The sequence below is a fragment of the Genypterus blacodes genome, unplaced genomic scaffold (genome assembly GCF_046128005.1).
Source record: "Genypterus blacodes isolate CSIRO-AG114 ecotype Tasmania unplaced genomic scaffold, CSIRO-AGI_Gbla_v1 ptg000028l_1, whole genome shotgun sequence".
NCBI classification, from domain to species: Eukaryota; Metazoa; Chordata; class Actinopteri; order Ophidiiformes; family Ophidiidae; genus Genypterus; species Genypterus blacodes.
In genome coordinates this window covers 5,170,611-5,242,699 of record NW_027466841.1, presented here as the reverse complement: position 1 = coordinate 5,242,699, position 72,089 = coordinate 5,170,611, and positions in this window count along the sequence as shown.

Genomic DNA, 72,089 nt, shown 5'->3' with positions numbered 1-72,089 from the left:
TACTATTGTTGTACATGAAGAAGACTTTGTTTGAAGAGGAACCACTTGTTTTTCCCGTTTCTGATCCGTTAAACAAAGTTGCGTGTCAATGTTAGAACTTTAAAAAAAAAGACAATAGAAATGGAAAATATGAAGGCATGTTGTTTCTGGTACGAGTTGGCCACCTGGTGGTTGGACATGGCATTACATGAATGCGGTTTTATTTTTCAAAATCCGTTGGAATGATTGAAGTCCCCTGCTTACAAGCCGACATCGAAAGCTTTTCATCCTAATTTACTCAAGCAGGTACAGGTTGCTTCGGACAGGAGGTGATTTCAGGGAGGTCTTCCAAAAAACGTCATTGAATTTGTTTTGAATTGATTATGGAACATTTTTTCCTTTTCACAATCATTTAGGACTGCCCAGTCCAGACTTCCCAATCTGTGTCTGCTCAAAGAGCTCAGTTCGAGTCCACATGATGATGTGGACAGCAACTGACTGGCATTCCCTCCTGAAAATCCACAAATCATACTATGAGGTGATTTTGAATGAATCTACCATAAAATGTTATTTTAAGATGAACTTTGTTGATAACTTAACAGTTTAAACATGTAGCTGTACATACATTGAGAAACAGCGATTGCAGCAGCTGGAAACGTCAAATACGGCTGTAACATGCTTTTTATTGTTATTTACACAAACAGTGGCGTGGTTGTTTCATGGAAATGGAAATGGAAAAAGGCATGTTGTTTGTATCTAGAGGTTTCTGGTACGAGTTTGCCACCTGGTGGTTGGACATGGCATTACATGAATGCGGTTTTATTTTTCAAAAACGTCACCAAATAAACAAAGTGGGTTTGGCATGGCGTGGTTGTTTCAGTAAGTCATATTATAATGTGATTTCAAGCAGGGCTACCTTGCAATGAAGTTTGAAAATGTTTTGAGTTGATAATCGATCAGTTTTCACTTTTTCATTCATTCAGGGCTGAACAGCAACACAACTCAATCTGTGCCTGTTTAAACTACTGTGCTCCTGGCCAAAAAAACAAAGTGGCTGTATTCACTCCTGTAGGTCCACAAATCCTATTATGAGGTAATTGTGAATGAATCTACCATAAAATGTCGTTTAGGATGTACTTTGTTGATAACTTAACAGTTTAAACATTAAACATACATACATTGAGAAACAGCGATTGCAGCATCTGAAAACGACTGTAACATGCTTTTCATTGTTATTTACACAAACAGTGGCGTGGTTGTTTCAGTTAGTCATATTATAATGTGATTTCAAGCAGGGCTATCTTGCAATGAAGTTTGAAAAAGTTTTGAGTTGATAATCGATCAGTTTTCACTTTTTCATTCATTCAGGGCTGAACAGCAACACTACTCAATCTGTGCCTGCTTGGACTGCTGTGCTGCTGGCCAAATAAACAAAGTGGCTTTATTCACTCCTGTAGGTCCACAAATCCTATTATAAGTTGATTTTGAATGAATCTGCTATAAAATGTCGTTTAGGATGTACTTTATTGATAACATAACAGTAGCTGTACATACATTATGAAAAAGCGATTGTAGCAGCTAGAAACGTCAAAAACGACTGTAAACATGCTTTTCATTGTTATTTACACAAACAGTGGCGTGGCTGTTTAAGTAAGTCATATTATAATGTGATTTCAAGCAGGGCTACCTTGCAATGAAGTTTGAAAATGTTTTGAGTTGATAATCGATCAGTTTTCACTTTTTCATTCATTCAGGGCTGAACAGCAACACTACTCAATCTGTGCCTGCTTGGACTGCTGTGCTGCTGGCCAAATAAACAAAGTGGCTTTATTCACTCCTGTAGGTCCACAAATCCTATTATAAGTTGATTTTGAATGAATCTGCTATAAAATGTCGTTTAGGATGTACTTTATTGATAACATAACAGTAGCTGTACATACATTATGAAAAAGCGATTGTAGCAGCTAGAAACGTCAAAAACGACTGTAAACATGCTTTTCATTGTTATTTACACAAACAGTGGCCTGGCTGTTTAAGTAGTCATATTATAATGTGATTTCAAGCAGGGCTATCTTGAAATGTAGTGTGAAAATGTTTTGAGTTGATAATCGATTACTTTTCACTTTTTCATTCATTCAGAGCCGAACAGCAACATTACTCAATCTGTGCCTGCTTAAACTGCTGTGTTCCTGGCCAAGTAAACGAAGTGGCTTTATTCACTCCTGTAGGTCCACAAATCCTATTATAAGTTGATTTTGAATGAATCTACCATAAAATGTCGTTTAGGATATACTTTGTTGATAACTTAACAGTAGCTGTACATACATTGAGAAAAAGCGATTGTAGCAGCTAGAAACGTCAAAAACGACTGTAAACATTTACACAAACAGTGGCGTGGCTGTTTAAGTAAGTCATATTATAATGTGATTTCAAGCAGGGCTATCTTGCAATGAAGTTTGAAAATGTTTAGAGTTGATAATCGATAAGTATTAACTTTTTCATTCATTCAGGGCTGGAGAACAACACTACTCAATCGTGCCTGCCTAAACTGCTGTACTCCTGGCCAAATAAACAAAGTTGCTTTATTCCCTCCTGTAGGTCAACAAATCCTATTATAAGGTGATTTTGAATAGATCTACCATGAAATGTCATATGAAGATGTGCTTTGTTGATAACTGAACAGTTTTCTTATGTGAGTGAATATACAATAATAAACAGCAATGACAGAAGCTGGAAATGCCGACCACCTGGCGTTAAACGCTTTTTATTGTAATTTACAGAAGCAGTTGATGGTTGCTTTAGTAAATCCTATTATAATGTGATTTCAAGTGGAGATACCTTGTAATGCGACGTGTTTTGAATTGATTATGGAACATGTGTCTCTTTTTCATCCATTTAGGATGGACCCCAATCTGTGTCTGCCATAGCCTCCTGAAAATCCACAAATCCACCTCAAATTATGAGGTGATTTTGAATGAATCTACATTAGATTACATTACATTACATTACAGTCATTTAGCAGACGCTTTCATCCAAAGCAACTTCCAATAAGTGCGTTCAACAAAGATAGATAAAAGAACTTCAGGTCACAAGAAATCGTGAGCGCATTTACTTCCAAAACCAAAAGCTAAGAGCAACATAAGAACAACATAACTAGAGCTAGATTAAAAGTGCATTAAATTAGGTACCATGATGAATGAGAAAAAAGGACAAATTAGAAAGGACAGATTAGAAAACAAAGTGAATCAGAAGAGCTAGGACAGAATAGGTGATGTCCTAGACCCTAACTCTAACAGGGCAGATCCGGGTAGTGTTTCTTGATGGGATGGGTTTTCAGCCTGCGGCGAAAGATGGACAGCGACTCCGCTGTCCTGACATCAGTCGGGAGATCATTCCACCACTGAGGTGCCAGAACAGTGAAAAGCCGTGACCGCGTCGATCGCAAGCAGGGGCCGCTGAGCGCCAGGGCAGCCAGCCGCCTGGAGGCAGCAGAGCGAAGTGGTCGGCCGGGGGTGTAGGGCTTGACCGTAGCCTGGAGGTATGAAGGAGCTGTTCCTTTCGCTGCCCTGTAGGCTAGCACCAGAGTCTTAAACTGGATGCGAGCAGCTACAGGGAGAAAGGGAAAGTGGAAACTGATCGATTATCAACTCAAAACATCTTCAAACTACATTTCAAGATAGCCCTGCTTGAAATCACATTATATTATGACTTACTGAAACAACCACGCCACTGTTTGTGTAAATAACAATGAAAAGCATGTTTACAGTCGTTTTTGACGTTTCTAGCTGCTACAATTGCTGTTTCTCAATGTATGTACAGCTACTGTTAAGTTATAAACAGAGTATATCCTAAACGACATTTTATGGTAGATTAACTCAAAATCACCTTATAATAGGATTTGTGGCTCTACAGGAGGGAATAAAGTCAATTTGTTTTTTTGGCCAGGAGCACAGCAGTTTAAGCAGGCACAGATTGAGAAGTGTTGCTGTTCAGCCCTGAATGAATGAAAAAGTGAAAACTGATCGATTATCAACTCAAAACATCTTCAAACTACATTTCAAGATAGCCCTGCTTGAAATCACATTATATTATCACTAACTTTAACAGCCACGCCACTGTTTGTGTAAATAACAATGAAAAGCATGTTACAGTCGTTTTTGACGTTTTCAGATGCTGCAATCGCTGTTTCTCAATGTATGTATGTTTAATGTTTAAACTGTTAAGTTATCAACAAAGTACATCTTTAAACGACATTTATTGTAGATTAATTCAAAATCACCTTATAATAGGATTTGTGGACCTACAGGAGTGAATAAAGCAACTTTGTTTATTTGGCCAGCAGCACAGCAGTCCAAGCAGGCACAGATTGAGTAGTGTTGCTGTTCAGCCCTGAATGAATGAAAAAGTGAAAACTGATCGATTATCAACTCAAAACTTTTTCAAACTTCATTGCAAGATAGCCCTGCTTGAAATCACATTATATTATGACTTACTTAAACAGCCATGCCACTGTTTGTGTAAATAACAATGAAAAGCATGTTTACAGTCGTTTTTGACGTTTCTAGCTGCTACAATCGCTTTTTCATAATGTATGTACAGCTACTGTTATGTTATCAATAAAGTACATCCTAAACGACATTTTATGGTAGATTAACTCAAAATCACCTTATAATAGGATTTGTGGCTCTACAGGAGGGAATAAAGTCAATTTGTTTTTTTGGCCAGGAGCACAGCAGTTTAAGCAGGCACAGATTGAGAAGTGTTGCTGTTCAGCCCTGAATGAATGAAAAAGTGAAAACTGATCGATTATCAACTCAAAACATCTTCAAACTACATTTCAAGATAGCCCTGCTTGAAATCACATTATATTATCACTAACTTTAACAGCCACGCCACTGTTTGTGTAAATAACAATGAAAAGCATGTTACAGTCGTTTTTGACGTTTTCAGATGCTGCAATCGCTGTTTCTCAATGTATGTATGTTTAATATTTAAACTGTTAAGTTATCAACAAAGTACATCTTTAAACGACATTTATTGTAGATTAATTCAAAATCACCTTATAATAGGATTTGTGGACCTACAGGAGTGAATAAAGCAACTTTGTTTATTTGGCCAGCAGCACAGCAGTCCAAGCAGGCACAGATCAAGTAGTGTTGCTGTTCAGCCCTGAATGAATGAAAAAGTGAAAACTGATCGATTATCAACTCAAAACTTTTTCAAACTTCATTGCAAGATAGCCCTGCTTGAAATCACATTATAATATGACTTACTTAAACAGCCACGCCACTGTTTGTGTAAGTAACAATGAAAAGCATGTTTACAGTCGTTTTTGACGTTTCTAGCTGCTACAATCGCTTTTTCATAATGTATGTACAGCTACTGTTATGTTATCAATAAAGTACATCCTAAACGACATTTTATGGTAGATTCATTTAAAATCACCTTAGATAGGAATTGTGGACCTACAGGAGGGAATAAAGCCACTTTGTTTATTTGGCCAGGAGCACAGCAGTTTAAGCAGGCACAGATTGAGAAGTGTTGCTGTTCAGCCCTGAATGAATGAAAAAGTGAAAACTGATCGATTATCAACTCAAAACATTTTCAAACTACATTTCAAGATAGCCCTGCTTGAAATCACATTATAATATCACTAACTTTAACAGCCACGCCACTGTTTGTGTAAATAACAATGAAAAGCATGTTACAGTCGTTTTTGACGTTTTCAGATGCTGCAATCGCTGTTTCTCAATGTATGTATGTTTAATGTTTAAACTGTTAAGTTATCAACAAAGTACATCTTTAAACGACATTTATTGTAGATTAATTCAAAATCACCTTATAATAGGATTTGTGGACCTACAGGAGTGAATAAAGCAACTTTGTTTATTTGGCCAGCAGCACAGCAGTCCAAGCAGGCACAGATCAAGTAGTGTTGCTGTTCAGCCCTGAATGAATGAAAAAGTGAAAACTGATCGATTATCAACTCAAAACTTTTTCAAACTTCATTGCAAGATAGCCCTGCTTGAAATCACATTATAATATGACTTACTTAAACAGCCACGCCACTGTTTGTGTAAGTAACAATGAAAAGCATGTTTACAGTCGTTTTTGACGTTTCTAGCTGCTACAATCGCTTTTTCATAATGTATGTACAGCTACTGTTATGTTATCAATAAAGTACATCCTAAACGACATTTTATGGTAGATTCATTTAAAATCACCTTAGATAGGAATTGTGGACCTACAGGAGGGAATAAAGCCACTTTGTTTATTTGGCCAGGAGCACAGCAGTTTAAGCAGGCACAGATTGAGAAGTGTTGCTGTTCAGCCCTGAATGAATGAAAAAGTGAAAACTGATCGATTATCAACTCAAAACATTTTCAAACTACATTTCAAGATAGCCCTGCTTGAAATCACATTATAATATCACTAACTTTAACAGCCACGCCACTGTTTGTGTAAATAACAATGAAAAGCATGTTACAGTCGTTTTTGACGTTTTCAGATGCTGCAATCGCTGTTTCTCAATGTATGTATGTTTAATGTTTAAACTGTTAAGTTATCAACAAAGTACATCTTTAAACGACATTTATTGTAGATTAATTCAAAATCACCTTATAATAGGATTTGTGGACCTACAGGAGTGAATAAAGCAACTTTGTTTATTTGGCCAGCAGCACAGCAGTCCAAGCAGGCACAGATCAAGTAGTGTTGCTGTTCAGCCCTGAATGAATGAAAAAGTGAAAACTGATCGATTATCAACTCAAAACTTTTTCAAACTTCATTGCAAGATAGCCCTGCTTGAAATCACATTATAATATGACTTACTTAAACAGCCACGCCACTGTTTGTGTAAATAACAATGAAAAGCATGTTTACAGTCGTTTTTGACGTTTCTAGCTGCTACAATCGCTTTTTCATAATGTATGTACAGCTACTGTTATGTTATCAATAAAGTACATCCTAAACGACATTTTATGGTAGATTCATTCACAATTACCTTATAATAGGATTTGTGGACCTGCAGGAGGGAATCATGCAACTCTGTTTATTTGGCCAGCAGCACAGCAGTCCAAAGCAGGCACAGATCAAGTAGTGTTGCTGTTCAGCCCTGAATGAATGAAAAAGTGAAAACTGATCGATTATCAACTCAAAACATTTTCAAACTACATTTCAAGATAGCCCTGCTTGAAATCACATTATAATATCACTAACTTTAACAGCCACGCCACTGTTTGTGTAAATAACAATGAAAAGCATGTTACAGTCGTTTTTGACGTTTTCAGATGCTGCAATCGCTGTTTCTCAATGTATGTATGTTTAATGTTTAAACTGTTAAGTTATCAACAAAGTACATCTTTAAACGACATTTATTGTAGATTAATTCAAAATCACCTTATAATAGGATTTGTGGACCTACAGGAGTGAATAAAGCAACTTTGTTTATTTGGCCAGCAGCACAGCAGTCCAAGCAGGCACAGATCAAGTAGTGTTGCTGTTCAGCCCTGAATGAATGAAAAAGTGAAAACTGATCGATTATCAACTCAAAACTTTTTCAAACTTCATTGCAAGATAGCCCTGCTTGAAATCACATTATAATATGACTTACTTAAACAGCCACGCCACTGTTTGTGTAAATAACAATGAAAAGCATGTTTACAGTCGTTTTTGACGTTTCTAGCTGCTACAATCGCTTTTTCATAATGTATGTACAGCTACTGTTATGTTATCAATAAAGTACATCCTAAACGACATTTTATGGTAGATTCATTCACAATTACCTTATAATAGGATTTGTGGACCTGCAGGAGGGAATCATGCAACTCTGTTTATTTGGCCAGCAGCACAGCAGTCCAAAGCAGGCACAGATCAAGTAGTGTTGCTGTTCAGCCCTGAATGAATGAAAAAGTGAAAACTGATCGATTATCAACTCAAAACATTTTCAAACTACATTTCAAGATAGCCCTGCTTGAAATCACATTATAATATCACTAACTTTAACAGCCACGCCACTGTTTGTGTAAATAACAATGAAAAGCATGTTTACAGTCGTTTTTGACGTTTCTAGCTGCTACAATCGCTTTTTCATAATGTATGTACAGCTACTGTTATGTTATCAATAAAGTACATCCTAAACGACATTTTATGGTAGATTCATTTAAAATCACCTTAGATAGGAATTGTGGACCTACAGGAGGGAATAAAGCCACTTTGTTTATTTGGCCAGGAGCACAGCAGTTTAAGCAGGCACAGATTGAGAAGTGTTGCTGTTCAGCCCTGAATGAATGAAAAAGTGAAAACTGATCGATTATCAACTCAAAACATTTTCAAACTACATTTCAAGATAGCCCTGCTTGAAATCACATTATAATATCACTAACTTTAACAGCCACGCCACTGTTTGTGTAAATAACAATGAAAAGCATGTTACAGTCGTTTTTGACGTTTTCAGTGCAATCGCTGTTTCTCAATGTATGTATGTTTAATGTTTAAACTGTTAAGTTATCAACAAAGTACATCTTTAAACGACATTTATTGTAGATTAATTCAAAATCACCTTATAATAGGATTTGTGGACCTACAGGAGTGAATAAAGCAACTTTGTTTATTTGGCCAGCAGCACAGCAGTCCAAGCAGGCACAGATCAAGTAGTGTTGCTGTTCAGCCCTGAATGAATGAAAAAGTGAAAACTGATCGATTATCAACTCAAAACTTTTTCAAACTTCATTGCAAGATAGCCCTGCTTGAAATCACATTATAATATGACTTACTTAAACAGCCACGCCACTGTTTGTGTAAATAACAATGAAAAGCATGTTTACAGTCGTTTTTGACGTTTCTAGCTGCTACAATCGCTTTTTCATAATGTATGTACAGCTACTGTTATGTTATCAATAAAGTACATCCTTCACGACATTTTATGGTAGATTCATTTAAAATCACCTTAGATAGGATTTGTGGACCTACAGGAGGGAATAAAGCCACTTTGTTTACTTGGCCAGGAGCACAGCAGTTTAAGCAGGCACAGTTTGAGTAGTGTTGCTGTTCAGCCCTGAATGAATGAAAAAGTGAAGACTGATCGATTATCAACTCAAAACATTTTCAAACTACATTTCAAGATAGCCCTGCTTGAAATCACATTATAATATGACTAACTGAAACAACCACGCCACTGTTTGTGTAAATAACAATGAAAAGCATGTTTACAGTCGTTTTTGACGTCTCTAGCTGCTACAATCGCTTTTCTCAATGTATGTACAGCTACTGTTATGTTACCAATAAAGTACATCCTAAACGACATTTTATGGTAGATTCATTCACAATTACCTTATAATAGGATTTGTGGACCTGCAGGAGGGAATCATGCAACTCTGTTTATTTGGCCAGCAGCACAGCAGTCCAAAGCAGGCACAGATCAAGTAGTGTTGCTGTTCAGCCCTGAATGAATGAAAAAGTGAAAACTGATCGATTATCAACTCAAAACTTTTTCAAACTTCATTGCAAGATAGCCCTGCTTGAAATCACATTATAATATGACTTACTTAAACAGCCACGCCACTGTTTGTGTAAATAACAATGAAAAGCATGTTTACAGTCGTTTTTGACGTTTCTAGCTGCTACAATCGCTTTTTCATAATGTATGTACAGCTACTGTTATGTTATCAATAAAGTACATCCTAAACGACATTTTATGGTAGATTCATTTAAAATCACCTTAGATAGGAATTGTGGACCTACAGGAGGGAATAAAGCCACTTTGTTTATTTGGCCAGGAGCACAGCAGTTTAAGCAGGCACAGATTGAGAAGTGTTGCTGTTCAGCCCTGAATGAATGAAAAAGTGAAAACTGATCGATTATCAACTCAAAACATTTTCAAACTACATTTCAAGATAGCCCTGCTTGAAATCACATTATAATATCACTAACTTTAACAGCCACGCCACTGTTTGTGTAAATAACAATGAAAAGCATGTTACAGTCGTTTTTGACGTTTTCAGATGCTGCAATCGCTGTTTCTCAATGTATGTATGTTTAATGTTTAAACTGTTAAGTTATCAACAAAGTACATCTTTAAACGACATTTATTGTAGATTAATTCAAAATCACCTTATAATAGGATTTGTGGACCTACAGGAGTGAATAAAGCAACTTTGTTTATTTGGCCAGCAGCACAGCAGTCCAAGTAGGCACAGATCAAGTAGTGTTGCTGTTCAGCCCTGAATGAATGAAAAAGTGAAAACTGATCGATTATCAACTCAAAACTTTTCCAAACTTCATTGCAAGATAGCCCTGCTTGAAATCACATTATAATATGACTTACTTAAACAGCCACGCCACTGTTTGTGTAAATAACAATGAAAAGCATGTTTACAGTCGTTTTTGACGTTTCTAGCTGCTACAATCGCTTTTTCATAATGTATGTACAGCTACTGTTATGTTATCAATAAAGTACATCCTAAACGACATTTTATGGTAGATTCATTTAAAATCACCTTAGATAGGATTTGTGGACCTACAGGAGGGAATAAAGCCACTTTGTTTACTTGGCCAGGAGCACAGCAGTTTAAGCAGGCACAGATTGAGTAGTGTTGCTGTTCAGCCCTGAATGAATGAAAAAGTGAAGACTGATCGATTATCAACTCAAAACATTTTCAAACTACATTTCAAGATAGCCCTGCTTGAAATCACATTATAATATGACTTACTGAAACAACCACGCCATGCCAAACCCACTTTGTTTATTTTTGAAAAATAAAACCGCATTCATGTAATGCCATGTCCAACCACCAGGTGGCAAACTCGTACCAGAAACCTCAAGATACAAACAACATGCCTTTTTCCATTTCCATTTCCATGAAACAACCACGCCACTGTTTGTGTAAATAACAATAAAAAGCATGTTACAGCCGTATTTGACGTTTCCAGCTGCTGCAATCGCTGTTTCTCAATGTATGTACAGCTACATGTTTAAACTGTTAAGTTATCAACAAAGTACATTTTAAAATAACATTTTATGGTAGATTCATTCAAAATCACCTCATAGTATGATTTGTGGATTTTCAGGAGGGAATGCCAGTCAGTTGCTGTCCACATCATCATGTGGACTCGAACGGAGCTCTTTGAGCAGACACAGATTGGGAAATCTGGACTGGGCAGTCCTAAATGATTGTGAAAAGGAAAAAATGTTCCATAATCAATTCAAAACAAATTCAATGACTTTTTTGGAAGACCTCCTTGAAATCACCTCCTGTCCAAAGCAACTGTACCTGCTTGAGTAAATTAGGATGAAAAGCTTTCGATGTCGGCTTGTAAAGCAGGGGACTTCAATCACTCCAACGGATTTTGAAAAATAAAACCGCATTCATGTAATGCCTTGTCCAACCACCAGGTGGCCAACTCGTACCAGAAACAACATTCCTTCATATTTTCCATTTCTATTTTCTTTTTTTTAAAAGTTCTAACATTGACACGCAACTTTGGTTAACGGATCAGAAACGGGAAAAACAAGTGGTTCCTCTTCAAACAAAGTCTTCTTCATGTACAACAATAGTAAACATTAGGAATTTCATGAGTCCAGTGAAAAACAAGGTTGTGTGGTAGTGCAGTCCTCACCAGATTTCATCAACATGTTTCCTGCTTTCGATGTCGGCTTGTAAGCAGGGGACTTTAATCATTCCAACGGATTTTTGAAAAATAAAACCGCATTCATGTAATGCCATGTCCAACCACCAGGTGGCAAACTCGTACTAGAAAACCTCTAGATAAAAACAACATGCCTTCATATTTTCCATTTCTATTTTCTATTCAACAATAGTAAACATTAGGAATTTCCTAAGAAGTCCAGTGAAAAACAAGGTTGTGTGGTAGTGCAGTCCTCCCCAGATTTCATCAACATGTTTCCTGCCACACTAGAGTAAACAAGACACTGGACCATGTTTACACCAATTTGGTTGGAGCCTACAAGGCTAAACCCCTCCCCCACATAGGACAAACAGACCACCTTGCTCTTTTTCTCTTCCTCAAGTATTCACCACTCATCCAATGTGTGAAACCCACAGTAAAGACAATAAAAGTGTGGCCTGAGGGGACAGATGTGTTGCAGTTCCGGTTCAGGCACACAGACTGGAATGTGTTTTCCACCCAGGCGACCTGTCACTCCCACACTGATATTGAGAGCTCTGTACTGAACCACATATCCACCACCATATATACCATATGTTTACCACCCAGAAGCAGATCACCATGTGCCCTAACAGCCCTGGATGAACAGGAACGTCTGTCTCCTGCTGAAGGCCCACAGCATCGCCTTCAGATCGGGAGATACACGAGCCTACAGTACAGCCAGGCCTGACCTGAAGCGGGGCGTCAAGGAAGCCAAGCACTGCTGCAAGCTGAAGGTTGAGGAGTACTTCTCAAACTCCAACCCCCATGTGTGGCAAGGCATCCAGGGATCAGCGCCCCCCTCCTCTGATATCTCCTTTCTCAACGAGTTGAACAACTTCTACGCTTGTTTTGAGAGGGACAACCTACAGCCTGCAACCAAAGCAGAGCTGACCGCTGACTACCAACCCCTATCACTCTGCCCCACGGATGTCAGAGCAGTGTTGAGCAAAATCAACGCGCACAAAGCTGCAGGCCCCGATGGCACCCCTGGACTCAAAGCATGTGCTGGGGAGCTGTCGGACTTATTCAACCTGTCCTTGGCCCATGCTGTTGTTCCAACCTGCTTTAAGTCCACCTCCATCGTACCTGCTCCCCAAAAATCCTCCCCTACCTGTCTATTCAGACTACCGCCCGGTAGCACTCACCCCCACCATCACCAAGTGCTTAGAGCAGCTGGTTCTGGCACATCTCCAATCCTGTCTTCCCCCCAACCTGGACCCCCAACAATTTGCTTATTGCAAGAACAGGAGCACAGAAGATGCAGTCTCCATAGCGCTGCACTCTGTTAGGACGGAGTGAACAGGTCCTAACAGAGTGCCATCTGGACAATCAGGACACATATGCAAGAATGCTGTTCATAGACTTCAGTTCATCATTTGACACTGCCATCCCCTCTGAGCTGATCACCAAACTTGCAGATCGGCATCACAGCAACGGCCTATCTTCAGAGATCCTGGTGAACTTCTACCGCTGCACTGTTGAGAGCATCCTGACCAACTGCATTACAGTTTGGTACGGGAACTGCTCAGTCGCTGACCGGAAGGCGCTGCAGAAAGTGGTGAAAACCACCCAACGCATGGCTGGCACCTCACTTCCTTCCTGCTCTTCAGACCACCTTCAGGAAGCGTTGTCTCAGGAGAGCTACCAAAATAAAGAAAGACTCCTGCCATCCGGCAAACAGACTGTTTGCCCTCCTGCCCTCTAGGAGGCACTACAGGAGTCTGTACAAGAACCACCAGGTTCAGGAACAGTTTCTTCCCCACAGCAGTCTCCCTGCTGAACTCTGCCCTCCGTCACCCCACTCTCCTTCACAAACATTCACACATACTCACCAGACCCCATCCCCCACCCCCTCGCACACACACTGGCCAACCCCTCCCGGAATGAACTCACCACTGCACTGATGAATGCACTTTCACTGGTCACTTTGTTTATCTTTGTTTTACTGCACATACTGTGAAATAACCTTGTACTTTATATACTGTAAAAACTTGCATTTCATATATCCTTGCACTACTCATTTTACTTTAAGTTCTGTATCTGTATTTTCATATATTTACTTTGGGTTCCCGTGAATATTTGCTCCAAACTCTTAAATAAGTTTCACCTTGTTTCTTCTTTTTCTTCTTGGCCTTCTTCTCCTGCGCTTTATCCACAGAGGTTTTGAGGTCCTTCTCGATGTCCACCAGCTCTTCAGGGGCCTTCATCACAAACATGCCTGGTTTAGTGAGTTGTTGTTGCTCATTCCAACCAGGACTCTGCTGATTGATCTGGTTCTCATAGCAGTGGTAGGAATTTCAATGTACATTATATACAAGAACACATGGTTCCGGTGTTATGCCAGCTCCATCACTATAAACTCATCAAATGAGCATCACTTTGTGTGAAGTGCTGCTGAAGAGCAGAACATGCTCCACCTTAGAGAGATGAATTAACATTCCAACGGGAAGAGCTGCTTGCAAAGTGCTGCTCTCTGCAGCCGGGCCTTTCTTTGTCTTCTTCTTTAGACTTGCCACCGATTCCAGCATGCTGAGAGGAGTGACACAGATGTACGATGATTAACATTGGTGACTCTGTTCAGCTGTGTGTGTGTGTGTGTGTGTTTACCTACCTTTCCCATCCTAGTCTCTGCTCTAGGCCGAAGGGTTGAGTGCTCTGGACATGCTTCGACTGGCTAAGCAAAGAGTTGAGCATACTGGACCTTGTGGTAGATCCACACTGTACTGTCAGCTGTCACACCCAGCACCAGTCTTTGGCCATTAGGCCTCAGATTCAGCAGAGTCCTGTGTAAGTGGCATGTGGTGCATGGATAGGAGGAGTCTGCAAGAGGCACAAATCAATGAGTCACAGCACAAACTCACATTAATAATAATAATAATAATAATACATTCGATTTGAAGAGCACTTTTCATAGTTAAAAACAATCCCAAAGTTCTACAGAGTACAGCAAAATTAAAACAGGTTTAAAAACAAGAGAACTATGACACAGTGTGTTAAAAAAATCCTTGTTTAAAAAGAAAGGTTTTCAGGCCTATGTTAGTGCCCAGACTGTGATTAAACTGTACATATGGTTGGAATTAATATGCATCTTAATATGCATCTATTATTCAGTGTTCAGAGTGAAGACTAGGACGTGTCTACTAGCATGGCCTTTCAATGTCATCGTTCACGCGCTGCATTAATAATAAGAAGCAGGTTAGATCAGAGCTCTTACCCAAAGGAAGAACTGACGAGGACAGTTCTGGTTTGATTATCCAGTAGTAAACAAAGTTTCCTTCCTGTCTCTGGGATGTCGGTAGTGGCTTTTTTTAGTATTGGTATTGAAGAAAGCGTGGAAAAAGACAAACCTGGCAGGTTACAACAACAAAAACTTCACTTAGAATCCCCTTTAGAAAACTAACACATCTTTACACAGTTTTAGGCTGGGGACAAACCTGGCCATGTCCAGGATGAGCTCCTCCCCCTTCTTCACTTCGTGGTTGTCAATGATGGATGAAAGTGGAGCAATGATCCACTTTCTAAGTCGGAATACAGAGATCTCCCCCCCCACCCCCGAGAAAGGAAACTAGTTAGTCGGTTACATTCACATCCACCAGTTTTCTTTGACCTGCTTATACACAGCAGCCTCTGTGTCAGTCAGTTCAAATGATGAATTCAGCTTTTAAGCAATTTAAGCATCCTGCAAAGTATATAACGCATCTTGCTAGAATAAGCCACTTTACTGTCATTACATGTTGTATGCATCAATCCCCCCCAAACACCTTATCTTTGCTGTAATGTACTCCATATTTATCACTTACATTACATTACATTACGGTCATTTAGCAGACGCTTTTATCCAAAGCGACTTACAATAAGTGCGTTCAACAAAGGTAGATAAAAGAACTTCAGGGACAGGACCCAATTTCTTCTCATGGGTAAAAATGGGATGCTCAGTGCCCACTTCATTTTGACAACATTCAAAAAGTTGGTCCAAACAGTGACTTACTGACATTTTTGAAGTTCAATTTTGATGACCTATGCTCTGACTCAAATCTCATGCACATATGCCTTACCAAAGGGCACAGAGAAAGGATTTGAGCAGGGAGATGCAGCTCATTGCTAAGCAATGTTGCTTAGCAATTACATTATTCTCAGGAAAGAGTAGCTTGAATGCTTTTCAATCATTTTTTGCAGTCTTACTACACATTCCACAGATAAATCAGGATCAAAACGTGTTTGAACTATCTCAATCCAAAACAGTCCAAAACAAAACAAATTGAACATATATATTTTTCTCTATACTGCTCAACAAAACTGAATTGAACTATCTAACTCCATCAGAGGACAAGGTGTTTAATTTCCATGGGTGCAAGCCCTCAAAGTCTGGATAATCAACCAACCTGCTTCTTTTATAAATTCCATATGTGGTTTTGAGGACAGATTTCAAGAAGTCTGTGCTGGCCCTTTCTCGCTGTCTCGTGTATTTTTCCATTGTCCTTTCAGTGACATATTACATTCACAATGTAACTGTAAAAAACAACACCTTCCTTGAATACAGCAAGCTTATGTTGTGTCACTCCATACTGAAACTACAGCACCAAATAAATTAATTTCACCATTCTTTGTTTGGATTTGGACACCATTATACAGCAACTGTAAGTCATAATCAATTGTTTGTAACACAACATCAACACCACACTCATCAATATCCTTAGCTTTTACTAAAGCAAAAAGTCTGATTGCAGCAAGCTTTTACCTAAACTTGGGGTCTATGTTTCCTAAAGTATTATTAACCATCAACATATTTCATCTGTATATAAAATCACCTGCAATGGTGTGGTGGGATTTGGAAAGGCTGATATTTCTCTGATATTTTCTGAAATATTCATTATTTTCCAGCTGAAAATTTTTCATTAAAACACATTCAAATCTTTTTTCATTTTATTCAGGCACTTCATGTGCCTTCTAACTTCTTCCTACTTTCAGACAGAGACAGATAATCCATTCAAGGGTTATCCTGCCTCTCCTGCACACACACACCCTTGAACACAGGCTTTGATCTTTCTTTGTTTTTTTTCTGGACAACTGTTGTCCTTTTGTCACAGCTTCAAAGGACTTGAGCTGTCAATCAAACTGCTTGCGAGTTTATCTCATTTAGGGACAGAAATTATTCACACATTGTTAGACCTACATGCTCCATTCTTTCAGGGTTTGTTTTAAGCATTTCAAGCATTTAAACACTTTTATGGTTTTACAGCAGAATCTTTGAGTCACTTAAAGCAATTCAAATCTTTCAGGCAACAGACAGCACAGACACTCACACTCACATTACTTCACGTACACGCACACATAGACAGGCTTCGATCTTTCTGGGTTTTTTTCATAATTTTCACCCATTTCATAGGTTTTTGCAGTTAAAACACTTCAAGCATTTTAAATCTTGCAGGCAACAGACAGCACAGACACTCACACTCACATTACTTCACATACACATACATAAAGCACACACAGGCTTCATCTTTCAGGGTTTTTCTCAGCATATTCACACATTTCGCGGGTTTTGCAGTTAAAACCCTTCAAGCATTTTAAATCTTCCCATAGATAGACACTCACTCGCATATACACTTCACATCAAGCATTATGTAGTCACACTATCATACTAGATAGCCAACATTGCATCTTACCTGATGAACAGGCCCTTGAATCTGATAATCCTCAATCACACGTACCACAAAAAACAGTCCAATGGTGCACACAGTCAGACGGTAAAATGGCTGCAAATGGACAACACGGCAACAAATGGTGTGACCAGGTCGGGCTATACCAAATGAGGAATTTGGTCGAGCCCATTAAGACTCGAAATAGCTTGCATAGTAATTACATAGTAATGCGATTCAAAAATGCTGAAAACTGGCTTAACAATGAACATTTACCTTGTAGTCGTTATATCTACAAATAACTATTTTTTATTTGCTATTTACACGTAGTCTGACATGTTTCGCACATACTCCTCCCCCCCCCCTCACAGAACTTACGTGATTGGATGGTCGACTGGAGAACCATTTTGAACTGGATGTCATCAAGAGAAGTATGGTTTTCCTTAAGTTGGCTCATCGGTAAGGTAGTTTAACAGTATCGCTTCTGTCTTCGGTAATGCATTCGTATTTACAGCGGCGCATATGGAAAGAAGAAGATGGCCTCATCACAGACAGCTAAGTTATGGCTTTTGCACTCCGTCCACCCTGTTTAGCAGCTGCAAGTGTGCCGACATCATCGTGTTTGCACGTACATCCTTACTGCAGACAGATTGCAACAGCTCCGCCTCTTCGAGCAGCGAACATAATGGGACAGGTAGGTACGCGCACACACACACACACACACACACACACACACACACATGAGATGATTATAAAACATGTGTCACTTTTTCATCCATTTAGGACTCGACCCAAATCTGTATCCGACCAGAAAATTCAGTTCCCTCCTGAAAATCCACAAATCCTATTATAAGGTGATTTTGAATTAATCTACCATAAAATGAAGATGTGCTTTGTTGATATCTAAACACTTTCTCATTGGAGTGAATATACAATCATCAACAGCAATGGGACAGCTGTAAATGCTGAAAACCTAGCGTAAAATGCTTTTCATTGTAATTTACACAAGCAGTTGATGGTTGCTTCAGTAAATCCTATTATAATGTAATTTCAAGTAGAGGTACCTGGAAATGTAATTTGAATATGTTTTGTGTTGATTATGGAACATCTGTCATTTTTTCATCCATTTAGGACTGGACCCCAATCTGTATCTGACCAGAAAACTCAGTTCCCTCCTGAAAATCCACAAATCCTATTATAAGGTGATTTTGAATGAATCTACCATAAAATGTCATGTTAAGATGTGCTTTGTTGATAACTAAACAGTTTTATCATTGGAGTGAATATACAATAATCAAAAGCAATGGGGCAGCTGTAAATGATGAAAACCTAGCGTAAAATGCTTTTCATTGTAATTTACACAAGCAGTTGATGGTTGCTTCATTAAATCCTGTTATAATGTGATTTCAAGTAGAGGTACCTTGAAATGTAATTTGAATATGTTTTGAGTTGATTATTGAACATCTGTCACTTTTTCATCCATTTAGGACTGGACCCCAATCTGTATCTGACCAGAAAACTCAGTTCCCTCCTGAAAATCCACAAATCCTATTATAAGGTGATTTTGAATGAATCTACCATAAAATGTCATGTGAAGATGTGCTCTGCTGATAACTAAACCGTTTTGTCATTGGAGTGAATATACAATGATAAACAGCAATGAAAGCAGCTGTAAATGCCGAAAACCAAGCGTAAAATGCTTTTCATTGTAGTTGATGGTTGCTTCAGTAAATCCTATTATAATGTGATTTCAAGTAGAGGTACCTGGAAATGTAATTTGAATATGTTTGTGTTGATTATGGAGCATCTGTCACGTTTTCATCCATTTAGGACTGGACCCCAATCTGTATCCGACCAGAAAACTCAGTTCCCTCCTGAAAATCCACCAATCCTATTATAAGGTGATTTGAATGAATCTACCATAAAATGTCATGTTAAGATGTGCTTTGTTGATAACTAAACAGCTTTCTCATTGGAGTGAATATACAATAATCAACAGCAATGGGGCAACTGTAAATGCTGAAAACCTAGCGTAATATGCTTTTCATTGTAATTTACACAAGCAGTTGATGGTTGCTTCATTAAATCCTATTATAATGTGATTTCAAGTAGAGGTACCTTGAAATGTAATTTGAATATGTTTTGAGTCGATTATTGAACATCTGTCCCTTTTTATTGAACATCTGTCACTTTTTCATCCATTTAGGACTGGACCCCAATCTGTATCCGACCAGAAAACTCAGTTCCCTCCTGAAAATCCACCAATCCTATTATAAGGTGATTTTGAATGAATCTACCATAAAATGTCATGTTAAGATGTGCTTTGTTGCTATCAAAACAGTTTTCTCATTGGAGTGAATATACAATAATCAACAGCAATGGGGCAACTGTAAATGCTGAAAACCTAGCGTCATATGCTTTTCATTGTAATTTACACAAGCAGTTGATGGTTGCTTCATTAAATCCTATTATAATGTGATTTCAAGTAGAGGTACCTTGAAATGTAATTTGAATATGTTTTGAGTTGATTATTGAACATCTGTCACTTTTTCATCCATTTAGGACTGGACCCCAATCTGTATGCGACCGGAAAACTCAGTTCCCTCCTGAAAATCCACCAATCCTATTATAAGGTGATTTTGAATGAATCTACCATAAAATGTCATGTTAAGATGTGCTTTGTTGATAACTAAACAGTTTTCTCATTGGAGTGAATATACAATAATCAACAGCAATGGGGCAACTGTAAATGCCGAAAACCTAGCGTAATATGCTTTTTATTGTAATTTACACAAGCAGTTGATGGTTGCTTCATTAAATCCTATTATAATGTGATTTCAAGTAGAGGTACCTTGAAATGTAATTTGAATATGTTTTGAGTTGATTATGGAACATCTGTCACTTTTTCATCCATTTAGGACTGGACCCCAATCTGTGTCTGTCATAGCCTCCTGAAAATCCACAAATCCTATTATGAGGTGATTATGAACGAATCTACCATAAAATGTCATGCAAAGGTGTGCTTTGTGCATAACTAAAAAGTTTTCTCATTGGAGTGAATATACAATAATCAACAGCAATGGGGCAGCTGTAAATGCCGACAACCTAGCGTAATATGCTTTTTATTGTAATTTACACAAGCAGTTGATGGTTGCTTCATTAAATCCTGTTATAATGTGATTTCAAGTAGTGGTACCTTGAAATGTAATTTGAATATGTTTTGAGTTGATTATGGAACATCTGTCACTTTTTCATCCATTTAGGACTGGACCCCAATCTGTATCTGACCAGAAAACTCAGTTCCCTCCTGAAAATCCACAAATCCTATTATAAGGTGATTTTGAATGAATCTACCATAAAATGTCATGTGAAGATGTGCTCTGCTGATAACTAAACAGTTTTCTCATTGGAGTGAATATACAATGATAAACAGCAATGAAAGCAGCTGTAAATGCCGAAAACCAAGTGTAAAATGCTTTTCATTGTAGTTGATGGTTGCTTCAGTAAATCCTATTATAATGTGATTTCAAGTAGAGGTACCTTGAAATGTAATTTGAATATGTTTTGTGTTGATTATGGAACATCTGTCACTTCTTCATCCATTTAGGACTGGACCCCAATCTGTATCCGACCAGAAAACTCAGTTCCCTCCTGAAAATCCACCAATCCTTATTATAAGGTGATTTTGAATTAATCTACCATAAAATGTCATGTTAAGATGTGCTTTGTTGATAACTAAACAGTTTTCTCATTGGAGTGAATATACAATAATCAACAGCAATGCGGCAACTGTAAATGCCGACAACCTAGCGTAAAATGCTTTTCATTGTAGTTGATGGTTGCTTCAGTAAATCCTATTATAATGTGATTTCAAGTAGAGGTACCTGGAAATGTAATTTGAATATGTTTTGAGTTGATTATGGAACATCTGTCAATTTTTCATCCATTTAGGACTGGACCCCAATCTGTATTTGACCAGAAAACTCAGTTCCCTCCTGAAAATCCACAAATGGTATTATAAGGTGATTTTGAATGAATCTACCATAAAATGTCATGTTAAGATGTGCTTTGTTGATATCTTCACAGTTTTCTCGTTGGAGTGAATATACAATGATAAACAGCAATGAAAGCAGCTGTAAATGCCGAAAACCAAGTGTAAAATGCTTTTCATTGTAGTTGATGGTTGCTTCAGTAAATCCTATTATAATGTGATTTCAAGTAGAGGTACCTGGAAATGTAATTTGAATATGTTTTGTGTTGATTATGGAACATCTGTCACTTCTTCATCCATTTAGGACTGGACCCCAATCTGTATCCGACCAGAAAACTCAGTTCCCTCCTGAAAATCCACCAATCCTATTATAAGGTGATTTTGAATTAATCTACCATAAAATGTCATGTTAAGATGTGCTTTGTTGATAACTAAACAGTTTTCTCATTGGAGTGAATATACAATAATCAACAGCAATGCGGCAACTGTAAATGCCGACAACCTAGCGTAAAATGCTTTTCATTGTAGTTGATGGTTGCTTCAGTAAATCCTATTATAATGTGATTTCAAGTAGAGGTACCTGGAAATGTAATTTGAATATGTTTTGTGTTGATTATGGAACATCTGTCACTTCTTCATCCATTTAGGACTGGACCCCAATCTGTATCCGACCAGAAAACTCAGTTCCCTCCTGAAAATCCACCAATCCTATTATAAGGTGATTTTGAATGAATCTACCATAAAATGTCATGTTAAGATGTGCTTTGTTGATAACTAAACAGTTTTCTCATTGGAGTGAATATACAATAATCAACAGCAATGCGGCAACTGTAAATGCCGACAACCTAGCGTAAAATGCTTTTCATTGTAGTTGATGGTTGCTTCAGTACATCCTATTATAATGTGATTTCAAGTAGAGGTACCTGGAAATGCAATTTGAATATGTTTTGAGTTGATTATGGAACATCTGTCACTTCTTCATCCATTTAGGACTGGACCCCAATCTGTATCCGACCAGAAAACTCAGTTCCCTCCTGAAAATCCACCAATCCTATTATAAGGTGATTTTGAATTAATCTACCATAAAATGTCATGTTAAGATGTGCTTTGTTGATAACTAAACAGTTTTCTCATTGGAGTGAATATACAATAATCAACAGCAATGCGGCAACTGTAAATGCCGACAACCTAGCGTAAAATGCTTTTCATTGTAGTTGATGGTTGCTTCAGTAAATCCTATTATAATGTGATTTCAAGTAGAGGTACCTGGAAATGTAATTTGAATATGTTTTGTGTTGATTATGGAACATCTGTCACTTCTTCATCCATTTAGGACTGGACCCCAATCTGTATTTGACCAGAAAACTCAGTTCCCTCCTGAAAATCCACAAATGCTATTATAAGGTGATTTTGAATGAATCTACCATAAAATGTCATGTTAAGATGTGCTTTGTTGATATCTTAACAGTTTTCTCGTTGGAGTGAATATACAACAATCAACAGCAATGGGGCAGCTGTAAATGCTAAAAACCTAGCGTAAAATGCTTTTCATTGTAGTTGATGGTTGCTTCAGTAAATCCAATTATAATGTGATTTCGAGTAGAGGTACCTGGAAATGTAATTTGATTATGTTTTGAGTTGACTATGGAACATGTGTCACTTTTTCATCCATTCAGGACTGGACCCCAATCTGTGTCCGTCATTCCTCCTGAAAATCCACAAATCCTATTTTGAGGTGATTATGAATGAATCTACCATAAAATGTCATGCAAAGATGTGCTTTGTTGATAACTGCACAGTTTTCTCATTGGAGTGAATATACAATGATAAACAGCATTGAAAGCAGCTGTAAATGCCGAAAACCAAGCGTAAAATGCTTTTCATTGTAGTTGATGGTTGCTTCATTAAATCCTATTATAATGTGATTTCAAGTAGAGGTACCTGGAAATGTAATTTGAATATGTTTTGAGTTGATTATTGAACATCTGTCAATTTTTCATCCATTTAGGACTGGACCCCAATCTGTGTCTGACCAGAAAACTCAGTTCCCTCCTGAAAATCCACCAATCCTATTATAAGGTGATTTGAATGAATCTACCATAAAATGTCATGTTAAGATGTGCTTTGTTGATAACTAAACAGTTTTCTCATTGGAGTGAATATACAATAATCAACAGCAATGCGGCAACTGTAAATGCCGACAACCTAGCGTAAAATGCTTTTCATTGTAGTTGATGGTTGCTTCAGTAAATCCTATTATAATGTGATTTCAAGTAGAGGTACCTGGAAATGTAATTTGAATATGTTTTGAGTTGATTATGGAACATCTGTCACTTTTTCATCCATTTAGGACTGGACCCCAATCTGTATTTGACCAGAAAACTCAGTTCCCTCCTGAAAATCCACAAATGCTATTATAAGGTGATTTTGAATGAATCTACCATAAAATGTCATGTTAAGATGTGCTTTGTTGATATCTTAACAGTTTTCTCGTTGGAGTGAATATACAACAATCAACAGCAATGGGGCAGCTGTAAATGCTAAAAACCTAGCGTAAAATGCTTTTCATTGTAGTTGATGGTTGCTTCAGTAAATCCAATTATAATGTGATTTCAAGTAGAGGTACCTGGAAATGTAATTTGATTATGTTTTGAGTTGACTATGGAACATGTGTCACTTTTTCATCCATTCAGGACTGGACCCCAATCTGTGTCCGTCATTCCTCCTGAAAATCCACAAATCCTATTTTGAGGTGATTATGAATGAATCTACCATAAAATGTCATGCAAAGATGTGCTTTGTTGATAACTGCACAGTTTTCTCATTGGAGTGAAAATACAATGATAAACAGCATTGAAAGCAGCTGTAAATGCCGAAAACCAAGCGTAAAATGCTTTTCATTGTAGTTGATGGTTGCTTCATTAAATCCTATTATAATGTGATTTCAAGTAGAGGTACCTGGAAATGTAATTTGAATATGTTTTTAGGTGATTATTGAACATCTGTCACTTTTTCATCCATTTAGGACTGGACCCCAATCTGTGTCCGACCAGAAAACTCAGTTCCCTCCTGAAAATCCACCAATCCTATTATAAGGTGATTTGAATGAATCTACCATAAAATGTCATGTTAAGATGTGCTTTGTTGATAACTAAACAGTTTTCTCATTGGAGTGAATATACAATAATCAACAGCAATGGGGCAACTGTAAATGCCGAAAACCTAGCGTAATATGCTTTTCATTGTAATTTACACAAGCAGTTGATGGTTGCTTCATTAAATCCTATTATAATGTGATTTCAAGTAGAGGTACCTTGAAATGTAATTTGAATATGTTTTGTGTTGATTATGGAACATCCGTCACTTTTTCATCCATTTAGGACTGGACCCCAATCTGTGTCCGTCATAGCCTCCTGAAAATCCACAAATCCTATTATGAGGTGATTATGAACGAATCTACCATAAAATGTCATGCAAAGGTGTGCTTTGTGCATAACTAAACAGTTTTCTCATTGGAGTGAATATACAATAATCAACAACAATGGGGCAGCTGTAAATGCCGACAACCTAGCGTAATGCTTTTTATTGTAATTTACACAAGCAGTTGATGGTTGCTTCATTAAATCCTATTATAATGTGATTTCAAGTAGTGGTACCTTGAAATGTAATTTGAATATGTTTTGAGTTGATTATGGAACATCTGTCACTTTTTCATCCATTTAGGACTGGACCCCAATCTGTATCTGACCAGAAAACTCAGTTCCCTCCTGAAAATCCACAAATCCTATTATAAGGTGATTTTGAATGAATCTACCATAAAATGTCATGTGAAGATGTGCTCTGCTGATAACTAAACAGTTTTCTCATTGGAGTGAATATACAATGATAAACAGCAATGAAAGCAGCTGTAAATGCCGAAAACCAAGTGTAAAATGCTTTTCATTGTAGTTGATGGTTGCTTCAGTAAATCCTATTATAATGTGATTTCAAGTAGATGTACCTGGAAATGTAATTTGAATATGTTTTGTGTTGATTATGGAACATCTGTCACTTCTTCATCCATTTAGGACTGGACCCCAATCTGTATCCGACCAGAAAACTCAGTTCCCTCCTGAAAATCCACCAATCCTTATTATAAGGTGATTTTGAATTAATCTACCATAAAATGTCATGTTAAGATGTGCTTTGTTGATAACTAAACAGTTTTCTCATTGGAGTGAATATACAATGATAAACAGCAATGAAAGCAGCTGTAAATGCCGAAAACCAAGTGTAAAATGCTTTTCATTGTAGTTGATGGTTGCTTCAGTAAATCCTATTATAATGTGATTTCAAGTAGAGGTACCTGGAAATGTAATTTGAATATGTTTTGTGTCTATTATGGAACATCTGTCACTTCTTCATCCATTTAGGACTGGACCCCAATCTGTATCCGACCAGAAAACTCAGTTCCCTCCTGAAAATCCACCAATCCTTGTTATAAGGTGATTTTGAATTAATCTACCATAAAATGTCATGTTAAGATGTGCTTTGTTGATAACTAAACAGTTTTCTCATTGGAGTGAATATACAATAATCAACAGCAATGCGGCAGCTGTAAATGCCGACAACCTAGCGTAAAATGCTTTTCATTGTAGTTGATGGTTGCTTCAGTAAATCCTATTATAATGTGATTTCAAGTAGAGGTACCTGGAAATGTAATTTGAATATGTTTTGAGTTGATTATGGAACATCTGTCACTTTTTCATCCATTTAGGACTGGACCCCAATCTGTATTTGACCAGAAAACTCAGTTCCCTCCTGAAAATCCACAAATGCTATTATAAGGTGATTTTGAATGAATCTACCATAAAATGTCATGTTAAGATGTGCTTTGTTGATATCTTAACAGTTTTCTCGTTGGAGTGAATATACAATGATAAACAGCAATGAAAGCAGCTGTAAATGCCGAAAACCAAGTGTAAAATGCTTTTCATTGTAGTTGATGGTTGCTTCAGTAAATCCTATTATAATGTGATTTCAAGTAGAGGTACCTGGAAATGTAATTTGAATATGTTTTGTGTTGATTATGGAACATCTGTCACTTCTTCATCCATTTAGGACTGGACCCCAATCTGTATCCGACCAGAAAACTCAGTTCCCTCCTGAAAATCCACCAATCCTTATTATAAGGTGATTTTGAATTAATCTACCATAAAATGTCATGTTAAGATGTGCTTTGTTGATAACTAAACAGTTTTCTCATTGGAGTGAATATACAATAATCAACAGCAATGCGGCAACTGTAAATGCCGACAACCTAGCGTAAAATGCTTTTCATTGTAGTTGATGGTTGCTTCAGTAAATCCTATTATAATGTGATTTCAAGTAGAGGTACCTGGAAATGTAATTTGAATATGTTTTGAGTTGATTATGGAACATCTGTTACTTTTTCATCCATTTAGGACTGGACCCCAATCTGTATTTGACCAGAAAACTCAGTTCCCTCCTGAAAATCCACAAATGCTATTATAAGGTGATTTTGAATGAATCTACCATAAAATGTCATGTTAAGATGTGCTTTGTTGATATCTTAACAGTTTTCTCGTTGGAGTGAATATACAACAATCAACAGCAATGGGGCAGCTGTAAATGCTAAAAACCTAGCGTAAAATGCTTTTCATTGTAGTTGATGGTTGCTTCAGTAAATCCAATTATATTGTGATTTTGAGTAGAGGTACCTGGAAATGTAATTTGATTATGTTTTGAGTTGACTATGGAACATGTGTCACTTTTTCATCCATTCAGGACTGGACCCCAATCTGTGTCCGTCATTCCTCCTGAAAATCCACAAATCCTATTTTGAGGTGATTATGAATGAATCTACCATAAAATGTCATGCAAAGATGTGCTTTGTTGATTACTGCACAGTTTTCTCATTGGAGTGAATATACAATGATAAACAGCATTGAAAGCAGCTGTAAATGCCGAAAACCAAGCGTAAAATGCTTTTCATTGTAGTTGATGGTTGCTTCATTAAATCCTATTATAATGTGATTTCAAGTAGAGGTACCTGGAAATGTAATTTGAATATGTTTTGAGTTGATTATGGAACATCTGTCACTTTTACATCCATTTAGGACTGGACCCCAATCTGTATCTGACCAGAAAACTCAGTTCCCTCCTGAAAATCCACCAATCCTATTATAAGGTGATTTGAATGAATCTACCATAAAATGTCATGTTAAGATGTGCTTTGTTGATAACTAAACAGTTTTCTCATTGGAGTGAATATACAATAATCAACAGCAATGGGGCAACTGTAAATGCCGAAAACCTAGCATAATATGCTTTTCATTGTAATTTACACAAGCAGTTGATGGTTGCTTCATTAAATCCTATTATAATGTGATTTCAAGTAGAGGTACCTTGAAATGTAATTTGAATATGTTTTGTGTTGATTATGGAACATCCGTCACTTTTTCATCCATTTAGGACTGGACCCCAATCTGTGTCTGTCATAGCCTCCTGAAAATCCACAAATCCTATTATGAGGTGATTATGAACGAATCTACCATAAAATGTCATGCAAAGGTGTGCTTTGTGCATAACTAAACAGTTTTCTCATTGGAGTGAATATACAATAATCAACAGCAATGGGGCAGCTGTAAATGCCGACAACCTAGCGTAATGCTTTTTATTGTAATTTACACAAGCAGTTGATGGTTGCTTCATTAAATCCTATTATAATGTGATTTCAAGTAGTGGTACCCTGAAATGTAATTTGAATATGTTTTGAGTTGATTATGGAACATCTGTCACTTTTTCATCCATTTAGGACTGGACCCCAATCTGTATCTGACCAGAAAACTCAGTTCCCTCCTGAAAATCCACAAATCCTATTATAAGGTGATTTTGAATGAATCTACCATAAAATGTCATGTGAAGATGTGCTCTGCTGATAACTAAACAGTTTTCTCATTGGAGTGAATATACAATGATAAACAGCAATGAAAGCAGCTGTAAATGCCGAAAACCAAGTGTAAAATGCTTTTCATTGTAGTTGATGGTTGCTTCAGTAAATCCTATTATAATGTGATTTCAAGTAGAGGTACCTGGAAATGTAATTTGAATATGTTTTGTGTTGATTATGGAACATCTGTCACTTCTTCATCCATTTAGGACTGGACCCCAATCTGTATCCGACCAGAAAACTCAGTTCCCTCCTGAAAATCCACCAATCCTTATTATAAGGTGATTTTGAATTAATCTACCATAAAATGTCATGTTAAGATGTGCTTTGTTGATAACTAAACAGTTTTCTCATTGGAGTGAATATACAATAATCAACAGCAATGCGGCAACTGTAAATGCCGACAACCTAGCGTAAAATGCTTTTCATTGTAGTTGATGGTTGCTTCAGTAAATCCTATTATAATGTGATTTCAAGTAGAGGTACCTGGAAATGTAATTTGAATATGTTTTGAGTTGATTATGGAACATCTGTCACTTTTTCATCCATTTAGGACTGGACCCCAATCTGTATTTGACCAGAAAACTCAGTTCCCTCCTGAAAATCCACAAATGCTATTATAAGGTGATTTTGAATGAATCTACCATAAAATGTCATGTTAAGATGTGCTTTGTTGATAACTAAACAGTTTTCTCATTGGAGTGAATATACAATAATCAACAGCAATGCGGCAACTGTAAATGCCGACAACGTAGCGTAAAATGCTTTTCATTGTAGTTGATGGTTGCTTCAGTAAATCCTATTATAATGTGATTTCAAGTAGAGGTACCTTGAAATGTAATTTGAATATGTTTTGAGTTGATTATTGAACATCTGTCACTTTTTCATCCATTTAGGACTGGACCCCAATCTGTATTTGACCAGAAAACTCAGTTCCCTCCTGAAAATCCACAAATCCTATTATAAGGTGATTTTGAATGAATCTACCATAAAATGTCATGTGAAGATGTGCTCTGCTGATAACTAAACAGTTTTCTCATTGGAGTGAATATACAATGATAAACAGCAATGAAAGCAGCTGTAAATGCCGAAAACCAAGTGTAAAATGCTTTTCATTGTAGTTGATGGTTGCTTCAGTAAATCCTATTATAATGTGATTTCAAGTAGAGGTACCTGGAAATGTAATTTGAATATGTTTTGAGTTGATTATGGAACATCTGTCACTTTTTCATCCATTTAGGACTGGACCCCAATCTGTGTCTGTCATAGCCTCCTGAAAATCCACAAATCCTATTATGAGGTGATTATGAACGAATCTACCATAAAATGTCATGCAAAGATGTGCTTTGTTGATAACTAAACAGTTTTCTCATTGGAGTGAATATACAATGATCAACAGCAATGGGGCAGCTGTAAATGCCGAAAACCTAGCGTAAAATGCTTTCATTGTAATTTACACTAGCAGTTGATGGTTGCTTCATTAAATCCTATTATAATGTGATTTCAAGTAGAGGTACCTGGAAATGTAATTTGAATATGTTTTGTGTTGATTATGGACCATCTGTCACTTTTTCACCCATTTAGGACTGGACCCCAATCTGTGTCCGTCATAGCCTCCTGAATATCCACAAATCCTATTATGAAGTGATTTTGAATGAATCTACCATAAAATGGCATGTAAAGATGTGGTCTGCTGATAACTAAACAGTTTTCTCATTGGAGTGAATATACAATGATCAACAGCAATGGGGCAGCTGTAAATGCCGAAAACCTAGCGTAAAATGCTTTTCATTGTAGTTGTTGGTTGCTTCAGTAAATCCTATTATAATGTGATTTCAAGTAGAGGTACCTGGAAATATAATTTGAATATGTTTTGTGTTGATTATGGAACATGTGTCACTTTTTCATCCATTAAGGACTGGACCCCAATATGTATCCGACCAGAAAACTAAGTTCCCTCCTGAAAATCCACAAATCCTATTATGAGGTGATTTTGAATGAATCTACCATAAAATGTCATGTTAAGATGTGCTTTGTTGATAACTAAACAGTTTTCTCATTGGAGTGAATATACAATAATCAACAGCAATGGGGCAACTGTAAATGCCGAAAACCTAGCGTAATATGCTTTTCATTGTAATTTACACAAGCAGTCGATGGTTGCTTCATTAAATCCTATTATAATGTGATTTCAAGCAGAGGTACCTTGAAATGTAATTTGAATATGTTTTGAGTTGATTATTGAACATCTGTCACTTTTTCATCCATTTAGGACTGGACCCCAATCTGTATTCGACCAGAAAACTCAGTTCCCTCCTGAAAATCCACAAATCCTATTATAAGGTGATTTTGAATGAATCTACCATAAAATGTCATGTGAAGATGTGCTTTGTTGATATCTTAACAGTTTTCTCGTTGGAGTGAATATACAACAATCAACAGCAATGGGGCAGCTGTAAATGCTAAAAACCTAGCGTAAAATGCTTTTCATTGTAGTTGATGGTTGCTTCAGTAAATCCAATTATAATGTGATTTCAAGTAGAGGTACCTGGAAATGTAATTTGAATATGTTTTGTGTTGATTATGGAACATCTGTCACTTCTTCATCCATTTAGGACTGGACCCCAATCTGTATCCGACCAGAAAACTCAGTTCCCTCCTGAAAATCCACCAATCCTTATTATAAGGTGATTTTGAATTAATCTACCATAAAATGTCATGTTAAGATGTGCTTTGTTGATAACTAAACAGTTTTCTCATTGGAGTGAATATACAATAATCAACAGCAATGCGGCAACTGTAAATGCCGACAACCTAGCGTAAAATGCTTTTCATTGTAGTTGATGGTTGCTTCAGTAAATCCTATTATAATGTGATTTCAAGTAGAGGTACCTGGAAATGTAATTTGAATATGTTTTGAGTTGATTATGGAACATCTGTCACTTTTTCATCCATTTAGGACTGGACCCCAATCTGTATTTGACCAGAAAACTCAGTTCCCTCCTGAAAATCCACAAATGCTATTATAAGGTGATTTTGAATGAATCTACCATAAAATGTCATGTTAAGATGTGCTTTGTTGATAACTAAACAGTTTTCTCATTGGAGTGAATATACAATAATCAACAGCAATGCGGCAACTGTAAATGCCGACAACGTAGCGTAAAATGCTTTTCATTGTAGTTGATGGTTGCTTCAGTAAATCCTATTATAATGTGATTTCAAGTAGAGGTACCTTGAAATGTAATTTGAATATGTTTTGAGTTGATTATTGAACATCTGTCACTTTTTCATCCATTTAGGACTGGACCCCAATCTGTATTTGACCAGAAAACTCAGTTCCCTCCTGAAAATCCACAAATCCTATTATAAGGTGATTTTGAATGAATCTACCATAAAATGTCATGTGAAGATGTGCTCTGCTGATAACTAAACAGTTTTCTCATTGGAGTGAATATACAATGATAAACAGCAATGAAAGCAGCTGTAAATGCCGAAAACCAAGTGTAAAATGCTTTTCATTGTAGTTGATGGTTGCTTCAGTAAATCCTATTATAATGTGATTTCAAGTAGAGGTACCTGGAAATGTAATTTGAATATGTTTTGAGTTGATTATGGAACATCTGTCACTTTTTCATCCATTTAGGACTGGACCCCAATCTGTGTCTGTCATAGCCTCCTGAAAATCCACAAATCCTATTATGAGGTGATTATGAACGAATCTACCATAAAATGTCATGCAAAGATGTGCTTTGTTGATAACTAAACAGTTTTCTCATTGGAGTGAATATACAATGATCAACAGCAATGGGGCAGCTGTAAATGCCGAAAACCTAGCGTAAAATGCTTTCATTGTAATTTACACTAGCAGTTGATGGTTGCTTCATTAAATCCTATTATAATGTGATTTCAAGTAGAGGTACCTGGAAATGTAATTTGAATATGTTTTGTGTTGATTATGGACCATCTGTCACTTTTTCACCCATTTAGGACTGGACCCCAATCTGTGTCCGTCATAGCCTCCTGAATATCCACAAATCCTATTATGAAGTGATTTTGAATGAATCTACCATAAAATGGCATGTAAAGATGTGGTCTGCTGATAACTAAACAGTTTTCTCATTGGAGTGAATATACAATGATCAACAGCAATGGGGCAGCTGTAAATGCCGAAAACCTAGCGTAAAATGCTTTTCATTGTAGTTGTTGGTTGCTTCAGTAAATCCTATTATAATGTGATTTCAAGTAGAGGTACCTGGAAATATAATTTGAATATGTTTTGTGTTGATTATGGAACATGTGTCACTTTTTCATCCATTTAGGACTGGACCCCAATATGTATCCGACCAGAAAACTAAGTTCCCTCCTGAAAATCCACAAATCCTATTATGAGGTGATTTTGAATGAATCTACCATAAAATGTCATGTTAAGATGTGCTTTGTTGATAACTAAACAGTTTTCTCATTGGAGTGAATATACAATAATCAACAGCAATGGGGCAACTGTAAATGCCGAAAACCTAGCGTAATATGCTTTTCATTGTAATTTACACAAGCAGTCGATGGTTGCTTCATTAAATCCTATTATAATGTGATTTCAAGCAGAGGTACCTTGAAATGTAATTTGAATATGTTTTGAGTTGATTATTGAACATCTGTCACTTTTTCATCCATTTAGGACTGGACCCCAATCTGTATTCGACCAGAAAACTCAGTTCCCTCCTGAAAATCCACAAATCCTATTATAAGGTGATTTTGAATGAATCTACCATAAAATGTCATGTGAAGATGTGCTTTGTTGATATCTTAACAGTTTTCTCGTTGGAGTGAATATACAACAATCAACAGCAATGGGGCAGCTGTAAATGCTAAAAACCTAGCGTAAAATGCTTTTCATTGTAGTTGATGGTTGCTTCAGTAAATCCAATTATAATGTGATTTCAAGTAGAGGTACCTGGAAATGTAATTTGAATATGTTTTGTGTTGATTATGGAACATCTGTCACTTCTTCATCCATTTAGGACTGGACCCCAATCTGTATCCGACCAGAAAACTCAGTTCCCTCCTGAAAATCCACCAATCCTTATTATAAGGTGATTTTGAATTAATCTACCATAAAATGTCATGTTAAGATGTGCTTTGTTGATAACTAAACAGTTTTCTCATTGGAGTGAATATACAATAATCAACAGCAATGCGGCAACTGTAAATGCCGACAACCTAGCGTAAAATGCTTTTCATTGTAGTTGATGGTTGCTTCAGTAAATCCTATTATAATGTGATTTCAAGTAGAGGTACCTGGAAATGTAATTTGAATATGTTTTGAGTTGATTATGGAACATCTGTCACTTTTTCATCCATTTAGGACTGGACCCCAATCTGTATTTGACCAGAAAACTCAGTTCCCTCCTGAAAATCCACAAATGCTATTATAAGGTGATTTTGAATGAATCTACCATAAAATGTCATGTTAAGATGTGCTTTGTTGATAACTAAACAGTTTTCTCATTGGAGTGAATATACAATAATCAACAGCAATGCGGCAACTGTAAATGCCGACAACGTAGCGTAAAATGCTTTTCATTGTAGTTGATGGTTGCTTCAGTAAATCCTATTATAATGTGATTTCAAGTAGAGGTACCTTGAAATGTAATTTGAATATGTTTTGAGTTGATTATTGAACATCTGTCACTTTTTCATCCATTTAGGACTGGACCCCAATCTGTATCCGACCAGAAAACTCAGTTCCCTCCTGAAAATCCACAAATCCTATTATAAGGTGATTTTGAATGAATCTACCATAAAATGTCATGTGAAGATGTGCTCTGCTGATAACTAAACAGTTTTCTCATTGGAGTGAATATACAATGATAAACAGCAATGAAAGCAGCTGTAAATGCCGAAAACCAAGTGTAAAATGCTTTTCATTGTAGTTGATGGTTGCTTCAGTAAATCCTATTATAATGTGATTTCAAGTAGAGGTACCTGGAAATGTAATTTGAATATGTTTTGAGTTGATTATGGAACATCTGTCACTTTTTCATCCATTTAGGACTGGACCCCAATCTGTGTCTGTCATAGCCTCCTGAAAATCCACAAATCCTATTATGAGGTGATTATGAACGAATCTTCCATAAAATGTCATGCAAAGATGTGCTTTGTTGATAACTAAACAGTTTTCTCATTGGAGTGAATATACAATGATCAACAGCAATGGGGCAGCTGTAAATGCCGAAAACCTAGCGTAAAATGCTTTCATTGTAATTTACACTAGCAGTTGATGGTTGCTTCAGTAAATCCTATTATAATGTGATTTCAAGTAGAGGTACCTGGAAATGTAATTTGAATATGTTTTGTGTTGATTATGGACCATCTGTCACTTTTTCACCCATTTAGGACTGGACCCCAATCTGTGTCCGTCATAGCCTCCTGAATATCCACAAATCCTATTATGAAGTGATTTTGAATGAATCTACCATAAAATGGCATGTAAAGATGTGGTCTGCTGATAACTAAACAGTTTTCTCATTGGAGTGAATATACAATGATAAACAGCAATGAAAGCAGCTGTAAATGCCGAAAACCAAGCGTAAAATGCTTTTCATTGTAGTTGTTGGTTGCTTCAGTAAATCCTATTATAATGTGATTTCAAGTAGAGGTACCTGGAAATATAATTCGAATATGTTTTGTGTTGATTATGGAACATGTGTCACTTTTTCATCCATTTAGGACTGGACCCCAATATGTATCCGACCAGAAAACTAAGTTCCCTCCTGAAAATCCACAAATCCTATTATGAGGTGATTTTGAATGAATCTACCATAAAATGTCATGTTAAGATGTGCTTTGTTGATAACTAAACAGTTTTCTCATTGGAGTGAATATACAATAATCAACAGCAATGGGGCAACTGTAAATGCCGAAAACCTAGCGTAATATGCTTTTCATTGTAATTTACACAAGCAGTCGATGGTTGCTTCATTAAATCCTATTATAATGTGATTTCAAGCAGAGGTACCTTGAAATGTAATTTGAATATGTTTTGTGTTGATTATTGAACATCTGTCACTTTTTCATCCATTTAGGACTGGACCCCAATCTGTATTCGACCAGAAAACTCAGTTCCCTCCTGAAAATCCACAAATCCTATTATAAGGTGATTTTGAATGAATCTACCATAAAATGTCATGTGAAGATGTGCTTTGTTGATATCTTAACAGTTTTCTCGTTGGAGTGAATATACAACAATCAACAGCAATGGGGCAGCTGTAAATGCTAAAAACCTAGCGTAAAATGCTTTTCATTGTAGTTGATGGTTGCTTCAGTAAATCCAATTATAATGTGATTTTGAGTAGAGGTACCTGGAAATGTAATTTGATTATGTTTTGAGTTGACTATGGAACATGTGTCACTTTTTCATCCATTCAGGACTGGACCCCAATCTGTGTCCGTCATTCCTCCTGAAAATCCACAAATCCTATTTTGAGGTGATTATGAATGAATCTACCATAAAATGTCATGCAAAGATGTGCTTTGTTGATTACTGCACAGTTTTCTCATTGGAGTGAATATACAATGATAAACAGCATTGAAAGCAGCTGTTAATGCCGAAAACCAAGCGTAAAATGCTTTTCATTGTAGTTGATGGTTGCTTCATTAAATCCTATTATAATGTGATTTCAAGTAGAGGTACCTGGAAATGTAATTTGAATATGTTTTGAGTTGATTATGGAACATCTGTCACTTTTTCATCCATTTAGGACTGGACCCCAATCTGTATCCGACCAGAAAACTCAGTTCCCTCCTGAAAATCCACCAATCCTATTATAAGGTGATTTGAATGAATCTACCATAAAATGTCATGTTAAGATGTGCTTTGTTGATAACTAAACAGTTTTCTCATTGGAGTGAATATACAATAATCAACAGCAATGGGGCAACTGTAAATGCCGAAAACCTAGCGTAATATGCTTTTCATTGTAATTTACACAAGCAGTTGATGGTTGCTTCATTAAATCCTATTATAATGTGATTTCAAGTAGAGGTACCTTGAAATGTAATTTGAATATGTTTTGTGTTGATTATGGAACATCCGTCACTTTTTCATCCATTTAGGACTGGACCTCAATCTGTGTCTGTCATAGCCTCCTGAAAATCGACAAATCCTATTATGAGGTGATTATGAACGAATCTACCATAAAATGTCATGCAAAGGTGTGCTTTGTGCATAACTAAACAGTTTTCTCATTGGAGTGAATATACAATAATCAACAGCAATGGGGCAGCTGTAAATGCCGACAACCTAGCGTAATGCTTTTTATTGTAATTTACACAAGCAGTTGATGGTTGCTTCATTAAATCCTATTATAATGTGATTTCAAGTAGTGGTACCCTGAAATGTAATTTGAATATGTTTTGAGTTGATTATGGAACATCTGTCACTTTTTCATCCATTTAGGACTGGACCCCAATCTGTATCTGACCAGAAAACTCAGTTCCCTCCTGAAAATCCACAAATCCTATTATAAGGTGATTTTGAATGAATCTACCATAAAATGTCATGTGAAGATGTGCTCTGCTGATAACTAAACAGTTTTCTCATTGGAGTGAATATACAATGATAAACAGCAATGAAAGCAGCTGTAAATGCCGAAAACCAAGTGTAAAATGCTTTTCATTGTAGTTGATGGTTGCTTCAGTAAATCCTATTATAATGTGATTTCAAGTAGAGGTACCTGGAAATGTAATTTGAATATGTTTTGTGTTGATTATGGAACATCTGTCACTTCTTCATCCATTTAGGACTGGACCCCAATCTGTATCCGACCAGAAAACTCAGTTCCCTCCTGAAAATCCACCAATCCTTATTATAAGGTGATTTTGAATTAATCTACCATAAAATGTCATGTTAAGATGTGCTTTGTTGATAACTAAACAGTTTTCTCATTGGAGTGAATATACAATAATCAACAGCAATGTGGCAACTGTAAATGCCGACAACCTAGCGTAAAATGCTTTTCATTGTAGTTGATGGTTGCTTCAGTAAATCCTATTATAATGTGATTTCAAGTAGAGGTACCTGGAAATGTAATTTGAATATGTTTTGAGTTGATTATGGAACATCTGTCACTTTTTCATCCATTTAGGACTGGACCCCAATCTGTATCCGACCAGAAAACTCAGTTCCCTCCTGAAAATCCACAAATGCTATTATAAGGTGATTTTGAATGAATCTACCATAAAATGTCATGTTAAGATGTGCTTTGTTGATAACTAAACAGTTTTCTCATTGGAGTGAATATACAATAATCAACATCAATGCGGCAACTGTAAATGCCGACAACGTAGCGTAAAATGCTTTTCATTGTAGTTGATGGTTGCTTCAGTAAATCCTATTATGATGTGATTTCAAGTAGAGGTACCTGGAAATGTAATTTGAATATGTTTTGAGTTGATTATGGAACATCTGTCACTTTTTCATCCATTTAGGACTGGACCCCAATCTGTATTTGACCAGAAAACTCAGTTCCCTCCTGAAAATCCACAAATCCTATTATAAGGTGATTTTGAATGAATCTACCATAAAATGTCATGTTAAGATGTGCTTTGTTGATATCTTAACAGTTTTCTCGTTGGAGTGAATATACAACAATCAACAGCAATGGGGCAGCTGTAAATGCTAAAAACCTAGCGTAAAATGCTTTTCATTGTAGTTGATGATTGCTTCAGTAAATCCAATTATAATGTGATTCGAGTAGAGGTACCTGGAAATGTAATTTGATTATGTTTTGAGTTGACTATGGAACATGTGTCACTTTTTCATCCATTCAGGACTGGACCCCAATCTGTGTCCGTCATTCCTCCTGAAAATCCACAAATCCTATTTTGAGGTGATATGAATGAATCTACCATAAAATGTCATGCAAAGATGTGCTTTGTTGATAACTGCACAGTTTTCTCATTGGAGTGAATATACAATGATAAACAGCATTGAAAGCAGCTGTAAATGCCGAAAACCAAGCGTAAAATGCTTTTCATTGTAGTTGATGGTTGCTTCATTAAATCCTATTATAATGTGATTTCAAGTAGAGGTACCTGGAAATGTAATTTGAATATGTTTTGAGTTGATTATGGAACATCTGTCACTTTTTCATCCATTTAGGACTGGACCCCAATCTGTATCTGACCAGAAAACTCAGTTCCCTCCTGAAAATCCACCAATCCTATTATGAGGTGATTTGAATGAATCTACCATAAAATGTCATGTTAAGATGTGCTTTGTTGATAACTAAACAGTTTTCTCATTGGAGTGAATATACAATAATCAACAGCAATGGGGCAACTGTAAATGCCGAAAACCTAGCGTAATATGCTTTTCATTGTAATTTACACAAGCAGTTGATGGTTGCTTCATTAAATCCTATTATAATGTGATTTCAAGTAGTGGTACCTTGAAATGTAATTTGAATATGTTTTGAGTTGATTATGGAACATCTGTCACTTTTTCATCCATTTAGGACTGGACCCCAATCTGTGTCTGTCATAGCCTCCTGAAAATCCACAAATCCTATTATGAGGTGATTATGAACGAATCTACCATAAAATGTCATGCAAAGATGTGCTTTGTTGATAACTAAACAGTTTTCTCATTGGAGTGAATATACAATAATCAACAGCAATGGGGCAGCTGTAAATGTCGAAAACCAAGTGTAAAATGCTTTCATTGTAATTTTACACAAGCAGTTGATGTTTGCTTCATTAAATCCTATTATAATGTGATTTCAAGTAGAGGTACCTTGAAATGTAATTTGAATATGTTTTGAGTTGATTATGGAACATCTGTCACTTTTTCATCCATTTAGGACTGGACCCCAATCTGTATCCGACCAGAAAACTCAGTTCCCTCCTGAAAATCCACAAATCCTATTATAAGGTGATTTTGAATGAATCTACCATAAAATGTCATGTGAAGATGTGCTCTGCTGATAACTAAACAGTTTTCTCATTGGAGTGAATATACAATGATAAACAGCAATGAAAGCAGCTGTAAATGCCGAAAACCAAGTGTAAAATGCTTTTCATTGTAGTTGATGGTTGCTTCAGTAAATCCTATTATAATGTGATTTCAAGTAGAGGTACCTGGAAATGTAATTTGAATATGTTTTGAGTTGATTATGGAACATCTGTCACTTTTTCATCCATTTAGGACTGGACCCCAATCTGTGTCTGTCATAGCCTCCTGAAAATCCACAAATCCTATTATGAGGTGATTATGAACGAATCTACCATAAAATGTCATGCAAAGATGTGCTTTGTTGATAACTAAACAGTTTTCTCATTGGAGTGAATATACAATGATCAACAGCAATGGGGCAGCTGTAAATGCCGAAAACCTAGCGTAAAATGCTTTCATTGTAATTTACACAAGCAGTTGATGGTTGCTTCATTAAATCCTATTATAATGTGATTTCAAGTAGAGGTACCTGGAAATGTAATTTGAATATGTTTTGTGTTGATTATGGACCATCTGTCACTTTTTCACCCATTTAGGACTGGACCCCAATCTGTGTCCGTCATAGCCTCCTGAATATCCACAAATCCTATTATGAAGTGATTTTGAATGAATCTACCATAAAATGGCATGTAAAGATGTGCTCTGCTGATAACTAAACAGTTTTCTCATTGGAGTGAATATACAATGATAAACAGCAATGAAAGCAGCTGTAAATGCCGAAAACCAAGCGTAAAATACTTTTCATTGTAGTTGTTGGTTGCTTCAGTAAATCCTATTATAATGTGATTTCAAGTAAAGGTACCTGGAAATATAATTTGAATATGTTTTGTGTTGATTATGGAACATCTGTCACTTTTTCATCCATTTAGGACCGGACCCCAATATGTATCCGACCAGAAAACTAAGTTCCCTCCTGAAAATCCACAAATCCTATTATGAGGTGATTTTGAATGAATCTACCATAAAATGTCATGTTAAGATGTGCTTTGTTGATAACTAAACAGTTTTCTCATTGGAGTGAATATACAATAATCAACAGCAATGCGGCAACTGTAAATGCCGACAACGTAACGTAAAATGCTTTTCATTGTAGTTGATGGTTGCTTCAGTAAATCCTATTATAATGTGATTTCAAGTAGAGGTACCTGGAAATGTAATTTGAATATGTTTTGAGTTGATTATGGAACATCTGTCACTTTTTCATCCATTTAGGACTGGACCCCAATCTGTATTTGACCAGAAAACTCAGTTCCCTCCTGAAAATCCACAAATGCTATTATAAGGTGATTTTGAATGAATCTACCATAAAATGTCATGTTAAGATGTGCTTTGTTGATATCTTAACAGTTTTCTCGTTGGAGTGAATATACAACAATCAACAGCAATGGGGCAGCTGTAAATGCTAACAACGTAGCGTAAAATGCTTTTCATTGTAGTTGATGGTTGCTTCAGTAAATCCAATTATAATGTGATTCGAGTAGAGGTACCTGGAAATGTAATTTGATTATGTTTTGAGTTGACTATGGAACATGTGTCACTTTTTCATCCATTCAGGACTGGACCCCAATCTGTGTCCGTCATTCCTCCTGAAAATCCACAAATCCTATTTTGAGGTGATATGAATGAATCTACCATAAAATGTCATGCAAAGATGTGCTTTGTTGATAACTGCACAGTTTTCTCATTGGAGTGAATATACAATGATAAACAGCATTGAAAGCAGCTGTAAATGCCGAAAACCAAGCGTAAAATGCTTTTCATTGTAGTTGATGGTTGCTTCATTAAATCCTATTATAATGTGATTTCAAGTAGAGGTACCTGGAAATGTAATTTGAATATGTTTTGAGTTGATTATGGAACATCTGTCACTTTTTCATCCATTTAGGACTGGACCCCAATCTGTATCTGACCAGAAAACTCAGTTCCCTCCTGAAAATCCACCAATCCTATTATGAGGTGATTTGAATGAATCTACCATAAAATGTCATGTTAAGATGTGCTTTGTTGATAACTAAACAGTTTTCTCATTGGAGTGAATATACAATAATCAACAGCAATGGGGCAACTGTAAATGCCGAAAACCTAGCGTAATATGCTTTTCATTGTAATTTACACAAGCAGTTGATGGTTGCTTCATTAAATCCTATTATAATGTGATTTCAAGTAGTGGTACCTTGAAATGTAATTTGAATATGTTTTGAGTTGATTATGGAACATCTGTCACTTTTTCATCCATTTAGGACTGGACCCCAATCTGTGTCTGTCATAGCCTCCTGAAAATCCACAAATCCTATTATGAGGTGATTATGAACGAATCTACCATAAAATGTCATGCAAAGATGTGCTTTGTTGATAACTAAACAGTTTTCTCATTGGAGTGAATATACAATAATCAACAGCAATGGGGCAGCTGTAAATGTCGAAAACCAAGTGTAAAATGCTTTCATTGTAATTTTACACAAGCAGTTGATGTTTGCTTTATTAAATCCTATTATAATGTGATTTCAAGTAGAGGTACCTTGAAATGTAATTTGAATATGTTTTGAGTTGATTATTGAACATCTGTCACTTTTTCATCCATTTAGGACTGGACCCCAATCTGTATCCGACCAGAAAACTCAGTTCCCTCCTGAAAATCCACAAATCCTATTATAAGGTGATTTTGAATGAATCTACCATAAAATGTCATGTGAAGATGTGCTCTGCTGATAACTAAACAGTTTTCTCATTGGAGTGAATATACAATGATAAACAGCAATGAAAGCAGCTGTAAATGCCGAAAACCAAGTGTAAAATGCTTTTCATTGTAGTTGATGGTTGCTTCAGTAAATCCTATTATAATGTGATTTCAAGTAGAGGTACCTGGAAATGTAATTTGAATATGTTTTGAGTTGATTATGGAACATCTGTCACTTTTTCATCCATTTAGGACAGGACCCCAATCTGTGTCTGTCATAGCCTCCTGAAAATCCACAAATCCTATTATGAGGTGATTATGAACGAATCTACCATAAAATGTCATGCAAAGATGTGCTTTGTTGATAACTAAACAGTTTTCTCATTGGAGTGAATATACAATGATCAACAGCAATGGGGCAGCTGTAAATGCCGAAAACCTAGCGTAAAATGCTTTCATTGTAATTTACACAAGCAGTTGATGGTTGCTTCATTAAATCCTATTATAATGTGATTTCAAGTAGAGGTACCTGGAAATGTAATTTGAATATGTTTTGTGTTGATTATGGACCATCTGTCACTTTTTCACCCATTTAGGACTGGACCCCAATCTGTGTCCGTCATAGCCTCCTGAATATCCACAAATCCTATTATGAAGTGATTTTGAATGAATCTACCATAAAATGGCATGTAAAGATGTGCTCTGCTGATAACTAAACAGTTTTCTCATTGGAGTGAATATACAATGATAAACAGCAATGAAAGCAGCTGTAAATGCCGAAAACCAAGCGTAAAATACTTTTCATTGTAGTTGTTGGTTGCTTCAGTAAATCCTATTATAATGTGATTTCAAGTAGAGGTACCTGGAAATATAATTTGAATATGTTTTGTGTTGATTATGGAACATGTGTCACTTTTTCATCCATTTAGGACCGGACCCCAATATGTATCCGACCAGAAAACTAAGTTCCCTCCTGAAAATCCACAAATCCTATTATGAGGTGATTTTGAATGAATCTACCATAAAATGTCATGTTAAGATGTGCTTTGTTGATAACTAAACAGTTTTCTCATTGGAGTGAATATACAATAATCAACAGCAATGGGGCAACTGTAAATGCCGAAAACCTAGCGTAATATGCTTTTCATTGTAATTTACACAAGCAGTCGATGGTTGCTTCATTAAATCCTATTATAATGTGATTTCAAGCAGAGGTACCTTGAAATGTAATTTGAATATGTTTTGAGTTGATCATTGAACATCTGTCACTTTTTCATCCATTTAGGACTGGACCCCAATCTGTATCCGACCAGAAAACTCAGTTCCCTCCTGAAAATCCACAAATCCTATTATAAGGTGATTTTGAATGAATCTACCATAAAATGTCATGTGAAGATGTGCTTTGTTGATATCTTAACAGTTTTCTCGTTGGAGTGAATATACAATAATCAACAGCAATGGGGCAGCTGTAAATGCTAAAAACCTAGCGTAAAATGCTTTTCATTGTAGTTGATGGTTGCTTCGGTAAATCCAATTATAATGTGATTTGGAGTAGAGGTACCTTGAAATGTAATTTGATTATGTTTTGAGTTGACTGTGGAACATGTGTCACTTTTTCATCCATTTAGGACTGGACCCCAATCTGTGTCCGTCATAGCCTCCTGAATATCCACAAATCCTATTATAAAGTGATTTTGAATGAATCTACCATAAAATGTCATGTGAAGATGTGCTCTGCTGATAACTAAACAGTTTTCTCATTGGAGTGAATATACAATGATAAACAGCAATGAAAGCAGCTGTAAATGCCGAAAACCAAGCGTAAAATGCTTTTCATTGTAGTTGATGGTTGCTTCAGTAAATCCTATTATAATTTGATTTCAAGTAGAGGTACCTTGAAATGTAATTTGAATATGTTTTGAGTTGATTATTGAACATCTGTCACTTTTTCATCCATTTAGGACTGGACCCCAATCTGTATCTGACCAGAAAATTCAGTTCCCTCCTGAATATCCACAAATCCTATTATAAAGTGATTTTGAATGAATCTACCATAAAATGTCATGCAAAGATGTGCTTTGTTGATAACTGCACAGTTTTCTCATTGGAGTGAATATACAATGATAAACAGCATTGAAAGCAGCTGTAAATGCCGAAAACCAAGCGTAAAATGCTTTTCATTGTAGTTGATGGTTGCTTCATTAAATCCTATTATAATGTGATTTCAAGTAGAGGTACCTGGAAATGTAATTTGAATATGATTTGAGTTGATTATTGAACATCTGTCACTTTTTCATCCATTTAGGACTGGACCCCAAAATGTATCTGACCAGAAAACTCAGTTCTCTCCTGAAAATCCACCAATCCTATTATAAGGTGATTTGAATGAATCTACCATAAAATGTCATGTTAAGATGTGCTTTGTTGATAACTAAACAGTTTTCTCATTGGAGTGAATATACAATACTCAACAGCAATGGGGCAACTGTAAATGCCGAAAACCTAGCGTAATATGCTTTTCATTGTAATTTACACAAGCAGTTGATGGTTGCTTCATTAAATCCTATTATAATGTGATTTCAAGTAGTGGTACCTTGAAATGTAATTTGAATATGTTTTGAGTTGATTATGGAACATCTGTCACTTTTTCATCCATTTAGGACAGGACCCCTATCTGTGTCTGTCATAGCCTCCTGAAAATCCACAAATCCTATTATGAGGTGATTATGAACGAATCTACCATAAAATGTCATGCAAAGATGTGCTTTGTTGATAACTAAACAGTTATCTCATTGGAGTGAATATACAATAATCAACAGCAATGGGGCAGCTGTAAATGCCGAAAACCTAGCGTAATATGCTTTTCATTGTAATTCAACAAGCAGTTGATGGTTGCTTCATTAAATCCTATTATAATGTGATTTCAAGTAGTGGTACCTTGAAATGTAAGTTGAATATGTTTTGAGTTGATTATGGAACATCTGTCACTTTTTCATCCATTTAGGACAGGACCCCAATCTGTGTCTGTCATAGCCTCCTGAAAATCCACAAATCCTATTATGAGGTGATTATGAACGAATCTACCATAAAATGTCATGCAAAGATGTGCTTTGTTGATAACTAAACAGTTATCTCATTGGAGTGAATATACAATGATAAACAGCAATGAAAGCAGCTGTCAATGCCGAAAACCAAGCGTAAAATGCTTTTCATTGTAGTTGATGGTTGCTTCAGTAAATCCTATTATAATGTGATTTCAAGTAGAGGTACCTTGAAATGTAATTTGAATATGTTTTGAGTTGATTATTGAACATCTGTCACTTTTTCATCCATTTAGGACTGGACCCCAATCTGTATCCGACCAGAAAACTCAGTTCAGTCCTGAAAATCCACCAATCCTATTATAAGGTGATTTTGAATGAATCTACCATAAAATGTCATGTTAAGATGTGCTTTGTTGATAACTAAACAGTTTTCTCATTGGAGTGAATGTACAATAATCAACAGCAATGGGGCAACTGTAAATGCCGAAAACCTAGCGTAATATGCTTTTCATTGTAATTTACACAAGCAGTTGATGGTTGCTTCATTAAATCCTATTATAATGTGATTTCAAGTAGAGGTACCTTGAAATGTAATTTGAATATGTTTTGAGTTGATTATTGAACATCTGTTACTTTTTCATCCATTAAGGACTGGACCCCAATCTGTATCCGACCAGAAAACTCTGTTCCCTCCTGAAAATCCACAAATCCTATTATAAGGTGATTTTGAATTAATCTACCATAAAATGTCATGTAAAGATGTGCTCTGCTGATAACTAAACCGTTTTCTCATTGGAGTGAATATACAATGTTAAACAGCAATGAAAGCAGCTGTAAATGCCGAAAACCAAGCGTAAAATGCTTTTCATTGTAGTTGATGGTTGCTTCAGTAAATCCTATTATAATGTGATCAAGTAGAGGTACCTGGAAAGATATTTTGAATATGTTTTGTGTTGATTATGGAACATCTGTCACTTTTTCATCCATTTAGGACTGGACCCCAATCTGTATCCGACCAGAAAACTCAGTTCCCTCCTGAAAATCCACAAATCCTATTATAAGGTAATTTTGAATGAATCTACCATAAAATGTCATTTTAAGATGTGCTTTGTTGATAACTAAACAATTTTCTCATTGGAGTGAATGTACAATAATCAACAGCAATGGGGCAACTGTAAATGCCGAAAACCTAGCGTAATATGCTTTTCATTGTAATTTACACAAGCTGTTGATGGTTGCTTCATTAAATCCTATTATAATGTGATTTCAAGCAGAGGTACCTTGAAATGTAATTTGAATATGTTTTGAGTTGATTATTGAACATCTGTCACTTTTTCATCCATTTAGGACTGGACCCCAATCTGTAACCGACCAGAAAACTCAGTTCCCTCCTGAAAATCCACCAATCCTATTATAAGGTGATTTTGAATGAATCTACCATAAAATGTCATGTTAAGATGTGCTTTGTTGATATCTTAACAGTTTTCTCATTGGAGTGAATATACAATAATCAACAGCAATGGGGCAGCTGTAAATGCCGAAAACCTACCGTAAAATGCTCTTCATTGTAGTTGATGGTTGCTTCAGTAAATCCAATTATAATGTGATTTCGAGTAGAGGTACCTTGAAATGTAATTTGATTATGTTTGGAGTTGACTATGGAACATGTGTCCATTTTTTTTTATCCATTTAGGACTGGACCCCAATCTGTGTCCGTCATAGCCTCCTGAAAATCCAAAAATCCTATTTTGAGGTGATTATGACTGAATCTACCATAAAATGTCATGCAGAATGTGCTTTGTTGATAACTAAACAGTTTTCTCATTGGAGTGAATATACAATGATAAACAGCATTGAAAGCAGCTGTAAATGCTGAAAACCAAGCGTAAAATGCTTTTCATTGTAGTTGATGGTTGCTTCAGTAAATCCTATTATAATGTGATTTCAAGTAGAGGTATCTGGAAATGTAATTTGATTATGTTTTGAGTTTATTATGGAACATCTGTCACTTTTTCATCCATTAAGGACTGGACCCCAATCTGTGTCTGTCATAGCCCCTAAAAATCCACAAATCCTATTTTGAAGAGATAATGAATGACTCTACCATTAAATGTCATTTAAAGATGTGCTTTGTTGATAACTTAACAGTTTTCTCATTGGAGTGAATATACAATAATCAACAGCAATGGGGCAGCTGTAAATGCCGAAAACCGAGCTTAAAATGCTTTTCATTGTAATTTACACAAGCAGTTGATGGTTGCTTCATTAAATCCTATTCTAATGTGATTTCAAGTAGAGGTACCTTGAAATGTAATTTGAATATGTTTTGAGTTTATTATTGAACATCTGTCACTTTTTCATCCATTTAGGACTGGACCCCAATCTGTATCCGACCAGAAAACTCAGTTCCCTCCTGACAATCCAGAAATCCTATTATAAGGTGATTTTGAATGAATCTACCATAAAATGTCATGTAAAGGTGTGCTCTGCTGATAACTAAACAGTTTTCTCATTGGAGTGAATATACAATGATAAACAGCAATGAAAGCAGCTGTAAATGCCGAAAACCAAGCGTAAAATGCTTTTCATTGTAGTTGATGGTTGCTTCATTAAATCCTATGATAATTTAATTTCAAGTAGAGGTACCTGGAAATGTAATTTGAATATGGTTTGTGTTGATTATGGAACATCTGTCACTTTTTCATCCATTTAGAACTGGACCCCAATCTGTATCCGACCAGAAAACTCAGTTCCCTCCTGAAAATCCACCAATCCTATTATAAGGTGATTTTGAATGAATCTACCATAAAATGTCATGTTAAGATGTGCTTTGTTGATAACTAAACAGTTTTCTCATTGGAGTGAATATACAATAATCAACAGCAATGGGGCAACTGTAAATGCCGAAAACCTAGCGTAATATGCTTTTCATTGTAATTTACACAAGCGGTTGATGGTTGCTTCATTAAATCCTATTATAATGTGATTTCAAGCAGAGGTACCTTGAAATGTAATTTGAATATGTTTTGAGTTGATTATTGAACATCTGTCACTTTTTCATCCATTTAGGACTGGACCCCAATCTGTATCCGACCAGAAAACTCAGTTCCCTCCTGAAAATCCACCAATCCTATTTTAAGGTGATTTTGAATGAATCTACCATAAAATGTCATGTTAAGATGTGCTTTGTTGATAACTAAACAGTTTTCTCATTGGAGTGAATATACAATAATCAACAGCAATGGGGCAACTGTAAATGCTGAACCTAGCGTAATATGCTTTTCATTGTAATTTACACAAGCAGTTGATGGTTGCTTCATTAAATCCTATTATGATGTGATTTCAAGTAGAGGTACCTTGAAATGTAATTTGAATATGTTTTGAGTTGATTATTGAACATCTGTCACTCTTTCATCCATTTAGGACTGGACCCCAATCTGTATCCGACCAGAAAACTCAGTTCCCTCCTGAAAATCCACCAATCCTATTATAAGGTGATTTTGAATGAATCTACCATAAAATGTCATGTTAAGATGTGCTTTGTTGATAACTAAACAGTTTTCTCATTGGAGTGAATATACAATAATCAACAGCAATGGGGCAGCTGTAAATGCCGAAAACCTAGCGTAATATGCTTTTCATTGTAATTTACACAAGCAGTTGATGGTTGCTTCATTAAATCCTATTATAATGTGATTTCAAGTAGAGGTACCTTGAAATGTAATTTGAATATGTTTTGAGTTGATTATTGAACATCTGTCACTTTTTCATCCATTTAGGACTGGACCCCAATCTGTATCTGACCAGAAAACTCAGTTGCCTCCTGAAAATCCACCAATCCTATTATAAGGTGATTTTGAATGAATCTACCATAAAATGTCATGTAAAGAGGTGCTCTGCTGATAACTAAACCGTTTTCTCATTGGAGTGAATGTACAATGATAAACAGCAATGAAAGCAGCTGTAAATGCCGAAAACCAAGCGTAAAATGCTTTTCATTGTAATTTACACAAGCAGTTGATGGTTGCTTCATTAAATCCTATTATAATGTGATTTCAAGTAGAGGTACCTTGAAATGTAATTTGAATATGTTTTGAGTTGATTATTGAACTACTGTTACTTTTTCATCCATTTAGGACTGGACCCCAATCTGTATCTGACCAGAAAACTCAGTTGCCTCCTGAAAATCCACCAATCCTATTATAAGGTGATTTTGAATGAATCTATCATAAAATGTCATGTAAAGAGGTGCTCTGCTGATAACTAAACCATTTTCTCATTGGAGTGAATATACAATTATCAACAGCAATGGGGCAACTGTAAATGCCGAAAACCTAGCGTAATATGCTTTTCATTGTAATTTACACAAGCGGTTGATGGTTGCTTTAATAAATCCTATTATAATGTGATTTCAAGCAGGGGTACCTTGAAATGTAATTTGAATATGTTTTGAGTTGATTATTGAACATCTGTCACTTTTTCATCCATTTAGGCCTGGACCCCAATCTGTATCCGACCAGAAAACTCAGTTCCCTCCTGAAAATCCACCAATCCTATTATAAGGTGATTTTGAATGAATCTACCATAAAATGTCATGTTAAGATGTGCTTTGTTGATAACTAAACAGTTTTCTCATTGGAGTGAATATACAATAATCAACAGCAATGGGGCAACTGTAAATGCCGAAAACCTAGCGTAATATGCTTTTCATTGTAATTTACACAAGCAGTTGATGGTTGCTTCATTAAATCCTATTATAATGTGATTTTAAGTAGAGGTACCTTGAAATGTAATTTGAATATGTTTTGAGTTGATTATTGAACATCTGTTACTTTTTCATCCATTTAGGACTGGACCCCAATCTGTATCTGACCAGAAAACTCAGTTGCCTCCTGAAAATCCACAAATCCTATTATAAGGTGATTTTGAATGAATCTACCATAAAATGTCATGTAAAGAGGTGCTCTGCTGATAACTAAACCGTTTTCTCATTGGAGTGAATATACAATGATAAACAGCAATGAAAGCAGCTGTAAATGCCGAAAACCAAGCGTAAAATGCTTTTCATTGTAGTTGATGGTTGCTTCAGTAAATCCTATTATAATGTGATTTCAAGTAGAGGTACCTGGAAATGTAATTTGAATATGTTTTGTGTTGATTATGGAACATCTGTCACTTTTTCATCCATTTAGGACTGGACCCGAATCTGTATCCGACCAGAAAACTCAGTTCCCTCCTGAAAATCCACCAATCCTATTATAAGGTGATTTTGAATGAATCTACCATAAAATGTCATGTTAAGATGTGCTTTGTTGATATCTAAACAGTTTTCTCATTGGAGTGAATATACAATAATCAACAGCAATGGGGCAACTGTAAATGCCGAAAACCTAGCGTAATATGCTTTTCATTGTAATTTACACAAGCAGTTGATGGTTGCTTCATTAAATCCTATTATAATGTGATTTCAAGTAGAGGTACCTGGAAATGTAATTTGAATATGTTTTGTGTTGATTATGGAACATCTGTCACTTTTTCATCCATTTAGGACTGGACCCGAATCTGTATCCGACCAGAAAACTCAGTTCCCTCCTGAAAATCCACCAATCCTATTATAAGGTGATTTTGAATGAATCTACCATAAAATGTCATGTTAAGATGTGCTTTGTTGATAACTAAACAGATTTCTCATTGGAGTGAATATACAATTATCAACAGCAATGGGGCAACTGTAAATGCCGAAAACCTAGCGTAATATGCTTTTCATTGTAATTTACACAAGCAGTTGATGGTTGCTTCAGTAAATCCTATTATAATGTGATTTCAAGTAGAGGTACCTGGAAATGTAATTTGAATATGTTTTGTGTTGATTATGGAACATCTGTCACTTTTTCATCCATTTAGGACTGGACCCCAATCTGTATCCGACCAGAAAACTCAGTTCCCTCCTGAAAATCCACCAATCCTATTATAAGGTGATTTTGAATGAATCTACCATAAAATGTCATGTTAAGATGTGCTTTGTTGATAACTAAACAGTTTTCTCATTGGAGTGAATATACAATAATCAACAGCAATGGGGCAACTGTAAATGCCGAAAACCTAGCGTAATATGCTTTTCATTGTAATTTACACAAGCGGTTGATGGTTGCTTCATTAAATCCTATTATAATGTGATTTCAAGCAGAGGTACCTTGAAATGTAATTTGAATATGTTTTGAGTTGATTATTGAACATCTGTCACTTTTTCATCCATTTAGGACTGGACCCCAATCTGTATCCGACCAGAAAACTCAGTTCCCTCCTGAAAATCCACCAATCCTATTTTAAGGTGATTTTGAATGAATCTACCATAAAATGTCATGTTAAGATGTGCTTTGTTGATAACTAAACAGTTTTCTCATTGGAGTGAATATACAATAATCAACAGCAATGGGGCAACTGTAAATGCTGAACCTAGCGTAATATGCTTTTCATTGTAATTTACACAAGCAGTTGATGGTTGCTTCATTAAATCCTATTATGATGTGATTTCAAGTAGAGGTACCTTGAAATGTAATTTGAATATGTTTTGAGTTGATTATTGAACATCTGTCACTCTTTCATCCATTTAGGACTGGACCCCAATCTGTATCCGACCAGAAAACTCAGTTCCCTCCTGAAAATCCACCAATCCTATTATAAGGTGATTTTGAATGAATCTACCATAAAATGTCATGTTAAGATGTGCTTTGTTGATAACTAAACAGTTTTCTCATTGGAGTGAATATACAATAATCAACAGCAATGGGGCAGCTGTAAATGCCGAAAACCTAGCGTAATATGCTTTTCATTGTAATTTACACAAGCAGTTGATGGTTGCTTCATTAAATCCTATTATAATGTGATTTCAAGTAGAGGTACCTTGAAATGTAATTTGAATATGTTTTGAGTTGATTATTGAACATCTGTCACTTTTTCATCCATTTAGGACTGGACCCCAATCTGTATCTGACCAGAAAACTCAGTTGCCTCCTGAAAATCCACCAATCCTATTATAAGGTGATTTTGAATGAATCTACCATAAAATGTCATGTAAAGAGGTGCTCTGCTGATAACTAAACCGTTTTCTCATTGGAGTGAATGTACAATGATAAACAGCAATGAAAGCAGCTGTAAATGCCGAAAACCAAGCGTAAAATGCTTTTCATTGTAATTTACACAAGCAGTTGATGGTTGCTTCATTAAATCCTATTATAATGTGATTTCAAGTAGAGGTACCTTGAAATGTAATTTGAATATGTTTTGAGTTGATTATTGAACCACTGTTACTTTTTCATCCATTTAGGACTGGACCCCAATCTGTATCTGACCAGAAAACTCAGTTGCCTCCTGAAAATCCACCAATCCTATTATAAGGTGATTTTGAATGAATCTATCATAAAATGTCATGTAAAGAGGTGCTCTGCTGATAACTAAACCGTTTTCTCATTGGAGTGAATATACAATTATCAACAGCAATGGGGCAACTGTAAATGCCGAAAACCTAGCGTAATATGCTTTTCATTGTAATTTACACAAGCGGTTGATGGTTGCTTTATTAAATCCTATTATAATGTGATTTCAAGCAGGGGTACCTTGTAATGTAATTTGAATATGTTTTGAGTTGATTATTGAACATCTGTCACTTTTTCATCCATTTAGGCCTGGACCCCAATCTGTATCCGACCAGAAAAGTCAGTTCCCTCCTGAAAATCCACCAATCCTATTTAAGGTGATTTTGAATGAATCTACCATAAAATGTCATGTTAAGATGTGCTTTGTTGATAACTAAACAGTTTTCTCATTGGAGTGAATATACAATAATCAACAGCAATGGGGCAACTGTAAATGCCGAAAACCTAGCGTAATATGCTTTTCATTGTAATTTACACAAGCAGTTGATGGTTGCTTCATTAAATCCTATTATAATGTGATTTTAAGTAGAGGTACCTTGAAATGTAATTTGAATATGTTTTGAGTTGATTATTGAACATCTGTTACTTTTTCATCCATTTAGGACTGGACCCCAATCTGTATCTGACCAGAAAACTCAGTTGCCTCCTGAAAATCCACAAATCCTATTATAAGGTGATTTTGAATGAATCTACCATAAAATGTCATGTAAAGAGGTGCTCTGCTGATAACTAAACCGTTTTCTCATTGGAGTGAATATACAATGATAAACAGCAATGAAAGCAGCTGTAAATGCCGAAAACCAAGCGTAAAATGCTTTTCATTGTAGTTGATGGTTGCTTCAGTAAATCCTATTATAATGTGATTTCAAGTAGAGGTACCTGGAAATGTAATTTGAATATGTTTTGTGTTGATTATGGAACATCTGTCACTTTTTCATCCATTTAGGACTGGACCCGAATCTGTATCCGACCAGAAAACTCAGTTCCCTCCTGAAAATCCACCAATCCTATTATAAGGTGATTTTGAATGAATCTACCATAAAATGTCATGTTAAGATGTGCTTTGTTGATATCTAAACAGTTGTCTCATTGGAGTGAATATACAATAATCAACAGCAATGGGGCAACTGTAAATGCCGAAAACCTAGCGTAATATGCTTTTCATTGTAATTTACACAAGCAGTTGATGGTTGCTTCATTAAATCCTATTATAATGTGATTTCAAGTAGAGGTACCTTGAAATGTAATTTGAATATGTTTTGAGTTGATTATTGAACATCTGTCACTTTTTCATCCATTTAGGACTGGACCCCAATCTGTAACCGACCAGAAAACTCAGTTGCCTCCTGAAAATCCACAAATCCTAATATAAGGTGATTTTGAATGAATCTACCATAAAATGTCATGTAAAGATGTGCTCTGCTGATAACTAAACAGTTTTCTCATTGGAGTGAATATACAATAATCAACAGCAATGGGGCAACTGTAAATGCCGAAAACCTAGCGTAATATGCTTTTCATTGTAATTTACACAAGCGGTTGATGGTTGCTTCATTAAATCCTATTATAATGTGATTTCAAGCAGAGGTGCCTTGAAATGTAATTTGAATATGTTTTGAGTTGATTATTGAACATCTGTCACTTTTTCATCCATTTAGGTCTGGACCCCAATCTGTATCCGACCAGAAAACTCAGTTCCCTCCTGAAAATCCACCAATCCTATTATAAGGTGATTTTGAATGAATCTACCATAAAATGTCATGTTAAGATGTGCTTTGTTGATAACTAAACAGTTTTCTCATTGGAGTGAATATACAATAATCAACAGCAATGGGGCAACTGTAAATGCCGAAAACCTAGCGTAATATGCTTTTCATTGTTATTTACACAAGCAGTTGATGGTTGCTTCATTAAATCCTATTATAATGTGATTTTAAGTAGAGGTACCTTGAAATGTAATTTGAATATGTTTTGAGTTGATTATTGAACATCTGTTACTTTTTCATCCATTTAGGACTGGACCCCAATCTGTATCTGACCAGAAAACTCAGTTGCCTCCTGAAAATCCACAAATCCTATTATAAGGTGATTTTGAATGAATCTACCATAAAATGTCATGTAAAGAGGTGCTCTGCTGATAACTAAACCGTTTTCTCATTGGAGTGAATATACAATGATAAACAGCAATGAAAGCAGCTGTAAATGCCGAAAACCAAGCGTAAAATGCTTTTCATTGTAGTTGATGGTTGCTTCAGTAAATCCTATTATAATGTGCTTTCAAGTAGAGGTACCTGGAAATGTAATTTGAATATGTTTTGTGTTGATTATGGAACATCTGTCAGTTTTTCATCCATTTAGGACTGGACCCCAATCTGTATTTGACCAGAAAACTCAGTTCCCTCCTGAAAATCCACCAATCCTATTGTAAGGTGATTTTGAATGAATCTACCATAAAATGTCATGTTAAGATGTGCTTTGTTGATATCTAAACAGTTTTCTCATTGGAGTGAATATACAATAATCAACAGCAATGGGGCAACTGTAAATGCCGAAAACCTAGCGTAATAAGCTTTTCATTGTAATTTACACAAGCAGTTGATGGTTGCTTCATTAAATCCTATTATGATGTGATTTCAAGTAGAGGTACCTTGAAATGTAATTTGAATATGTTTTGAGTTGATTATTGAACATCTGTCACTCTTTCATCCATTTAGGACTGGACCCCAATCTGTATCCGACCAGAAAACTCAGTTCCCTCCTGAAAATCCACCAATCCTATTATAAGGTGATTTTGAATGAATCTACCATAAAATGTCATGTTAAGATGTGCTTTGTTGATAACTAAACAGTTTTCTCATTGGAGTGAATATACAATAATCAACAGCAATGGGGCAACTGTAAATGCCGAAAACCTAGCGTAATATGCTTTTCATTGTAATTTACACAAGCAGTTGATGGTTGCTTCATTAAATCCTATTATAATGTGATTTCAAGTAGAGGTACCTTGAAATGTAATTTGAATATGTTTTGAGTTGATTATTGAACATCTGTCACTTTTTCATCCATTTAGGACTGGACCCCAATCTGTATCAGACCAGAAAACTCAGTTGCCTCCTGAAAATCCACCAATCCTATTATAAGGTGATTTTGAATGAATCTACCATAAAATGTCATGTAAAGAGGTGCTCTGCTGATAACTAAACCGTTTTCTCATTGGAGTGAATATACAATGATAAACAGCAATGAAAGCAGCTGTAAATGCCGAAAACCAAGCGTAAAATGCTTTTCATTGTAGTTGATGGTTGCTTCAGTAAATCCTATTATAATGTGATTTCAAGTAGAGGTACCTGGAAATGTAATTTGAATATGTTTTGTGTTGATTATGGAACATCTGTCACTTTTTCATCCATTTAGGACTGGACCCCAATCTGTATCCGACCAGAAAACTCAGTTCCCTCCTGAAAATCCACCAATCCTATTATAAGGTGATTTTGAATGAATCTACCATAAAATGTCATGTTAAGATGTGCTTTGTTGATATCTAAACAGTTTTCTCATTGGAGTGAATATACAATAATCAACAGCAATGGGGCAACTGTAAATGCCGAAAACCTAGCGTAATATGCTTTTCATTGTAATTTACACAAGCAGTTGATGGTTGCTTCATTAAATCCTATTATAATGTGATTTCAAGTAGAGGTACCTTGAAATGTAATTTGAATATGTTTTGAGTTGATTATTGAACATCTGTCACTTTTTCATCCATTTAGGACTGGACCCCAATCTGTATCTGACCAGAAAACTCAGTTGCCTCCTGAAAATCCACAAATCCTAATATAAGGTGATTTTGAATGAATCTACCATAAAATGTCATGTAAAGATGTGCTCTGCTGATAACTAAACAGTTTTCTCATTGGAGTGAATATACAATAATCAACAGCAATGGGGCAACTGTAAATGCCGAAAACCAAGCGTAATATGCTTTTCATTGTAATTTACACAAGCGGTTGATGGTTGCTTCATTAAATCCTATTATAATGTGATTTTTAGTAGAGGTACCTTGAAATGTAATTTGAATATGTTTTGAGTTGATTATTGAACATCTGTTACTTTTTCATCCATTTAGGACTGGACCCCAATCTGTATCTGACCAGAAAACTCAGTTGCCTCCTGAAAATCCACAAATCCTATTATAAGGTGATTTTGAATGAATCTACCATAAAATGTCATGTTAAGATGTGCTCTGCTGATAACTTAGCCGTTTTCTCATTGGAGTGAATATACAATGATGAACAGCAATGAAAGCAGCTGTAAATGCCAAAAAACCAAGCGTAAAATGCTTTTCATTGTAGTTGATGGTTGCTTCAGTAAATCCTATTATAATGTGATTTCAAGTAGAGGTACCTGGAAATGTAATTTGAATATGTTTTGTGTTGATTATGGAACATCTGTCACTTTTTCATCCATTTAGGACTGGACCCCAATCTGTATTTGACCAGAAAACTCAGTTCCCTCCTGAAAATCCACCAATCCTATTGTAAGGTGATTTTGAATGAATCTACCATAAAATGTCATGTTAAGATGTGCTTTGTTGATATCTAAACAGTTTTCTCATTGGAGTGAATATACAATAATCAACAGCAATGGGGCAACTGTAAATGCCGAAAACCTAGCGTAATATGCTTTTCATTGTAATTTACACAAGCAGTTGATGGTTGCTTCATTAAATCCTATTATAATGTGATTTCAAGTAGAGGTACCTTGAAATGGAATTTTTAATATGTTTTGAGTTGATTATTGAACATCTGTCACTCTTTCATCCATTTAGGACTGGACCCCAATCTGTATCTGACCAGAAAACTCAGTTGCCTCCTGAAAATCCACCAATCCTATTATAAGGTGATTTTGAATGAATCTACCATAAAATGTCATGTAAAGATGTGCTCTGCTGATAACTAAACAGTTTTCTCATTGGAGTGAATATACAATGATAAACAGCAATGAAAGCAGCTGTAAATGCCGAAGACCGAGCGTAAAATGCTTTTCATTGTAATTTACACAAGCAGTTGATGGTTGCTTCATTAAATCCTATTATAATGTGATTTCAAGTAGAGGTACCTTGAAATGTAATTTGAATTAATTTTGAGTTGATTATTGAACATCTGTTACTTTTTCATCCATTTAGGACTGGACCCCAATCTGTATCTGACCAGAAAACTCAGTTGCCTCCTGAAAATCCACAAATGCTATTATAAGGTGATTTTGAATGAATCTACCATAAAATGTCATGTAAAGATGTGCTCTGCTGATAACTAAACAGTTTTCTCATTGGAGTGAATATACAATAATCAACAGCAATGGGGCAACTGTAAATGCCGAAAACCTAGCGTAATATGCTTTTCATTGTAATTTACACAAGCAGTTGATGGTTGCTTCATTAAATCCTATTATAATGGGATTTCAAGTAGAGGTACCTGGAAATGTAATTTGAATATGTTTTGAGTTGATTATGGAACATCTGTCACTTTTTCATCCATTTAGGACTGGAGCCCAATCTGTATTTGACCAGAAAACTCAGTTCCCTCCTGAAAATCCACAAATGCTATTATAAGGTGATTTTGAATGAATCTACCATAAAATGTCATGTTAAGATGTGCTTTGTTGATATCTTAACAGTTTTCTCGTTGGAGTGAATATACAATGATAAACAGCAATGAAAGCAGCTGTAAATGCCGAAAACCAAGTGTAAAATGCTTTTCATTGTAGTTGATGGTTGCTTCAGTAAATCCTATTATAATGTGATTTCAAGTAGAGGTACCTGGAAATGTAATTTGAATATGTTTTGTGTTGATTATGGAACATCTGTCACTTTTTCATCCATTTAGGACTGGACCCCAATCTGTATCCGACCAGAAAACTCAGTTCCCTCCTGAAAATCCACCAATCCTATTATAAGGTGATTTTGAATGAATCTACCATAAAATGTCATGTTAAGATGTGCTTTGTTGATAACTAAACAGTTTTCTCATTGGAGTGAATATACAATAATCAACAGCAATGGGGCAACTGTAAATGCTGAACCTAGCGTAATATGCTTTTCATTGTAATTTACACAAGCAGTTGATGGTTGCTTCATTAAATCCTATTATGATGTGATTTCAAGTAGAGGTACCTTGAAATGTAATTTGAATATGTTTTGAGTTGATTATTGAACATCTGTCACTCTTTCATCCATTTAGGACTGGACCCCAATCTGTATCCGACCAGAAAACTCAGTTCCCTCCTGAAAATCCACCAATCCTATTATAAGGTGATTTTGAATGAATCTACCATAAAATGTCATGTTAAGATGTGCTTTGTTGATAACTAAACAGTTTTCTCATTGGAGTGAATATACAATAATCAACAGCAATGGGGCAGCTGTAAATGCCGAAAACCTAGCGTAATATGCTTTTCATTGTAATTTACACAAGCAGTTGATGGTTGCTTCATTAAATCCTATTATAATGTGATTTCAAGTAGAGGTACCTTGAAATGTAATTTGAATATGTTTTGAGATGATTATTGAACATCTGTCACTTTTTCATCCATTTAGGACTGGACCCCAATCTGTATCTGACCAGAAAACTCAGTTGCCTCCTGAAAATCCACCAATCCTATTATAAGGTGATTTTGATGAATCTACCATAAAATGTCATGTAAAGAGGTGCTCTGCTGATAACTAAACAGTTTTCTCATTGGAGTGAATGTACAATGATAAACAGCAATGAAAGCAGCTGTAAATGCCGAAAACCAAGCGTAAAATGCTTTTCATTGTAATTTACACAAGCAGTTGATGGTTGCTTCATTAAATATTATTATAATGTGATTTCAAGTAGAGGTACCTGGAAATGTAATTTGAATATGTTTTGAGTTGATTATGGAACATCTGTCACTTTTTCATCCATTTAGGACTGGACCCCAATCTGTATTTGACCAGAAAACTCAGTTCCCTCCTGAAAATCCACAAATGCTATTATAAGGTGATTTTGAATGAATCTACCATAAAATGTCATGTTAAGATGTGCTTTGTTGATATCTTAACAGTTTTCTCGTTGGAGTGAATATACAATGATAAACAGCAATGAAAGCAGCTGTAAATGCCGAAAACCAAGTGTAAAATGCTTTTCATTGTAGTTGATGGTTGCTTCAGTAAATCCAATTATAATGTGATTTCAAGTAGAGGTACCTGGAAATGTAATTTGAATATGTTTTGTGTTGATTATGGAACATCTGTCACTTCTTCATCCATTTAGGACTGGACCCCAATCTGTATCCGACTAGAAAACTCAGTTCCCTCCTGAAAATCCACAAATCCTATTATGAGGTGATTATGAACGAATCTACCATAAAATGTCATGCAAAGATGTGCTTTGTTGATAACTAAACAGTTTTCTCATTGGAGTGAATATACAATAATCAACAGCAATGGGCAGCTGTAAATGTCGAAAACCAAGTGTAAAATGCTTTCATTGTAATTTTACACAAGCAGTTGATGGTTGCTTCATTAAATCCTATTATAATGTGATTTCAAGTAGAGGTACCTTGAAATGTAATTTGAATATGTTTTGTGTTGATTATGGAACATCCGTCACTTTTTCATCCATTTAGGACTGGACCCCAATCTGTGTCTGTCATAGCCTCCTGAAAATCCACAAATCCTATTATGAGGTGATTATGAACGAATCTACCATAAAATGTCATGCAAAGGTGTGCTTTGTGCATAACTAAACAGTTTTCTCATTGGAGTGAATATACAATAATCAACAGCAATGGGGCAGCTGTAAATGCCGACAACCTAGCGTAATATGCTTTTCATTGTTATTTACACAAGCAGTTGATGGTTGCTTCATTAAATCCTATTATAATGTGATTTTAAGTAGAGGTACCTTGAAATGTAATTTGAATATGTTTTGAGTTGATTATTGAACATCTGTTACTTTTTCATCCATTTAGGACTGGACCCCAATCTGTATCTGACCAGAAAACTCAGTTGCCTCCTGAAAATCCACAAATCCTATTATAAGGTGATTTTGAATGAATCTACCATAAAATGTCATGTAAAGATGTGCTCTGCTGATAACTAAACCGTTTTCTCATTGGAGTGAATATACAATGATAAACAGCAATGAAAGCAGCTGTAAATGCCGAAAACCAAGCGTAAAATGCTTTTCATTGTAGTTGATGGTTGCTTCAGTAAATCCTATTATAATGTGATTTCAAGTAGAGGTACCTGGAAATGTAATTTGAATATGTTTTGTGTTGATTATGGAACATCTGTCACTTTTTCATCCATTTAGGACTTGACCCCAATCTGTATTTGACCAGAAAACTCAGTTCCCTCCTGAAAATCCACCAATCCTATTGTAAGGTGATTTTGAATGAATCTACCATAAAATGTCATGTTAAGATGTGCTTTGTTGATATCTAAACAGTTTTCTCATTGGAGTGAATATACAATAATCAACAGCAATGGGGCAACTGTAAATGCCGAAAACCTAGCGTAATAAGCTTTTCATTGTAATTTACACAAGCAGTTGATGGTTGCTTCATTAAATCCTATTATGATGTGATTTCAAGTAGAGGTACCTTGAAATGTAATTTGAATATGTTTTGAGTTGATTATTGAACATCTGTCACTCTTTCATCCATTTAGGACTGGACCCCAATCTGTATCCGACCAGAAAACTCAGTTCCCTCCTGAAAATCCACCAATCCTATTATAAGGTGATTTTGAATGAATCTACCATAAAATGTCATGTTAAGATGTGCTTTGTTGATAACTAAACAGTTTTCTCATTGGAGTGAATATACAATAATCAACAGCAATGGGGCAACTGTAAATGCCGAAAACCTAGCGTAATATGCTTTTCATTGTAATTTACACAAGCAGTTGATGGTTGCTTCATTAAATCCTATTATAATGTGATTTCAAGTAGAGGTACCTTGAAATGTAATTTGAATATGTTTGGAGTTGATTATTGAACATCTGTCACTTTTTCATCCATTTAGGACTGGACCCCAATCTGTATCAGACCAGAAAACTCAGTTGCCTCCTGAAAATCCACCAATCCTATTATAAGGTGATTTTGAATGAATCTACCATAAAATGTCATGTAAAGAGGTGCTCTGCTGATAACTAAACCGTTTTCTCATTGGAGTGAATATACAATGATAAACAGCAATGAAAGCAGCTGTAAATGCCGAAAACCAAGCGTAAAATGCTTTTCATTGTAGTTGATGGTTGCTTCAGTAAATCCTATTATAATGTGATTTCAAGTAGAGGTACCTGGAAATGTAATTTGAATATGTTTTGTGTTGATTATGGAACATCTGTCACTTTTTCATCCATTTAGGACTGGACCCCAATCTGTATCCGACCAGAAAACTCAGTTCCCTCCTGAAAATCCACCAATCCTATTATAAGGTGATTTTGAATGAATCTACCATAAAATGTCATGTTAAGATGTGCTTTGTTGATATCTAAACAGTTTTCTCATTGGAGTGAATATACAATAATCAACAGCAATGGGGCAACTGTAAATGCCGAAAACCTAGCGTAATATGCTTTTCATTGTAATTTACACAAGCAGTTGATGGTTGCTTCATTAAATCCTATTATAATGTGATTTCAAGTAGAGGTACCTTGAAATGTAATTTGAATATGTTTTGAGTTGATTATTGAACATCTGTCACTTTTTCATCCATTTAGGACTGGACCCCAATCTGTATCTGACCAGAAAACTCAGTTGCCTCCTGAAAATCCACAAATCCTAATATAAGGTGATTTTGAATGAATCTACCATAAAATGTCATGTAAAGATGTGCTCTGCTGATAACTAAACAGTTTTCTCATTGGAGTGAATATACAATAATCAACAGCAATGGGGCAACTGTAAATGCCGAAAACCTAGCGTAATATGCTTTTCATTGTAATTTACACAAGCGGTTGATGGTTGCTTCATTAAATCCTATTATAATGTGATTTTAAGTAGAGGTACCTTGAAATGTAATTTGAATATGTTTTGAGTTGATTATTGAACATCTGTTACTTTTTCATCCATTTAGGACTGGACCCCAATCTGTATCTGACCAGAAAACTCAGTTGCCTCCTGAAAATCCACAAATCCTATTATAAGGTGATTTTGAATGAATCTACCATAAAATGTCATGTAAAGATGTGCTCTGCTGATAACTTAACTGTTTTCTCATTGGAGTGAATATACAATGATAAACAGCAATGAAAGCAGCTGTAAATGCCGAAAACCAAGCGTAAAATGCTTTTCATTGTAGTTGATGGTTGCTTCAGTAAATCCTATTATAATGTGATTTCAAGTAGAGGTACCTGGAAATATAATTTGAATATGTTTTGTGTTTATTATGGAACATCTGTCACTTTTTCATCCATTTAGGACTGGACCCCAATCTGTATCCGACCAGAAAACTCAGTTCCCTCCTGAAAATCCACAAATGCTATTATAAGGTAATTTTGAATGAATCTACCATAAAATGTCATGTTAAGATGTGCTTTGTTGATAACTAAACCGTTTTCTCATTGGAGTGAATATACAATAATCAACAGCAATGGGGCAACTGTAAATGCCGAAAACCTAGTGTAATATGCTTTTCATTGTAATTTACACAAGCAGTTGATGGTTGCTTCATTAAATCCTATTATAATGTGATTTTAAGTAGAGGTACCTTGAAATGTAATTTGAATATGTTTTGAGTTGATTATGGAACATCTGTCACTTTTTCATCCATTTAGGACTGGACCCCAATCTGTATCCGACCAGAAAACTCAGCTCCCTCCTGAAAATCCACAAATCCTATTATAAGGTGATTTTGAATGAATCTACCATAAAATGTCATGTTAAGATGTGCTTTGTTGATAACTAAACAGTTTTCTCATTGGAGTGAATATACAATGATAAACAGCAATGAAAGCAGCTGTAAATGCCGAAAACCAAGCGTAAAATGCTTTTCATTGTAGTTGATGGTTGCTTCAGTAAATCCTATTATAATGTGATTCAAGTAGAGGTACCTGGAAATGTAATTTGAATATGTTTTGTGTTGATTATGGAACATCTGTCACTTTTTCATCCATTTAGGACTGGACCCCAATCTGTATCCGACCAGAAAACTCAGTTCCCTCCTGAATATCCACCAATCCTATTATAAGGTGATTTTGAATGAATCTACCATAAAATGTCATGTTAAGATGTGCTTTGTTGATATCTTAACAGTTTTCTCATTGGAGTGAATATACAATAATCAACAGCAATGGGGCAACTGTAAATGCCGATAACCTAGCGTAATATGCTTTTCATTGTAATTTACACAAGCAGTTGATGGTTGCTTCATTAAATCCTATTATAATGTGATTTCAAGTAGAGGTACCTTGAAATGTAATTTGAATATGTTTTGAGTTGATTATTGAACATCTGTCACTTTTTCATCCATTTAGGACTGGACCCCAATCTGTATCCGACCAGAAAACTCAGTTCCCTCCTGAAAATCCACAAATCCTATTATAAGGTGATTTTGAATGAATCTACCATAAAATGTCATGTTAAGATGTGCTTTGTTGATAACTAAACAGTTTTCTCATTGGAGTGAATATACAATAATCAACAGCAATGGGGCAACTGTAAATGCCGAAAACCTAGCGTAATATGCTTTTCATTGTTATTTACACAAGCAGTTGATGGTTGCTTCATTAAATCCTATTATAATGTGATTTCAAGTAGAGGTACCTTGAAATGTAATTTGAATATGTTTTGAGTTGATTATTGAACATCTGTCACTTTTTCATCCATTTAGGACTGGACCCCAATCTGTATCTGACCAGAAAACTCAGTTGCCTCCTGAAAATCCACAAATCCTATTATAAGGTGATTTTGAATGAATCTACCATAAAATGTCATGTAAAGATGTGCTCTGCTGATAACTAAACAGTTTTCTCATTGGAGTGAATATACAATGATAAACAGCAATGAAAGCAGCTGTAAATGCCAAAAACCAAGCGTAAAATGCTTTTCATTGTAGTTGATGGTTGCTTCAGTAAATCCTATTATAATGTGATTTCAAGTAGAGGTACCTGGAAATATAATTTGAATATGTTTTGTGTTTATTATGGAACATCTGTCACTTTTTCATCCATTTAGGACTGGACCCCAATCTGTATCCGACCAGAAAACTCAGTTCCCTCCTGAAAATCCACAAATGCTATTATAAGGTCATTTTGAATGAATCTATTATAAAATGTCATGTGAAGATGTGCTTTGTTGATAACTAAACCGTTTTCTCATTGGAGTGAATATACAATAATCAACAGCAATGGGGCAACAGTAAATGCCGAAAACCTAGTGTAATATGCTTTTCATTGTAATTTACACAAGCAGTTGATGGTTGCTTCATTAAATCCTATTATAATGTGATTTTAAGTCGAGGTACCTTGAAATGTAATTTGAATATGTTTTGAGTTGATTATGGAACATCTGTCACTTTTTCATCCATTTAGGACTGGACCCCAATCTGTATCCGACCAGAAAACTCAGCTCCCTCCTGAAAATCCACAAATCCTATTATAAGGTGATTTTGAATGAATCTACCATAAAATGTCATGTTAAGATGTGCTTTGTTGATAACTAAACAGTTTTCTCATTGGAGTGAATATACAATAATCAACAGCAATGGGGCAACTGTAAATGCCGAAAACCTAGCGTAATATGCTTTTCATTGTTATTTACACAAGCAGTTGATGGTTGCTTCATTAAATCCTATTATAATGTGATTTCAAGTAGAGGTACCTTGAAATGTAATTTGAATATGTTTTGAGTTGATTATTGAACATCTGTCACTTTTTCATCCATTTAGGACTGGACCCCAATCTGTATCTGACCAGAAAACTCAGTTGCCTCCTGAAAATCCACAAATCCTATTATAAGGTGATTTTGAATGAATCTACCATAAAATGTCATGTAAAGATGTGCTCTGCTGATAACTAAACAGTTTTCTCATTGGAGTGAATATACAATGATAAACAGCAATGAAAGCAGCTGTAAATGCCAAAAACCAAGCGTAAAATGCTTTTCATTGTAGTTGATGGTTGCTTCAGTAAATCCTATTATAATGTGATTTCAAGTAGAGGTACCTGGAAATATAATTTGAATATGTTTTGTGTTTATTATGGAACATCTGTCACTTTTTCATCCATTTAGGACTGGACCCCAATCTGTATCCGACCAGAAAACTCAGTTCCCTCCTGAAAATCCACAAATGCTATTATAAGGTAATTTTGAATGAATCTATTATAAAATGTCATGTGAAGATGTGCTTTGTTGATAACTAAACCGTTTTCTCATTGGAGTGAATATACAATAATCAACAGCAATGGGGCAACTGTAAATGCCGAAAACCTAGTGTAATATGCTTTTCATTGTAATTTACACAAGCAGTTGATGGTTGCTTCATTAAATCCTATTATAATGTGATTTTAAGTCGAGGTACCTTGAAATGTAATTTGAATATGTTTTGAGTTGATTATGGAACATCTGTCACTTTTTCATCCATTTAGGACTGGACCCCAATCTGTATCTGACCAGAAAACTCAGTTCCCTCCTGAAAATCCACAAATCCTATTATGAGGTGATTATGAACGAATCTACCATAAAATGTCATGCAAAGGTGTGCTTTGTGCATAACTAAACAGTTTTCTCATTGGAGTGAATATACAATAATCAACAGCAATGGGGCAGCTGTAAATGCCGACAACCTAGCGTAATGCTTTTTATTGTAATTTACACAAGCAGTTGATGGTTGCTTCATTAAATCCTATTATAATGTGATTTCAAGTAGTGGTACCTTGAAATGTAATTTGAATATGTTTTGAGTTGATTATGGAACATCTGTCACTTTTTCATCCATTTAGGACTGGACCCCAATCTGTATCTGACCAGAAAACTCAGTTCCCTCCTGAAAATCCACAAATCCTATTATAAGGTGATTTTGAATGAATCTACCATAAAATGTCATGTGAAGATGTGCTCTGCTGATAACTAAACAGTTTTCTCATTGGAGTGAATATACAATGATAAACAGCAATGAAAGCAGCTGTAAATGCCGAAAACCAAGTGTAAAATGCTTTTCATTGTAGTTGATGGTTGCTTCAGTAAATCCTATTATAATGTGATTTCAAGTAGAGGTACCTGGAAATGTAATTTGAATATGTTTTGTGTCTATTATGGAACATCTGTCAGTTCTTCATCCATTTAGGACTGGACCCCAATCTGTATCCGACCAGAAAACTCAGTTCCCTCCTGAAAATCCACCAATCCTTGTTATAAGGTGATTTTGAATTAATCTACCATAAAATGTCATGTTAAGATGTGCTTTGTTGATAACTAAACAGTTTTCTCATTGGAGTGAATATACAATAATCAACAGCAATGGGGCAACTGTAAATGCCGACAACCTAGCGTAATATGCTTTTCATTGTAGTTGATGGTTGCTTCAGTAAATCCTATTATAATGTGATTTCAAGTAGAGGTACCTGGAAATGTAATTTGAATATGTTTTGAGTTGATTATGGAACATCTGTCACTTTTTCATCCATTTAGGACTGGACCCCAATCTGTATTTGACCAGAAAACTCAGTTCCCTCCTGAAAATCCACAAATGCTATTATAAGGTGATTTTGAATGAATCTACCATAAAATGTCATGTTAAGATGTGCTTTGTTGATATCTTAACAGTTTTCTCGTTGGAGTGAATATACAATGATAAACAGCAATGAAAGCAGCTGTAAATGCCGAAAACCAAGTGTAAAATGCTTTTCATTGTAGTTGATGGTTGCTTCAGTAAATCCTATTATAATGTGATTTCAAGTAGAGGTACCTGGAAATGTAATTTGAATATGTTTTGAGTTGATTATGGAACATCTGTCACTTCTTCATCCATTTAGGACTGGACCCCAATCTGTATCCGACCAGAAAACTCAGTTCCCTCCTGAAAATCCACAAATCCTATTATGAGGTGATTATGAACGAATCTACCATAAAATGTCATGCAAAGATGTGCTTTGTTGATAACTAAACAGTTTTCTCATTGGAGTGAATATACAATAATCAACAGCAATGGGGCAGCTGTAAATGTCGAAAACCAAGTGTAAAATGCTTTCATTGTAATTTTACACAAGCAGTTGATGGTTGCTTCATTAAATCCTATTATAATGTGATTTCAAGTAGTGGTACCCTGAAATGTAATTTGAATATGTTTTGAGTTGATTATGGAACATCTGTCACTTTTTCATCCATTTAGGACTGGACCCCAATCTGTATCTGACCAGAAAACTCAGTTCCCTCCTGAAAATCCACAAATCCTATTATAAGGTGATTTTGAATGAATCTACCATAAAATGTCATGTGAAGATGTGCTCTGCTGATAACTAAACAGTTTTCTCATTGGAGTGAATATACAATGATAAACAGCAATGAAAGCAGCTGTAAATGCCGAAAACCAAGTGTAAAATGCTTTTCATTGTAGTTGATGGTTGCTTCAGTAAATCCTATTATAATGTGATTTCAAGTAGAGGTACCTGGAAATGTAATTTGAATATGTTTTGTGTTGATTATGGAACATCTGTCACTTCTTCATCCATTTAGGACTGGACCCCAATCTGTATCCGACCAGAAAACTCAGTTCCCTCCTGAAAATCCACCAATCCTTATTATAAGGTGATTTTGAATTAATCTACCATAAAATGTCATGTTAAGATGTGCTTTGTTGATAACTAAACACTTTTCTCATTGGAGTGAATATACAATAATCAACAGCAATGCGGCAACTGTAAATGCCGACAACCTAGCGTAAAATGCTTTTCATTGTAGTTGATGGTTGCTTCAGTAAATCCTATTATAATGTGATTTCAAGTAGAGGTACCTGGAAATGTAATTTGAATATGTTTTGAGTTGATTATGGAACATCTGTCACTTTTTCATCCATTTAGGACTGGACCCCAATCTGTATTTGACCAGAAAACTCAGTTCCCTCCTGAAAATCCACAAATGCTATTATAAGGTGATTTTGAATGAATCTACCATAAAATGTCATGTTAAGATGTGCTTTGGTGATATCTTAACAGTTTTCTCGTTGGAGTGAATATACAATGATAAACAGCAATGAAAGCAGCTGTAAATGCCGAAAACCAAGTGTAAAATGCTTTTCATTGTAGTTGATGGTTGCTTCAGTAAATCCTATTATAATGTGATTTCAAGTAGAGGTACCTGGAAATGTAATTTGAATATGTTTTGTGTTGATTATGGAACATCTGTCACTTCTTCATCCATTTAGGACTGGACCCCAATCTGTATCCGACTAGAAAACTCAGTTCCCTCCTGAAAATCCACAAATCCTATTATGAGGTGATTATGAACGAATCTACCATAAAATGTCATGCAAAGATGTGCTTTGTTGATAACTAAACAGTTTTCTCATTGGAGTGAATATACAATAATCAACAGCAATGGGCAGCTGTAAATGTCGAAAACCAAGTGTAAAATGCTTTCATTGTAATTTTACACAAGCAGTTGATGGTTGCTTCATTAAATCCTATTATAATGTGATTTCAAGTAGAGGTACCTTGAAATGTAATTTGAATATGTTTTGTGTTGATTATGGAACATCCGTCACTTTTTCATCCATTTAGGACTGGACCCCAATCTGTGTCTGTCATAGCCTCCTGAAAATCCACAAATCCTATTATGAGGTGATTATGAACGAATCTACCATAAAATGTCATGCAAAGGTGTGCTTTGTGCATAACTAAACAGTTTTCTCATTGGAGTGAATATACAATAATCAACAGCAATGGGGCAGCTGTAAATGCCGACAACCTAGCGTAATATGCTTTTCATTGTTATTTACACAAGCAGTTGATGGTTGCTTCATTAAATCCTATTATAATGTGATTTTAAGTAGAGGTACCTTGAAATGTAATTTGAATATGTTTTGAGTTGATTATTGAACATCTGTTACTTTTTCATCCATTTAGGACTGGACCCCAATCTGTATCTGACCAGAAAACTCAGTTGCCTCCTGAAAATCCACAAATCCTATTATAAGGTGATTTTGAATGAATCTACCATAAAATGTCATGTAAAGATGTGCTCTGCTGATAACTAAACCGTTTTCTCATTGGAGTGAATATACAATGATAAACAGCAATGAAAGCAGCTGTAAATGCCGAAAACCAAGCGTAAAATGCTTTTCATTGTAGTTGATGGTTGCTTCAGTAAATCCTATTATAATGTGATTTCAAGTAGAGGTACCTGGAAATGTAATTTGAATATGTTTTGTGTTGATTATGGAACATCTGTCACTTTTTCATCCATTTAGGACTTGACCCCAATCTGTATTTGACCAGAAAACTCAGTTCCCTCCTGAAAATCCACCAATCCTATTGTAAGGTGATTTTGAATGAATCTACCATAAAATGTCATGTTAAGATGTGCTTTGTTGATATCTAAACAGTTTTCTCATTGGAGTGAATATACAATAATCAACAGCAATGGGGCAACTGTAAATGCCGAAAACCTAGCGTAATAAGCTTTTCATTGTAATTTACACAAGCAGTTGATGGTTGCTTCATTAAATCCTATTATGATGTGATTTCAAGTAGAGGTACCTTGAAATGTAATTTGAATATGTTTTGAGTTGATTATTGAACATCTGTCACTCTTTCATCCATTTAGGACTGGACCCCAATCTGTATCCGACCAGAAAACTCAGTTCCCTCCTGAAAATCCACCAATCCTATTATAAGGTGATTTTGAATGAATCTACCATAAAATGTCATGTTAAGATGTGCTTTGTTGATAACTAAACAGTTTTCTCATTGGAGTGAATATACAATAATCAACAGCAATGGGGCAACTGTAAATGCCGAAAACCTAGCGTAATATGCTTTTCATTGTAATTTACACAAGCAGTTGATGGTTGCTTCATTAAATCCTATTATAATGTGATTTCAAGTAGAGGTACCTTGAAATGTAATTTGAATATGTTTGGAGTTGATTATTGAACATCTGTCACTTTTTCATCCATTTAGGACTGGACCCCAATCTGTATCAGACCAGAAAACTCAGTTCCCTCCTGAAAATCCACCAATCCTATTATAAGGTGATTTTGAATGAATCTACCATAAAATGTCATGTAAAGAGGTGCTCTGCTGATAACTAAACCGTTTTCTCATTGGAGTGAATATACAATGATAAACAGCAATGAAAGCAGCTGTAAATGCCGAAAACCAAGCGTAAAATGCTTTTCATTGTAGTTGATGGTTGCTTCAGTAAATCCTATTATAATGTGATTTCAAGTAGAGGTACCTGGAAATGTAATTTGAATATGTTTTGTGTTGATTATGGAACATCTGTCACTTTTTCATCCATTTAGGACTGGACCCCAATCTGTATCCGACCAGAAAACTCAGTTCCCTCCTGAAAATCCACCAATCCTATTATAAGGTGATTTTGAATGAATCTACCATAAAATGTCATGTTAAGATGTGCTTTGTTGATATCTAAACAGTTTTCTCATTGGAGTGAATATACAATAATCAACAGCAATGGGGCAACTGTAAATGCCGAAAACCTAGCGTAATATGCTTTTCATTGTAATTTACACAAGCAGTTGATGGTTGCTTCATTAAATCCTATTATAATGTGATTTCAAGTAGAGGTACCTTGAAATGTAATTTGAATATGTTTTGAGTTGATTATTGAACATCTGTCACTTTTTCATCCATTTAGGACTGGACCCCAATCTGTATCTGACCAGAAAACTCAGTTGCCTCCTGAAAATCCACAAATCCTAATATAAGGTGATTTTGAATGAATCTACCATAAAATGTCATGTAAAGATGTGCTTTGTTGATAACTAAACAGTTTTCTCATTGGAGTGAATATACAATAATCAACAGCAATGGGGCAACTGTAAATGCCGAAAACCTAGCGTAATATGCTTTTCATTGTAATTTACACAAGCGGTTGATGGTTGCTTCATTAAATCCTATTATAATGTGATTTTAAGTAGAGGTACCTTGAAATGTAATTTGAATATGTTTTGAGTTGATTATTGAACATCTGTTACTTTTTCATCCATTTAGGACTCGACCCCAATCTGTATCTGACCAGAAAACTCAGTTGCCTCCTGAAAATCCACAAATCCTATTATAAGGTGATTTTGAATGAATCTACCATAAAATGTCATGTAAAGATGTGCTCTGCTGATAACTTAACTGTTTTCTCATTGGAGTGAATATACAATGATAAACAGCAATGAAAGCAGCTGTAAATGCCGAAAACCAAGCGTAAAATGCTTTTCATTGTAGTTGATGGTTGCTTCAGTAAATCCTATTATAATGTGATTTCAAGTAGAGGTACCTGGAAATGTAATTTGAATATGTTTTGTGTTGATTATGGAACATCTGTCACTTCTTCATCCATTTAGGACTGGACCCCAATCTGTATCCGACTAGAAAACTCAGTTCCCTCCTGAAAATCCACAAATCCTATTATGAGGTGATTATGAACGAATCTACCATAAAATGTCATGCAAAGATGTGCTTTGTTGATAACTAAACAGTTTTCTC